Consider the following 72,089-nt stretch of genomic DNA (forward strand, 5'->3'; position numbering starts at 1 on the left):
GACCCAAAAAACTCCACCAGAGAACTCCTACAGCTGATAAACAACTTCAGCAAAGTGGCAGGTTATAAAATCAACTTAAGCAAATCAGGTGCCTTCCTATACTCAAAGGATAAGCATGCTGAGAAAGAAGTTAGAAAAATGACACCCTTCACAATAGCCACAAACAATATAAAGTATCTTGGTGTGACTCTAACCAAACAAGTGAAAGATCTGTATGACAAGAACTTCAGGTCTCTGAAGAAGGAAATCTGAAGACCTCAGAAAATGGAAAAATCTTCCGTGCTTGTGGATTGGCAGGATTAATATAGTTAAAATGGCCATCTTGCCAAAAGCAATATACAGATTCAATGTAATCCCCATCAAAATTCCAACTCAGTTCTTCACGGAGTTAGAAAAAGCAATTCTCAAATTTATCTGGAATAACAAAAACCCAGGATAGCTAAAACTATTCTCAACAGTAAAAGAACTTCTGGGGGAATTAGTATCCCAGACCCCAAGCAATACTACAGAGCAATAGTGTTAAAAACTGCATGGTATTGGCACAGGGACAGGCAAGTGGATCAATGGAATAAAATTGAAGACCCAGAAATGAATCCACACACCTATGGTCACTTGGTCTTCAACAAAGGAGAGGAAAACATCCAGTGGAAAAAAGATAACCTTTTCAACAAATGGTGCTGGTTCAACTGGCGGTCACCATGCAGGAGAATGTGAATTGATCCATTCTTATCTCCTTGTACTAAGCTCAACTCCAAGTGAATCAAGGACCTCCATGTAAAACCAGACACACTGAAACTAATAGAAAAGAAACTGGGGAAAACCCTTGATGACATAGGCACAGGGGAAAAGTTCCTGAAGAGAACAACAAACTCAGACACTATTGCTGATGCCAAGAAGGGCTTGCTGACAGGAGCCTGGCCCCTAAGAGGCTCTGCTAGCATCTGACCAATACAGATATAGATTCACACATCTCAGCCCAGGGACTCCAATGGAAGAGTTAAGGAAAGGACTGAAATTGCTGGAGGGGTTTGCAACCCCATTGGAAGAAGAACAATATCAAGCAACTGGATCTCCCACAGCTCCCAGGGACTAAACCACCAACCACAGAGAACATGGAAAAACCCATGGCTCCAGCTGCATATGTAGCAGAGGACTGCCTTATCTGGCATCAGTGGGAAGGGAGGCTCTTGGTCCTATGGAGGCTTGATGCCCCAGCTGATACCCCCAGCATAAGGGGAAGCTAGAGCAGTGAGGCAGGAATGGGTGGGTGGGTAGGGAGCACCCTCATGGAGGCAAAGGGGAGGAGGAATGGGATGCGGGGGTTGTGGAGGGAAAACTTGGAAGGGGGCAACATTTGAAATGTAAATAAAGAAAATAAACAATAAAAATAGTATGTCACAGAAAATATTTTCTCTCATTATTTTTTGACATTTTTCTTAATACCATCAATGCATAATTATAGCAAAAATGTTAAGCTTCTCTATTTTTTGTTCATGTTTTTGTGTCTGGCATAAGAAATATTTGCCTAGAAGCATATGGGATCAACAGAAACTGCAGACTAAGGGAGCAAACTAGATCAGATCCAGGACAGAGGCTGCTCTCAGGCTTTGTCAGAGAAACTTCTTGTTGAAGTGAGCACCAGTTAGTGGAGAGATGCATAACTAATCAGAGCACTGAGAATAAGGCAGAGTGCTCACCCTAAAAGGGCTATCTCGGTGGTGGGGATTCCACCCCCACCAAGGCTCAGGGAGCAGTGTGTGAGGGGCCGGGGCATAAAAGAATGTAAGAGCCATGAAGGGAAGAACTGTAAAATGCAATTTTTCAGTTTTGGTAATCTACCATACTCATGAACTCACACTAAGGCTATAGTTACTTGGTCAAGATCATTCCAGCTAGACGGAGGAGGGGCTTCCTTTGCAGGCTCTAACTCCAAGTTGTTCTCCACAGTTGATAGCTGCTGGATGGGAAGATAACCATTCCTTTGGGTTTATAACTATTACTATTATTATTACTATTACTATTATTAATGAGTGTGTGTTGGAAGATTTCTCATGTTCTAATGAATGATGCCATACCCATACACACATAGACAGAACTAACTGGATTTGAGAGAGAGAGAGAGAGAGAGAGAGAGAGAGAGAGAGAGAGAGAAAGAGAGAGAGAGAGTGAGTGAGAAAAGAGAGAGAGGAGCAGTGTTGGGAAAGAATTGGAGAAGAGAGGTAGAAATGAACATGTTTCATTATAAAATTCTCAGGAATAAAGAAAAGGTTAATATGAAAATTTTTAATTAAAGAAATATTTACCTAACACAAAGTCACAAGTCTTTTTTCTCCCTTTGTAATTTTAGAAGTAATATCCTGTTGACCCCCTACCTGTACATCTATTATCTATGTGATTATAATTTTTCATATGATATATTCTTTGAGTACATATAGGCATGGATATAGACAATGAATTATGCTGTGGATCTATTCAAACTCAATTTTATTACCACCTGTTAATTAAATCTTAATTAACTCAGTCACAATTTATTTTCTCACTATAAAATGAAAGAATTGGTTTGAACTTCTAAAATACACTAGCATTTTATTATTTAGTCTATGATGAAATCACATTTAAGAAAGTTTCAGAACTTATAACACAGAAAATTATTCCAAATTGCTGTGATAAACTACCTAGCAAGTGTACCCTAAAGGAGAAATTGTATTGGTTCATGTCTTTGAAGGGTTTATTTCTTCATTGCTCAAAGACATGAAAGAGCTCATGACAGTGATGGGATGCTGGCATGCATTGGACCTTGTCCCATCTTTGCGGGATACTGTCCTCCTGACCTAAGCAACTTGACTTAAGCTGCACACCATTGAAAAGATAATCGAGCTGGGCTTATTCGCTGTTTCCACTCCCTCATGGATATCTTGGGAGTGTCATGAGACCCTCACTTGTGTATCAAGCTGCTCCCTTCCACCTGTTATATTCAACTCTGCCTTAGGGCCATAGGGAAGCCCTCATCCCTGCTCAGTAAAGACTATCAAAGTATAGCCTTTGAAGGAAGAATCAAAACCGGGACTGTCTATTGCAGAGGAATTTTAGTCCAGCAACATGACTGCTCTGGTAAGGGATCACATCCAAAACTCTAGGTCTGTGTGATCCATCTGGAACGACATACTTTAATCCCTCTGGCTGGAATACAGATACACCCTCAGCACATACCTTTAATCCCAAACAATGAAGGTAAAGTTAGTTTGTAGAAGGATACAACCATGTTTGAAAGTGATGACTAATTGAGTGGCAAAGTAAAGAATCAGGGAAAGGCTTGACAGAATGAGGAAGGGATAAGATATGCCCAACTCTCACAAGAACAGCACAGGAAGGAGAGGCTACTTACGAGAACAGCAGCACCAGAGAGAGAGAGATAAAACAATTTTACCAGGACAGTTTTACAGAGACAGGTTGCAGGTAAAGACAGAATGAGCCAGAGAATGAGAAGGAGCCAATTAGAACAGAGGCCAAGTAGAGCAATTCAGTCAGAAACCAAGAAAAAACAGTTTGAATGTGTCATCTTGGAGAGGATTTGGGCCAGAACAGCTGAGTTGAACCAGCCAGCCAGAGTTCAGAAAGAGCTAGAAAGGGTAAGTTTATTCAGCAGTAACCATCCAAGATGACAATTACATCTGGTGAGTAAAAGTTACTTTTACAGTCTATACCTCTCAAAGCCCTGCCCCAGTGAGCCATAACTATTTGCCAGCTATGTGTCATAACCCACAATGTTCTGCAGCCTCCAAAATAGTTCCACCAGCTGAAAACTAAGTGTTCAAACACAGAAAAATATTGTATACCCATGATGGAAGATACAGAAATGTAAGAAGAAAAAAAGATCATTATATATACACCTACAAAAATAAGAAATTGTAAGAGAGTGATAGGGAGCGGGAAGGAGGAGGGAGGGAAGGAGGGAGGGAGGGAGGGAGGGAGAAAGAGAGAGAGAGAGAGACTCTGACTTGTATACTAACATGGAAAGCTTTCTAGGGGTATCTAAGACACATGATAAGATCTGTAGATCTAGAACGTTTACTGTAGGATTTGGTGTTTTGCATTTTAGAAAAGCAGGGAAGTAGGAATATATATTTGCATCTTCTATGAATAGAAAACACTGAACATTCCAACCAGAGCCCAATCCTTAGAATAAAAGGAGAGAGAAACAGAATCTGTGAGAACAGAATAAAAGGAAGATTTCTCAGTCTGTACTATTGAGAAATAATTATGGTCTTTGAACCACTTAAATGTCTTAAAAGTGCTGCTACTGGAACTGACCTAGTGGAAATGAAGGTTTGTCCTAACTAAAAATATAATAATCCTTCTCAAGCTTTTGTAAAGACAAAGGCCTCAAACCCCAATCAAAGCATTCTGTCTAGCATGGTTATTCAGATAATATAGTACAATGGTCACATCTGGAAAGAGAAGGAGGGACAAAGATGGGGTGCTGAGGAGTGCCCAGGGGCCAGAGATGCAAGCACATTTAATTTGTTTAAAATATCACACATATAAAAATGCACAAATCACACTCTCTCACACACACACACACACACACTCATATACATGAAAGACCAAGTGTAATAGTACATATCTTAAATCTCAAACTCAACAATCAAAAGGTTGAGGAGGGAAAACTACAAAGACCAGACCAGCCTGGAGCTACCCGATGGGACCTTATGTATTTTTTTTTAAAGCTGGAGGCTGGAGAGATACCTCAGAGTTTAAGAGCACTGTCTGCTCTCTCAGAGGACCTGGGTTTAGTTTCCAGTACCCATATGGTAGCTTGCAACTACCTGTATTTCCAGTTCCAGTGAATTTGATGCCTTCTTCTGACCTTTGCAGGCACCAGGCACACACGTGATGCACAGACACATGTGCAGCCAAAACACTCATGCACATAAAAACTTAAAAAAGAAAAATAGAGAGGGAGAAAGAACAGAGGAGCCTTAAGGAAAGACCATGTGAAGATCTGGAAGAAGACAGCCAACTCTAAAGAGAAGAAGACACTGACCCTAAGCAAGCAACAGCTTGACCTTGAACTTCTGCCCTCCTTAATGCATTCCAGTTGTTTAAGACACAAGATAGTAATAGTAGCAAAATAATAGTAATATTAGTAATAATAATAATAATGAAGAAACAAATGCAAGATAAACATCAATGCACACAGTCTCCTCAGGCTAGCAAAGACTCTCCTGAAAAAAGGTTATGCATGTGATGATAGTGAGAATAGATGGTGTAGAGCCCGGGGAATTAATATTATAAGGGTTTGGAAATGGCAGAAAGCAAGGATGTGTTAAATATGCTTAGTAGAGAGAAAAGCACAGTTGACTAGGTCTTTTTTACTGAAGAATCATGCCTCTGAGAACAAAAGATCTTTTAAATTCAAAGAACTCCATTGTTTTCTCTGTGGACAAACAATACAAGGAAGGAAAAAAACATCTTTAAAAATCGGCTCATCAAGAAGTCACAACAGAACCACCCAGGGTCTCCCTAAGCCGTGAATGCTGACTGAGAACAGAGCAAAAGGACGTCCCAGGGGTGCCCTCCGCCAGTAAATGGCAGAGCCTGAAATGTCAGGCTTCATGTGAGGCCAACAATTCATAACCAAGCCAGAAATCTATTGTTCTCCCACTAGCTGGAGGCTGAGAGCATAGTTTCCAAATTGGAAACTAGACTGAGCTACAATTCGCCTTCGAAGACAACATTTTGTACATATTGCATGATTTCTTTTTATAGAAATACGCAAGGTCTAAATTACATGCGCCTGTTTCTTCTCCTCATTGGCCTTTTGGGTTTTAGCATGTGGAAAAGTTTTCTTACGCCATTCTCACTACTGAACCCAGTCGGATTTGTTCTGAAAAAGCCACTGCACAGCAGGTCTCTAAGCAACCCATGTCCTTGGAATCATCCAAACATTCTGACCTAGGACATTTTCTCTCCTCCCGCAAACAGCAGTAGCAGGAGCGAGGTCAGCTCATGGGTTCCCTTGGAGGCTCAGCTTCCTTAATCACACTCACCCTCCTGGATCAAATTCCTTCTGCCATTTGGCAAAGATGAAGGCAATAGGCTATATAAATAAACATGCCACCTTACAATCAATATTTTTCAAATTTCAAACCATTCACCTATTTGGTCCTTACAGATCTATGCAGAGGCAGGTGAGTATTGCAATCCCTATTGTAGAGAGAACCATTGTTCAGACTCTGGGATGTAATTGCAGAATATATATAGTTCCTAAGTGCCTGAACCTGATGCTGTTCCAATGTCAGATGTCTTGGAAACTCAAGTCAAGAACTTAGTACCCTAACTTTTCAAGGACTCCCTCACCTCTCTGTAACTTTGCCATTCCTTGGGAGGCTCTGGTGTCTAATGTATACAGTACCTGCAGATAAGCCAGAGGTCAATCTCTCCACCTCCACCAGCCTGCCCTAGACCTAAATTTCTGCCATTTGAGGTCATGACTCAGGCTAATGAATTGGATTTCACCAGACAGGCCAGTCTGACCAGTGTTCCTCAGAAACACACTGGGAACATGCCAAAAATATCAAAACTTCTGGGTATCCCCCAGATCCTGATTAGAAATTTGCATTATTTAACAAACCCCCCTATACTCTTGCCAGCATTAAGGTTGAAAGGCACTGCTGTCAGTAGTGAAACCCCTGGGGCATTCTGAGCCTGAATCTAGAATCTTTTTTTTTAAGCTACCTTAAGAAGAAAAATTAGAAGCAATGTTTAATGAGCTGCGGTACAAAGAGACCAACCAGGTATAGTCATGCCTATAATCCCAGGGCTGGGGAGACAGGGACTTGCCACCAGCTTCACAGGCTGTAGAATATGACCTGAAAGGAGGAAGAAGGAAGAGGAGAGAGGAAAGAGGAGTCTAAGGTATCTGATACTGTTGCAGCGATCTGCTCTGGCCTGAGAGGCAAGATGGGAATGAAGGATAAATGTATAATGGAAATAAAACAGTGAAGGAGCTTAGCATGTGCCATTATAATGTCTTCTCTTTGCTTTTTAGAAGAGTTTTATGCTGCCTATGATATTTGTCTCTTTGTCTCACCTAGCCTCCATTAGCCTTCCTATAAGGCCAGGTTGACTCTGGGAGCAGCAGCAGCAGCTCTGTCCTTCAGCTCCTCTGCTGCATTGCATGCAAGGAGATTCATCAGTGGCTCCTGCTAGGTTGCATAATTAGTCTCCTGTGATTAAAATGGAGTCCCTTTGCCGAATTCATTTATATTACAAGAGAAGGTGGTGAGCATCCAATTCCAATGTCCAAGGCATTTCACAGAGTCAGTTCCAATACTTCAACCCTCCCGGGTTTTCCTGCTGTGCTCAAGTTGATGGGAGCTTCACTTTCCAGAACATTCCATGTGAGCCTCAGTTTATTCTGCAGGAACTGAAGCAGACTGTATCACCCAGGAAGGACAGTCTGTCTCTTTGCCCTGGATGCTTCTCCTCCATTCCCACTCTTCTCTCAGTCCCACTCCCTCTCCATTCTTCTGTTCTCTCTTTCTCCCTCCCTCATATGTCAGATAGCACAACTGCATTGAAATGACACTCGTGAGTTACCCTGGAATGTTTTAAACTTTTAACTTCTTCATACCAGTGCTCACACCACCCCAGACTTAGAATGCCTGGTCTCTTGTTCCAGTCTCACACTGACCACGATGGGACCTGGAGTACTACATCTCCCCCTTCTATAGCTCAGCATCCTCTCCAACGATAAAACGAGAGGGCTGGACCACTGATAACCACAGGCTGTTCCACTCCTATGTAATCTACATTGCTGAATGGATGCCTTTGGATCCTATCCAGCAACATGAAGGTTAAAATCTCCAGGTCCAAACGGAATTGGTCTATTTGAGGTTGGAGCACTGAAAATGTTTCCTCTCCTTCTGTTACAACCGTGGAACAATAACAAAGTTGGTTTAGCCACTTAACTCTTCAATCAGGTCTGGCAAAATAAGATAAGGAAGAGGAATGGTAATGAGACAAGCTTTGCTTTCAGAATCTGGTCACGGCACAGCAATGGCGCACGGCTCTTATTCCTCAAAGTGCCTTTCTGTTGATGGTTTTCCACCACCTCCCTCCTCTTTCCTTCACATTCACCCAGAATCACACGCTGATGCCAGAGACACATATGGCACTGCCTTGGCAGCAGTAAGAGGAACAACACATGTCCCTGCCTTCCTACAGTTGGCTAGAGACCTGGGGACAGTGATGGACCCCAAGAGTCAAATGTAGCCCAATACAGTTTTTCACGAAGTTAAAAGCAACAAATGGTCTTGAGGGATCTGTGTCTCTAATTTACTCTTTAATGCATTGACAATAAAGAGATACGCGTGCAAAAGTCCATAACCTGTTATCTGTAGCTCCAAAAGTCCTACCCCACTTTCCAGTTATTATCTCCCAACTCCAGATGCATCAAAATAAAAACCTGCCATTCACTCATTTGATAAATATGATAAAATGAAGGCCTACTTTAGTTCAGGAACTGAGCTTTGAGTGAGAAACTATCTGAAGAAGGGAATGGACACTGCTCCCATCCTTACGATGCACAAAGGCCTGTGAGTGGGTGAGTGAGGTATATTTTGTTTTCCTTTGTAACGTGTGAATCCATGGAGGGTCTTGCAGGATAAACCCAAGCTCTTATCCCCTAGCTGGGGGTGAGACAATAATCAAATAGCTGTGGACATAAAATGTAATATATTATGCACAGCATTTCACATATATAAACACAGGGACTTTTAGAACAAGTTCAGAAGTTACATATATTCCAATTGTACTAGCAATAATGTTGAGTACTAAAATGATAACATTTTGTATATGTGATGTTTTACAAGCATTACACTTTTGCACTAAAGGAGAAAAAGAAAGCTATTTCTATTGTTAAATTTGTATGCTTTTGAAGATTTATTAACATAGTAAAATGTCATATAGTGCTAAAACTCTAAGGCTGCCTAACAACACCCATAATGAGATTTCATTTTGATTCTGTATGCAGTAATGGCAAACTGAAGAGGCATGTGCCACCGTGCTAATAGTAATTATCTTTGCTGGGCTAAGACAAGTTGTTTTTTCCCTTCCCCCATTTTTTTTAATTACCCAAATTGGGTGTGTAACATTTTATTTATTTTATGGAATCTCATTAGCTCCGAGAAGCCCTTTTCGATTGTCACCATCTGCTGAGCCCCCGTGAAACTTGTTGAACATCTTACAACCTTAGCACCAAGCTTGAGAACGCCGGTGCTTGTTATTTTTCTTGGGAGTGCTGTGGATGCCCCAGGTGTTTGATTTCTTTCAACCACACTGGTATTTGATCATAATCAGCAAATACCAGCAGCCTCATTGATTACTCTCAAATGCTACAATGCTCTCTGCTGCTCAGCCTTACGGTTGGAATGTGAGGGATGACAGTGACAGCAGAGGTGTCCCCTGAAGCCCCTAAACCTTGTTCCCACTCCCTCCAGAGCACCTGTCACCTTCATCTTCTACCGCAGAGCACACCTCCAGGGGTAGGGGTTCATTCCTACACAGTTTTTCATCCTCAGCCCATCAAGGTTCACTGTGAAAAGTGGAACCAGCTGATGAAACAGAGGGAAATCTCATTATTACAGAACATAAGTTATTACCACGGATTCCTGAGTCACCCACTGGGCAAGGAAATCAAGATTCGGAAAATGTCGAGCCTGGAAGGGAGAGAGAGAAGCTCCGGCTTAGATGCTGGGCCCAGAGATGATGAGCAACGCGGCCCAGATCCCACAGCAAGTGGGTGGCCAGGTCACTCTCAGCAGCCTGAGAGATAAAATAAAAAATGCCATACACAGAAAGAAGGGTTCATGGCAGGAAAGGAAACCATCCAAGTATGACTCTCAATTTGCTTCTTTCACAAGGAAACATCAGTGTTTATGAATTCACGATTGATGGCTAGTGCTACAAAGATGATCCATTTAGATATAAAGTATCAGACAAACAGGATGGCTTTCTCAGTAAATTTGGAGGACTGTGTGTTGGGCTAGTCACCAACTTCCTGCCGCATCCTCCAACAATAGCTGCTGTGCAGGTAAGACACAGAATGTACTTTGGGAGCAGACTGACTCAAGTGTGAAGGTCAAGTGTAAGCCTTACAAGTGGTGTGATGTGGGCAAGTTAATTAACCCCTGGGCCTCTGTCCCCTTAGCAGAATGGGGATAATGGCATTCAGTAGCTCACAGTGTCACTCAGGAAGATACATGGCTGTCCTCAGGGGGAGCCTGGAGCACAGCAGTTGCTCATTCTAAGGCTTCATTGTCATCATAGTGTTCCTCAAGGCTGTGCTATTGCTACAACTACCTGCAGGATGGATTAATGACAGACAACAAAAGTCACTCCTCATTCTGCTGCCTAAGGTGGCTCCCATTTCCTGCCAGGGCCTCATCTCTTTCACCTCTTTAAGCCCGGAATTTTCTTCTAGAATCACTTCAAAATTCACCTCTCTGAGATTCTTCCTGAGCCATTACCACACATATACCCCAGTTGCTGAATTGTGAGGATGCCTTGGATGACAGCTAAAGGTATGAACAGACAGAGTGAGAGGAAAACAGGGAATCATTAAAAACCTGAGCTTTGGAGTAAAAGTTCCCTGTGTGCCAACTACCAGCTATGAGACATACAACAAATCATTACCTTTAACTCTCTGAGCCTTCATGTCCACACCTGTTTAAATCAGGACCTTGGAATGCATTCTCTCTGTGTCTCTCTCGGTCTATCTCTGCCTCTGTCTCTCTCTCTCTCTCTCTCTCACACACACACACACACACACACACTTTTCTTTGTTGAAAGCAATTCAGCAGAGAACAATGAAAAGACAAGAGCCAGGAAGAAAGAATAGAGGGAGTCACAGGCAGGGAAAAAGCCTGAGTGGGGATAGAAGGTTCTGGGTGATGAAGGTGGAGTTGCTACATGGGAGGAAATGGACAGAAGCATATATGGGTCCATCTTCTGGAGAAAAAAAAATGGCTATGGGTACCAGCGAGCAGAGCCGGGGGCTCTCTTACCACCAGTCTGGAGAAGATAATATTTTCCATCTGAAAACTAATCAGGCAGGTTTGGTACTAGTTAGAAAAAGTCCTAGAAAGGGGAGGATATGCAACAACAGCCTTTCACAAGAGGCCATGGAATGCACAGCTGCATGCCTAGTAACAAGCTCTGTAACCAGGGACTGCGTTACACTGAATTCAACTACTTAATGTTTAAGCATATTTTGACAGCAATAATTTTTGGCTCCCTAGTCTATTTTCCCACATTTATAGAACACGATGCCGTAGCCGCCATTATCCCTGATCTGGATTCACAGAGAACAATAAGCCAAATCTAGCTAACCAGAATATCCCATTACTAAGGATGTGACTTAAAATATTTGACAACCAGCATAACAAGAATGCCAGGTAAGGATGGGCTCCTACAGAATTACACTGAATATGTGTCCACCCACACACTCACCTCACCCCCAGCACAAGAGGAGTCCAAAACTAGATCTAAAACCACACTTGATCTGATCTTTCTCTAGCTAGAAAAGAAAAACAGCCTTAGGAAAAAGAGGGGGGGGATCTTTTTGTTATGGCAATGTAATGATTTGAAAGAAAATGTCTCCCATAAGCTCACAGGGAGTGGCACTATTAGGAGGTGGCCTTGCTGGAGTGGGTGTGGCTTTGTTAGAGGAAGTACTTCACTACAGAGGTGGGTCAGGAGATCTCAGAAACTCAGTCAGCCTAGTGACTCACTGTCTCTTCCTGCTGCCTCTGATACTGAGGTCTGGTTCCCTCATTGGTTCTTGTTTTTGTCAATAAAGAAGTCCAGGAGCCAATTGCTGGGCAAGCAGTACAATTGGGTTCCAAGAGGAAAAGGCAGACACAGGGAAAGGGGTTTTTTGGCCATGCTTTGGAATGAAAAGACAGCAGCAGTCATGTAAGGCTTCAGGGCAGGGGCTAGTACAACCTGCAGCCTCTGCTACAAGCAGGGGCTGAGGAGACTGGTGGGGGCTGACTGATACAGGCTAGCAGATAAGTTTAGGGCAGGAGGAAAAATGGAAATAAGAATTGATGAGGACATGCCTTTTCAGCAGGAGATTCTGTGCCCAACAATTCTGCCAGCTGGCAAAGAGTGTTTTTGTTTTTTTAATGTTTAAATTTTTTGTTTATTTTCTATATTCTTTGTTTGCATTCGGAATGGTTTCCCCTATCCCGGTTCCCCCCCTCCATCAGTTTCATAAACACCCTTCCTTCCTCCCATTTCCCAATCACCCCCCCCCCTCCCATTTCTCTGTCCTGGTACTCCCCTACAATGCTGGATCAAGTCTTTTCAGAACCAGGGACCTCTCTTTCCCTCTTCCTGGGTATCATTTGATATGCTAATTGTGTCTTGAGAATTCAGAGCTTCTGAGCTAAATAATATCCACTTATGAGTGATTGCATTCCATGTGTATTTTTTGTGATTGGGTTACCTCACTTAGGATGATATTTTCCAGTTCTAACCATTTGCCTAAGAATTTCATGAATTCATTTTTTCTAATTGCTGAGTAGTATTCCATTGTGTAAATATACCACATTTTCTGTATCCATTCCTCCATTGAGGGACATCTGGGTTCTTTCCAGCTTCTGGCTATTATAAATAAGGCTGCTATGAACATAGTGGAGCATGTGTGGGATTGCATGCTGGGGAATCCTCTGGGTATATGCCCAGGAGAGGTATAGCAGGATCCTCTGGAAGTATCATGTCCAGTTTTCTGAGGAACCTCCAGAATGATTTCCAAAGTGGTTGCACCATCTTGCAGTCCCACCAGCAGTGGAGGAGTGTTCCTCTTTCTCCACATCCTCGCCAACACCTTCTGTCTCCTGAGTTTTTAATCTTAGCCATTCAGACTGGTGTGAGGTGAAATCTCAGGGTTGTTTTGATTTGCATTTCCCTAATGATTAATGGGGTTAAACATTTCTTAAGGTGTTTCTCAGCCATCCAAAGTTCTTCAGGTGAAAATTCTTTGTTTAGCTCTGTATCCCATTTTTTAATAGGGTTATTTGGTTCTCTGGGGTCTAACTTCTTGAGTTCTTTTTATATATTGGATATTAGCCCTCTGTCAGATTTAGGGTTGGTGAAGATCCTTTCCCAATCTGTTGGTTGCCGTTTTGTCCTTTTGACAGTGTCCTTTGCCTTACAGAAACTTTGTTTTATGAGGTCCCATTTGTCAATTCTTGATCTTAGAACTTAAGCTGTTGGTGTTCTGTTCAGGAACTTTTTCCATGTGCCCGTGTCCTCAAGGGTCTTCCCTAGTTTCTTTTCTATTAGTTTTAGTGTGTCTGGTTTTACATGGAGGTCTTTGATCCACGTGGAGTTGAGCTTAGTACAAGGAGATAAGTATGGATCAATTCACATTCTTCTGCATGCTGACCTCCAATTGAACCAGCACCATTTGTTGAAAAGGATATCTTTGTTCCAATGGATGTTTTCAGCTCTTTGTCAAAGATCAAGTGACCATAGGTGTGTGGGTTCATTTCTGGGTCTTCAATCCTATTCCATTGATCCACTTGCCTGTCATTGTACCAATACCATGCAGTTTTTATCACTATTGCTCTGTAGTAATGTTTGAGGTCTGGGATACTGATTTCCCCAGAAGTTCTTTTACTGTTGAGAATAGTTTTAGCTCTTGTTCTGGCTAGTTTTATGTGTCAACTTGACACAGGCTGGAGTTATCACAGAGAAAGGAGCTTTAGTTGGGGAAATGCCTCCATGAGATCCAGCTGTGGGTCATTTTCTCAATTAGTGATCAAGGGGGGAGGGCCCCTTGTGGGTGGTGCCACCTTTAGACTGGTGCTCTTGGGTTCTATAAGAGAGCAGGCTGAGCAAGCCAGGGGAAGCAAGCCAGTAAGAAACATCCCTCCATGGCCTCTGCATCAGCTCCTGCTTCCTGACCTGCTTGAGTTTCAGTCCTGACTTCCTTTAGTGATGAACTGCAATGTGGAACTGTAAGCTCAATGAACCCTTTCCTCCCCAACTTACTTCTTGGTCATGATGTTTGTGCAAGAATAGAAACCCTGACAAAGACAGCTATCCTGTTTTTTTTGTAATTCCAGATGAATTTGAGAATTGCTCTTTCAAACTCTGTGAAGAACTGAGTTGGGATTTTGATGGGGATTGTGTTGAATCTGTAGATTGCTTTTGGCAAGATGGCCATTTTAACTATATTAATCCTGCCAATCCAGGATCATGAAAGATCGTGGTGGATGATCGTTTTCATGTGTTCTTGGATTCGGTGGGCAAGAATTTTATTGAGTATTTTTGCATCGTTATTCATGAGGGAAATTGGCCTGAAGTTCTCTTTCTTTGTTGGATCTTTGGGTGGTTTTGGTATCAGCGTAACTGTGGCTTCGTAGAACGAGTTGGGTAGTGTTTCTTCTGTTTCTCTTTTGTGGAATAATTTGAAGAGTATTGGTGTTAAGCCTTTTTTGAAGGTCTGATGGAATTCTGCACTAAAACCAACTGGTCCTGTGCTATTTTTGGTTGGAAGGCTTTCTACTACCCCTTCTATTTCTTTAGGGGTTATGGGACTGTTTAGATGATCTATTTGATCCTTATTTGAATTTGGTATTTGGTATCTGTCTAGGAAATTGTCCATTTCCTCCAGATTCTCCAGTTGTGTTAAGTATAGGCTTTTATAGTATCTGATAATTTTTTGAATTTCTTCAGTTTCTGTTTTTTTTTTATTATTATTATTCGATATAATTTATTTACATTTCAAATGATTTCCCCTCTTCTAGCCCCCCCCCCACTCCCCGAAAGTCCCGCAAGCCCCCTTCTCTTCCCCTGTCCTCCCACCCACCCCTTCCCACTTCCCCGTTCTGGTTTTGCTGAATACTGTTTCACTGAGTCTTTCCAGAACCAGGGGCCACTCCTCCTTTCTTCTTGTACCTCATTTGATGTGTGGATTATGTTTTGGGTATTCCAGTTTTCTAGGTTAATATCCACTTATTAGTGAGTGCATACCATGATTCACCTTTTGAGTCTGGGTTACCTCACTTAGTATGATATTCTCTAGCTCCATCCATTTGCCTAAGAATTTCATGAATTCATTGTTTCTAATGGCTGAATAGTACTCCATTGTGTAGATATACCACATTTTTTGCATCCACTCTTCTGTTGAGGGATACCTGGGTTCTTTCCAGCATCTGGCAATTACAAATAGGGCTGCTATGAACATAGTAGAACATGTATCCTTATTACATGGTGGGGAGTCTTCTGGGTATATGCCCAGGAGTGGTATAGCAGGATCTTCTGGAAGTAAGCTGCCCAGTTTTCGGAGGAACCGCCAGACTGATTTCCAGAGTGGTTGTGCCAATTTGCAGCCCCACCAGCAGTGGAGAAGTGTTCCTCTTTCTCCACACCCTCTCCAACACCTGCTGTCTCCTGAATTTTTAATCTTAGCCATTCTGACTGGTGTAAGATGAAATCTTAGGGTTGTTTTGATTTGCATTTCCCTAATGACTAATGAAGTTGAGCATTTTTTAAGATGCTTCTCCGCCATCCGAAGTTCTTCAGGTGAGAATTCTTTGTTTAACTCTGTACCCCATTTTTTAATAGGGTTGTTTGGTTTTCTGGAGTCTACCTTCTTGAGTTCTTTATATATATTGGATATTAGCCCTCTATCTGATGTAGGATTGGTGAAGATCTTTTCCCAATTTGTTGGTTGCCGATTTGTCCTCTTGATGGTGTCCTTTGCCTTACAGAAACTTTGTAATTTTATGAGGTCCCATTTGTCAATTCTTGCTCTTAGAGCATACGCTATTGGTGTTCTGTTCAGAAACTTTCTCCCTGTACCGATGTCCTCAAGGGTCTTCCCCAGTTTTTTTTCTATTAGCTTCAGAGTGTCTGGCTTTATGTGGAGGTCCTTGATCCATTTGGATTTGAGCTTAGTACAAGGAGACAAGGATGGATCAATTCGCATTCTTCTGCATGCTGACCTCCAGTTGAACCAGCACCATTTGTTGAAAAGGCTATCTTTTTTCCATTGGATGTTTTCAGCCTCTTTGTCGAGGATCAAGTGGCCATAGGTGTGTGGGTTCATTTCTGGATCTTCAATCCTGTTCTATTGATCCTCCTGCCTGTCACTGTACCAATACCATGCAGTTTTTAACACTATTGCTCTGTAGTATTGCTTGAGGTCAGGGATACTGATTCCCCCAGATTTCCTTTTGTTGCTGAGAATAGTTTTAGCTATCCTGGGTTTTTTGTTGTTCCAGATGAATTTGATAATTGCTCTTTCTAACTCTGTGAAGAATTGAGTTGGGATTTTGATGGGTATTGCATTGAATCTGTATAGTGCTTTAGGCAAAATGGCCATTTTAACTATATTGATTCTACCGATCCATGAGCACGGGAGGTTTTCCCATTTTTTGAGGTCTTCTTCCATTTCCTTCTTCAGAGTCTTGAAGTTCTTGTCATACAGATCTTTTACATGTTTGGTAAGAGTCACCCCAAGATACTTTATACTGTTTGTGGCTATTGTGAAGGGGGTCATTTCCCTAATTTCTTTCTCAGCCTGCTTATCCTTTGAGTATAGGAAGGCCACTGATTTGCCTGAGTTGACTTTATAACCTGCCACTTTGCTGAAGTTGTTTATCAGCTATAGGAGCTCTCTAGTGGAGTTCTTTGGGTCACTTAGGTAGACGATCATGTCGTCTGCAAATAATGATAGTTTGACTTCTTCCTTTCCAATTTGTATCCCTTTGACCTCCTTATGTTGTCGAATTGCCCGAGCTAGTACCTCAAGTACAATATTGAAAAGATAAGGAGAAAGGGGGCAGCCTTGTCTGGTCCCTGATTTCAGTGGGATTGCTTCAAGTTTCTCTCCATTTAGTTTGATGCTGGCTACCGTTTTGCTGTATATTGCTTTTACTATGTTTAGGTATGGGCCTTGAATTCCTGTTCTCTCCAAGACTTTAAGCATGAAGGGATGCTGAATTTTGTCAAATGCTTTTTCAGCATCCAATGAAATGACCATGTGGTTTTGTTCTTTGAGTTTGTTTATGTAGTGGATTGTATTGATGGATTTCCGTATATTGAACCAACCCTGCCTTCCCGGGATAAAGCCTACTTGATCATGGTGGATGATCGTTTTGATGTGTTCTTGGATTCGGTTGGCAAGAATTTTATTGAGTATTTTTGCATCGATGTTCATAAGGGAAATTGGTCTGAAGTTCTCTTTCTTTGTTGGATGTTTGTGTGGTTTTGGTATCAGCGTAATTGTGGCTTCGTAGAAGGAATTGGGTAGTGTTCCTTCTGTTTCTATTTTGTGGAATAGTTTGAAGAGTATTGGTGTTAACTCTTCTTTGAAGGTCTGGTAGAATTCTGCACTGAAGCCATCTGGTCTTGTGCTTTTTTTGGTTGGAAGATTTTCTATGACTCCTTCTATTTCTTTAGGCATTATGGGACTGTTTAGATGGTCTAGTTGGTCCTGATTTAATTTTGGTATTTGGTATCTGTCAAGGAAATTGTCCATTTCCTCCAGATTCTCCAGTTGTGTTGAGTATAGGCTCTTGTAGTCGGATCTGATGATTTTTTGGATTTCCTCAGTTTCCGTTGTTATATCTCCCTTTTCATTTCTAAGTTTGTTAATTTGGATACTTTCTCTGTGCCCTTTGGTCATTCTGGCTAAGGGTTTATCTATCTTGTTGATTTTCTCAAAGAACCAGCTCCTGGTATTGTTGATTTTTTGTATGGTTCTCTTTGTTTCTACTTGATTGATTTCGGCCCTGAGTTTGATGATTTCCTGCCTTCTACTCCTCCTGGGCGAAATAGCTTCTTTTTGTTCCAGGGCTTTCAGGTGTGTCATTAAGCTGGTAATGTATGCTCTCTCCATTTTCTTTTTGGAGGCACTCAGGGATATGAGTTTTCCTCTTAGCACTGCTTTCATTGTGTCCCATAGATTTGGGTATGTTGTGTTTTCATTTTCATTGTGTTCTAAAAAGTCTTTAATTTCTTTCTTTATTTCTTCCTTGACCAAGGTATCATTGAGTAGAGTATTGTTCAGTTTCCATTGTATGTGGGCTTTCTGTTGTTTTTGTTGCTATTGAAGACCACTTTTACTCCATAGTGATCAGATAGGAGGCATGGGATTAGTTCGATCTTCTTATATTTGTTGAGGTCTGTCTTGTGACCAATTATATGGTCGATTTTGGAGAAGGTACCATGAGGTGCTGAGAAAAAGGTATATTCTTTTGTTTTAGGATAGAATGTTCTATATATATCTGTTAAATCTAATTGGTCCAAAGCTTCAATTAGTTTCATTGTGTCCCTGTTTAGTTTCTGTTTTCCTGATCGGTCCATTGAGGAAAGTGCAGTGTTGAAGTCACCCACAATTATTGTGTTAGGTGCAATGTGTGCTTTTAGTTTTAATAAAGTTTCCTTTACGAAAGAGGGTGCCCTTGCATTTGGGGCATAGATGTTCAGGATTGACAGTTCTTCTTTTTGTATTTTTCCTTTGACCAGCAAGAAGTGTCCCTCAGGGTCTCTTTTGATGACTTTGGGTTGAAAGTCAATTTTATCTGATATTAAAATGGCTACTCCAGCTTGTTTCCTGAGACCATTTGCTTGTAAAATTGTCTTCCAGCCTTTTACTCTAAGGTAGTGTTTGTCTTTGACCCTGAGGTGTGTTTCCTGTAAGCAGCAAAATGTAGGGTCCTGTTTACGTATCCATTCAGTTAGTCTGTTTCTTTTTATTGGGGCATTAAGTCCATTGATGTTAAGAGATATTAAGGAATAGTGATTGTTACTTCCTATCATTTTTGATGTTATTTTTTAAATTTGAATGCTTAACTTCTTTTGGGTTTGATGAAAGGTTACTATCTTGCTTTTTCCAGGGTGAAGTTTCCCTCCTTGTATTGGTGTTGTCCTCCTATTATCCTTTTTAGGGCCGGGTTTGTGGATAGATATTGGGTACACTTGGTTTTGTCATGAAATATCTTAGTTTCTCCATCTATGGTGATTGAGAGTTTTGCTGGATATAGTAGTTTTGGTTGGCATTTGTGTTCTCTTAGAGTCTGCATGAGATCTGCCCAGGACCTTCTAGCCTTCATAGTCTCAGGTGAAAAGTCTGCTGTGATTCTGATAGGTCTTCCTTTATATGTTACTTGGCCTTTTTCTCTTACTGCCTTTAGTATTCTTTCTTTGTTTAGAACATTTGGTGTTTTGATTATTATGTGACGGGAAGTATTTCTGTTCTGGTCCAGTCTGTTTGGAGTTCTGTAGGCTTCGTGTATATTCATGGGCATCTCTGTCTTTAGGTTAGGGAAGTTTTCTTCCATAATTTTATGGAAGATATTTGCTGGCCCTTTAAGTTGTAAATCTTCACTCTCATCTATGTCTATAATCCTTAGGTTTGGTCTTCTCATTGTGTCCTGGATTTCCTGGATATTTTGGGTTACAAGCTTTTTGCATTTTGCATTTTCTTTAACTGTTGAGTCCATGGTTTCTATGGAATCTTCAGCATCTGAGATTCTTTCTTCTATCTCTTGTATTCTGTTGTTGATATTTGTATCTCTGTCCCCTGATTTCTTCCCAAGGCTTTCTATCTCCAAAGTTGTCTCCCTTTGAGTTTTCTTAGTTGTTTCTACTTCTGATTTTAGATCCTGGATGGTTTTGCTTAGCTCCTTCACTTGCATGTTTGTGTTTTCCTGTAATTCTTTAAGAGATTTTTGTGTTTCCTCTTTCATGAGCTCAGCCTGTTGACCAAAGTTCTCCTGTATTTCTTTAAGAGATTTTTGTGTTTCGTCTTTCATGACCTCAGCCTGTTGAGCAAAGTTCTCCTGTATTTCTTTAAGTGTTTTTTGCATTTCCTCCTTGTTGGCTTTTGTATTCTCCTGGATTTCTTTCAATGATTTTTGTGTTTCCCTTGCAAGGGCTTCTAACTTTTGATCCATTTTCTCCTGAATTTCTTTATGTATGACCTTCATGTGTTCCTGTACCAGCATCATGACCAGTGATTTTAAATCCAAATCTTGTTTTACTGGTGTGATGGGGTATCCAGGACATGTTGGTAGAGGAGAATTAGGTTCAGATGTTGCCATATTGCCTTGATTTCTGTTAGTGACGTTCCTGCGTTTGCCTTTTGCCATCTAGATCTCACTGGTGTTAGTTTATCTTGTCAGTGCTGGACTCACCAGTGCAAGCTGCCCCTTCCCAGTTGGCCTCTGGTGCACAGCTTACCTCCTGCACTGCTTGTAGACAGTGTGCTGCTGCCCAGGCTGTTCCGATCCCAAAGCAGGCACCCGAAGGCTCCCGCTGGGGCCCGCTGGATTCACTGGAGCACACTGACTTCTCCCAGCTGGCCGCCCGGAAGCCCAGCTAGCCACTTGCAGGACTTGGAGATGTAATGCTGCCGCCCAGACTGATCTGGATCCGGAAGCGGAGAGAGTAGAGCTAAGGGCTTTTGCCTGAGGCCTTGCCCCAGATTGTGTCTGTGGAGCAGATGGAGCCCTTGTGCACTCCCAGGGAGTGCCGACGGTGTATGCTACTGTGACCTCCCCTGTGTTCCGCTCACTCCGCTGGGCAGCCGATCTGCCAACCGGGCTGTCGCACACAAGGTTAGCCTGGCCGCCCAGTCCCTGAGTCCAGGCAAAAGCCTGGGAGGCCAAGGTCCGAGCAAAGTTCCCCTAGGGCTATGACTGTTAATTGGGTTTGCCAGGTGACTAGGATGGCGGGCGTGCGTGCCCGCGCTCCCTGAAAGCGCCGGGAGAGTCTGCTTTGCTAACAATCACCTGGGCGGGTTGACTCACAGATGGCCCACCAAGCCGCCCAGTTCTTGGGGTCAGTCCTGTGCCTTTTGGGGCCTGGACCCCCGCTTTGTTAGCCTTAGGCTATGCCTGTTACAGGTCTGCCCGCCTGAGCTCTCTGTCGTCCTGCAGGCAAAATGGCGGCGGCGCGCTCGCAGGCCTGGGCAAAAAACCTCCTGGTTGGGTTGGCACCCCGATGGCCCCCCGACCCGCCCAGGGCCTGGGTGTAGGCCAACGCCCATCGGGCTCAGACCACCGCGGTGTTGGCCTCGGATTATGTTTGTGTACCTCAGTCTGTCCGATTCCTGGAGTACGGAACCAAGATGGATGCTCCTCTCCGGACTGGTGGGAGGCCGAGTTCTGAAGTGGCCTCCGTGCAGGAAAGGCGCCGCACAACTGCAGCTGCTTGCTGCCCGGCTGGTCAGCGAAGGTCAGTGGTCATGGGCGCAGGGCCTAACTGGTCCCTGTGACGCCTTGGTTCCACTGCTGATGGCCCTTCAGCTGGAGCAGCCACTGCTGCCGCTGCCGCCGCCGCCGCCGCCGCCGCCGCCGCCCTCAGTTTCTGTTGTTATATCTCCCTTTTCATTTCTTATTTTGTTAATTTGGATACTGTCTCTGTGCCCTTTGGTTAGTCTGGCTAAGGGTTTATCTATCTTGTTAATTTTTCTTCAAAGAACCAACTCCTGGTTTTGTTTATTCTTTGTATGGTTCTGTTTCTACTTGATTGATTTCAGCCTGAGTTTGATGATTTCCTGTCTTCTTCTCCTCCTGTGTGAATTAGCTTCTTTTTATTCCAGGGATTTCAGTGGTGTGGTTAAGCTTTTAGGGTAGGCTCTCTCTCAATTTTCTTTTTGGAGGCACTCAGGGCTATGAGTTTTCCTCTTAGTGCTGCTTTCATTGTGTCCCATAGATTTGGGTATGTTGTGCCTTCATTTTTATTAAATTCTAAAAAGTGTTTGATTTCTTTCTTTATTTCTTCCTTGACCAAGGTATCATTGAGTAGAGTATTGATGAGTTTCCATGTGTATGTGGGCTTTCTGTTGTTTTTGTTGCTATTGAAGACAACTTTTACTCTATAGTGATCTGATAGGAGGCATGGTATTATTTCTGAACTTCCTATATTTGTTGAGGTCTGTCTTGTTGTCGGGAGCCATCCTCACTTAGAACTCAATGCCAAGAACTCTCCATACCAGGAGCCATCCCCACCTGGCTCTCAATGCCAGGAGACCTCAATACCAGGAGTCATTCTCACTTAGATCTCCATGCCAAGAACTGTTCCTACATAAATCTCAAAACCCCTCCCTTTGAAGTCCATCTGTAGGTACATTACTATAGCAACCCCTTTCCACTTCACCGCTTCATGACCCCTCTTTTATCATGCCAACATTCCAATAGCAATAACTAGCTTTACCAGAAATTATGAGAAACTGTTTCTTAGAAATGATGCCAACCCCCTGAGATTGTTCCCCCCTTTACCCCTCCCAAACCTTGTATGCTTCCCTTTATATTGACTTGTCTGGAAATTAAAGTTTGACAGCTTGATCAGAACTAGACAGGCTGTCCTGCCTCTCTCTTTTGTCTTGTCGCCCCATCGCCTTTCCTCTAGGTGGCTTAAAGGAACCCTGTTGATTGTCCTGCGGGTCGGGACACTTTGGCGCCCAACAGTGTGGTACCTGTGGAGCGATCTAGAGAAAGGAGGTCGTGGATCAAGGAGGAGGGCCCTCCGCGTTCGGCTCCCGGAGAGGAGCAGCTCCCTGGGAGAACTGGATTTGGTCGAAGCACGGTTGACCCGCCGGTGCGCTTGGCCAGGGGAAAGTCTCCAAGACAACTTCGTCTCAGAAGGTGAGACCCCATGGGGCAAGCTTTTACTTAACAATCCTTGCTCATTTCAGGGATTCAGGAATCTCGCAAGACACGGGGCTGGGTTAAAAAAAGGAGATCGGACAAATTGTCCCTGGTTCCCAGAGAAAGGAACCATAGGTAAGAAAACATGGGCTAGAGTACGAGATTACTATGCAACTTTTGGTCAAGAAAAGGAAAAAAAGTTCCGGTTACTGCCTTTAACTACTGGTCTCTGATTAATGACATTATTCAGAATTCTTCCTGCTTCCAGGATCTACTTCTCTGAAAAAGCTCTCGTCCGGACACTGTCTCTGTGCTCTCTTATCCCTCGCGCCTCTGATAAATATGGAGGAGGGACATTTAAAAAGGTTTCTGTCTATGTCTGCTCTTTTCCCTAATTTCTCAAAAAGACCAAAGTCTATCCTTCTCTACAAACTCTGAAATCTAGTCATAGTCCAGGTGCTGACACTATCTCCCAGGGAGGAAGACAACTTGGAAGAGAAGCTGCCAGCAGGAGAGCCTCTGAAAAAATTTCTTCTCTCCACCAAACGGTAGCCACAAGGAGCAAGTAGCCCTCTTAAAGGAGCTACGAGACTCAGAGGGACAAATGGTCACTCTAACTTCAAGATTTATTTCAAAGACAAATAGCTAGAAAAAGCCAGAGCCAAAACAAGCCCCTTGACTTTAAAATTTTAGAAAAATTAAGGTCTGCAGTCACAGCCTATGGGCAGACTGCTCCCTTCACTCTGGCACGGAGGACTGGCTCACACCTGAGGAATTTATCCAGCTTGCCCGAGCAGAGTTCTCTGGGGGAGAATTTATTCTTTGGAAGTCAGAAGCAGCTAAAACTGCCAGAGAAATCGAAAGTAAAAACTACTCACGGGGCAGAATGTAAGTCCTAGACTGTAAAGAAATTCCTGGGGTCTCCTCCCCTCCTACCTCTTTCTACATGGTCATGGCCAGTTTGTACTTATCTACACACTCTCTCTGCCTCTCTCTGTCTCCACTACCCCATTAACTCTCATCCTCCATCCTGAATAAACTTTATTCTATACCATGTCTGTGTGTTTGCCTAGGCACCGCCCTTCTCTACCCTGAGGTATATCACATTCTCTAAACCTCTTTCTCTTTTTATGAACGCAATAGGGGTTACAAAAGCAGGGCACTATGGAGTAACTATCAGTGGATGCCACTGTGTCTCCCCGCCCTTCTCTGGCAGAATTCCCAGAAGAAAAAGAAGATAAGGAGTTAACTCTTAAACAAGAGAAAAAGCAGGTTTCAGAAAAGCAGTTTTTCCATGTGCAGGACATGGTATCAAAAAAAATTGGTTAAAAACTATTTCAAAACTCTCCTGGAAAAAAAAATGGGAGACGTCCTATTTCCTCTCTGAATCCTACTAGAGATATCCTTAGTTCTGGTTAAGATATTTGGATCTCTTTGGGACATCGAGTTCCATCTCTGTCTGTTGTCTGTCTTTGGTGCACCAAAACCTGTCCATATGTGTGTCAATTTGTTTGTCTATTGTTTTGATTGGCTGAATGATTGTTGTGTTTATGTTATATGTTGAAAAGAAAAAAAATGGTAAAAAAAAAAAAAAAAATACGTTATCTACTGGTAGTCCTGCCAGTCTGCAATTTACACAGAGGAAGATGATTAAAGGTGCCTCACATTCTTAACTACGAGTTAAACACAGCTGGAGAAAAAGCTACTTCTTAAGGGGCCAGCAGCCTCAAGCTCAATGGTTAATTCTCCTAGACAAATTTCTACCATGGTGATGACTGGGTTCAAAGTGCTTTATGCCCCTGAAATTACACCTGGAAAAAAATGTTTGGTTTAAATTAATGAGATTTGTGTAATTGCTTCATCTTTATTTCTAATTGGTCTTAAAGGTATAAATGTTTTACATGTCTTGACTATAGAGTATTGGCTCATAAGTTATTGGACATGATTTTAAAAAAAAATATAATGATGGTAACAAAAGGTAAGTTTAAAACTGATAATTTAGGGTTAAAGCTATCTTAAGCAACACGAGGCATGACAGAAGCCAAGAAAAACAGGCCTCTAAGATATTTCTAAATTGACATAATGTTTTATGTGATTCTTATCCTAGAACTCAGACTTATAAAAAATAAAATTTAAAATAATGTCTCTTCAATAAGTTACACTGTCATACATTCAAACACACAAGCTGATAGACAAACTTTGCAATATAAAAGTAATGTGTTTGCCATTATTTTTAAGGAGAAAAGATTGCTTAAAACTGGGTTTTGCTTTCAAAAAATTGTAGTTATGCTTTGATATTACAGGTTCTTTTGTTATTTGACCTTCATACAATGGGCTACTTTTTGCAAGACTGATGGGTGTAGGTCTAGCCTTATCTTGCAGGCCTCACCTAGAGAGTTCTGGCCGAAAGAACATTTTTAACAGATTCATATAGATGTGGTTCAAAATAAAGTTCAAACTTATATCTGTGAAAGGTTAAACATAAGCTAACTTAAAAAAAACAATAAAAATAATAATTTCATTAGAAAGTTCTTCCTCAAGAAATGGCTTGCTCTTAACAATGGGCTTTTAAACTTTTTAAGTAAATAATTTAAAAAAAATGTTAAAATAAATTATTTGGCTAAGACACTGCTTTAAGTTTGCCATAAGAGGATTTAAGCCTCTGATGTTCTCAAGGTAAATGCAAAATAAATATTGACAGACATAACTTGGAGAAAGCTACCGTAAGTATTTGTTAACAATTTATGATATATGTTTACTTCCATTCCTTGACAAAGAGAACATTAATGTAAAATCTCTCCAAATAAGGTTTTGACATCCTCCAATGAAGATTTGGTGTAATAATAAAGTGTTACAAAATAAAATCATAGAAATAATTTTAAAAAAGAATGTTGTAAGAGCATGATAAAATGTTTGTTCCTTATTTTAAACAGCAATCAAATTAATTATTAGTGATAGTCAATGTATTACATGGCAAGCCTTTTTTGACAAAATTAATAATTGTTATTCAAAAGATAAATTATTAAAATAATTTGCCTCCATACATGTTTTTATATTTTTATAGATTTATACATACATCCTATAAAAATGCATCTACTGTGGGAGTAAAGCTCATATAATTAAATCACATGTTTATTTTTTTGAGTGTCCCCTTGCTTCAGCACAGATAATTGAATTGGGTGCTGTAGCTCCTCTTTTTAAAATGTTAAAAATTAAAATTTTAATTTTTATATTAATAATATATATATATATATATATATGTATGTATATATATATATATATCATGCCTTACAATTGCTTGAAATTGTTTCCTTTTTAATGCTACCAGCTCTTAACTTTTACAATTATCTATACAAATACAATTCAAAAGAATTAATTAAAAATACGCATATGATTATTAACAGCTTCTCAAGCTTTCTAGTTATAAATGTTTTAACAGAAGAAACAACAGCAACAACAACAACAAATAAAATTAGTCATTACATGTTATTTTTCTATATTGGATGTTCCAAATCAGATTAAGACAAATATTAAACTGATTATTATAGCCAGTTACTTGAGATGTTTTAACAATTTGATATTGGTCATATTACTGAGATTCCTCATAATTCTCAAAGACAAGATATTATGAAACAGGCCCATAGAACTTTAAAACAATATTTTTATAAACAAAAGAGGGGAAAAATCACATCTCTATATACCAGGAAACTCTCTGAGTGTAGAGAGAGGCATGTTTGTGTTTTTTCTGCAGGATGCCGAAGGAACTTGCTAGCTGCCAAAGTATGCTAATGCTGAGACAAAGAATGATGCTGATTATAATCATTGAAAATGGCCACAGTCCTCAACACCTTTGGATGCCTCTTACTAGTGCTGACACCACGGACATCTACGGACTCAACATCCCTCTTTGCATGGCAAATTTATTTAGCTAAAAATTGGACAAATTATAAACAGATTAAAGGGGAGATATTGGCTACTGTTGATTGCCCCCCTTTAGGGTGTCAAAAGGCCATATATTTAAATTTTACAGATTTCAAGTGCAGACCAAATAGAACATGGCCTGCCATTTATTTTAAGACATCTTCAAGATTTACTTTGGTTGTTTGGGGCCTTTGGGAGAGCCTCTGGACTTCTCCTGTGGGGTTACATCTAAGTAAAACACAATGTTACACCCTCAGCTAGTTTTCTAACAGATGATGAGTCCACAAGGCCTCTAATCCTTATACAAAGGGATGGTGCACACTTTTACAAATTAAGTTTACCACCTATGCAAAATCACCCAATCCACATTGGCAGATAGGCTATGAATGGGATCTTTGCCTCTATGTACTTGGCTTTGATGCAGGTATTATTTTCTCCATTAAGCTCCTTAAAGAGCCTTTATATCATGCTCAGCCAGTCCCAATTGGACCTAATCCTGTGTTGGTACCTTGTCCTGTTCCTCCTAAAGGAATTGATCAGGACAGCACCCGTACTCCTTCTATTAAAGACACTTCCCTACCTTCCGTATTTCCCCTCCAGCCACCAGCTAAGCCATCAGCTACTACACTGCCTGTACAGCCAGCTCCCACTAAAAATCTTGTACTTTTAGTTAATCAGACTTTTCTCACTTTAAATGAAACTTCCCCTGAACTTGTTGAAGACTGCTGGCTGTGCTACCATTCCCAACCACCTTTTTATGAAGGAATTGCTGTTCTTGGTGATCCCCCCCATGCTGACAATCCATGGCACTGCCGTTGGCAAAAGGGTGCTTGGCCAGGTCTTTCATTAACACAAATATCTGGCCTGGGACTTTGTGTGATCTCTAGTGGAACAAATGTCCCCTCAGTTTATGCTCACTTGTGCAATGAAACCTATTTTCCCCCTCCTGGCAATTATTTTATTCTCTCCCAGAGGGAACTTGGTGGGTGTGCCTTGATGGCCTTACACCTTGCCTCTCTGCCTCAGTTTTTCAAAATCGAAAGAATGGGGAGAAACCTGAGTTTTGCATTCTTATTAAGATGTTCCCTCGTTTAGTTTATTATTGCTCTGAAGAATTTTTTCACTTGTGGGATCAATCCACATCTACTGGAGGCTCCACTTCTTTGAGCCGCCCTCGCAGAGAACCTATCTCTGCTGTTACTCTCTCTGTCCTACTTGGCCTTGGAGCTGTAGGAGCAGGGACCGGTATTTCTTCCCTTGTTCTTTCCAACTCTAGGTACACGGAGCTAAGTGCTACCATCGATCAAGACGTCCAACGCCTTCAGCAGGGGATTATTGATCTCTCCGACTCCGTTGACTCCCTAGCTGAGATTGTCCTCCAAAATAGGAGAGGACTTGATCTCCTGTTCCTCCAACAGGGTGGACTTTGTGCAGCTTTAAAAGAAGAGTGTTGTTTTTATGTTAGTAAGACAGGAGTTGTAAAAGACAGCATGAAAATAGTCAGACAAGGCCTAGAAAAACGTAAGAGAGAAAGAGAACAGAAAGAAAGCTGGTATGAAAATTGGTTTTCCACCTCTCCATGGCTCACCACACTTTTACCCAGTGTCCTAGGACCCTTTGTAGGTCTGTTATTGTTATTTTCTTTTGGACCATGGGCTTTTAAACGCCTTACAGCCCTAATTAAGAAGCGGATAGATGACCTGGCAGCCAAACCTATTCAGGTACATTACCATCGTTTGGCTATGGAGGACTGAGAGATGGCTACCTAAACCCCCCAGGGCAAAACGGCCCAAACAGCACACTCTAGTGCCTTAACAGAAAGAGCATCCTTGTCACAGCCATTCCAGCCGGGACTCCAGAAGGAGCCCCACAAGCTAAAGGCATCAATAACAATTAACTTGCTGGGCAGTTAGCCAATGACGGGCAACTTCCCAGGGCCACTCCCACCTAAGACAGGTATCTCTGGAGGCTGGCAGGGATGACCAAACGGGAACGGGATGTTGGATGACCGGGTCGATTCCTAAGATAGGCGCTGTCCCATTATTTTGATGCCTTATCTGCTTGCCATCAATGGCTGTCTGACCTCTGCTCTCTATACAGAGAAGGGGGAATTGTCGGGAGCCATCCTCACTTAGAACTCAATGCCAAGAACTCTCCATACCAGGAGCCATCCCCACCTGGCTCTCAATGCCAGGAGACCTCAATACCAGGAGTCATTCTCACTTAGATCTCCATGCCAAGAACTGTTCCTACATAAATCTCAAAACCCCTCCCTTTGAAGTCCATCTGTAGGTACATTACTATAGCAACCCCTTTCCACTTCACCGCTTCATGACCCCTCTTTTATCATGCCAACATTCCAATAGCAATAACTAGCTTTACCAGAAATTATGAGAAACTGTTTCTTAGAAATGATGCCAACCCCCTGAGATTGTTCCCCCCTTTACCCCTCCCAAACCTTGTATGCTTCCCTTTATATTGACTTGTCTGGAAATTAAAGTTTGACAGCTTGATCAGAACTAGACAGGCTGTCCTGCCTCTCTCTTTTGTCTTGTCGCCCCATCGCCTTTCCTCTAGGTGGCTTAAAGGAACCCTGTTGATTGTCCTGCGGGTCGGGACATCTTGTGACCAATTATATGGTTGATTTTGGAAAAGGAACCATGAGGTGCTGAGAAAAAGGTATATTCTTTTGCTTTAGGATGAGATGTTTTAGCATATATATATGCTAAATCCAATTGCTCCAAAGCTTCAATTAGTTTCACTGTGTCCCTGTTTAGTTTCTGTTTTCCTGATCAGTCCATTGAGGAGAGTGGGGTGTTGAAGTCACCCACAATTATTGTGTTAGGTGTAATGTGTGCTTTGAGCTTTTAGTAAAGTTTCTTTTACGAATGAGGGTACCCTTGCATTTGGAGCATAGATGTTCAGAATTGAGAGTTCTTCTTGGTGGATTTTTCCTTTGACCAGCAAGAAGTGTCCTTCCGTGTTTCTTTTGATGACTTTAGGTTAAAAGTCAATTTTATCTGATATTAGAATGGCTACTTCGGCTTGTTTCCTGAGACCATTTGCTTGTAGAATTGTCTTCCAGCTTTTTACTCTAAGGTAGTGTTTGTCTTTGACACTGAGGTGTGCTTCCTGTATGCAGCAAAATGTAGGGTCCTGTTTACATATCCAGTCTGTTAGTCTATGTCTTTTTATTGGGGAACTGAGTCCATTGATGTTAAGAGATATTAAGGAATAGTGATTATTGTTTTTTTTTTTTTCTCCGCAGATTTAAAAGTCTCTGGTGGGGTTGGTCACACGACCCCTCCTGGGGCAAGGGTCACAGGAATGGGCTAGTGAAGTGGTTGACTCCCAGAGCAAGGATGGGTAGAGAAAGAGAAGCTGGGTCAGTGCTGGTGCCTTAGCAGAGGTAAGCCAGGAGGAACAAAGGGAGCCAAGAGGGACCAGAGCTCCATCACAGTTCCTGGACAAATGCAGTAGCATGGTTCTAAACTTACATACAACACCTAGGGAACTCAGCTACCTCCCCAGTACCATGTCTGCCTGCATGTCACCATGCTTCTTACCATGATCATAATAGACTAAGCCTCTGAACTATAAGCCAGCCTCAAATGTTTTCCTTTATAAGAGTTACAGTGGCGGTAGAGACTCTTCACAGCAATAAAACCCTAGGACAGGCAGCCTTAGGACTGAGAGAAGAATGAACTCAAACAAGTAGGATGGACAAAAGAGCAGAGAGAATTCTGTGAAATTGTGTCTTGACCCTAAATTTCCTGGTTCTTTGGTTATCTCCTTAATGCCCTGGTCAGTGCCATCATCTTTCCCAGTCATCTGACTCAATCTACTCTTTATTCTTCCTCTTAAATATTTTTGAATTGTGTTTGTAACACACAATCAAAGGTTCTTATGAAAACTCTTATACTTGCAAAACTTGGTTGTGCACAAGTAGTGTCCATGGATCAAACTAGTATCAATAGAAAGATATGAAAATGTGAAAATAAAAAAGGAAGAAGACTTTGAATCTGGAATTTGTTCTTGGATGAAGAAATCTCCACGTTCTGCTCTTTAGTCAGTGTAAATAGTATGTCATAATAGTATGACAGTTAATAGTATAACACACCAAATAGTGTTCATGTTACAAAAGACTACCTACATATCATTGTGCTAAGTTTTTTCTCTACAACCTGACCATACAGGATGTACATCTTGGTCCCATGACTGAGGCCCATCTGCTATACATACAGGCAAATAGAGCTGACTAGCCACCCAAACCCTTGTAAGCCGAGCCCAGGTAGCCCAAAACTGAGTTTATCAAATCCACATCTAAGTGACCTTTATCACATCAGTAAAGAGGAAAGGTCACCTAAAGTTATGCATCTCAGTAGGATCTATGCCTTTAAGTTCTGAAGTTTAAATACTCAAAAATTCAAAATGTATTAAAAGCCTATACAGGGAACACAGAAAAAAAGAATAAATCAAAATGACAAAATAACAATAGGTAGACATGGATAAGCCTGTTGTGTTTGGCTTACTATATAAGCATCAAAGATAGCTGATAAGCTAGAAGCATATGGGATGGATGACTCCTTAGAGAGCAGGACAGGGTGGAGAAGCAGGAACAGAGTAAGAACAGCATGCCCATCCTCCTCCACTTCACAGAGATGTCTAACCATCCTCTCTCATGGTCTTTACCCCAGAGAAACTTTTATCCCACACCACACATAAAGAACCCATTCCCGAGAACTCGGCTTCCCGCCAGTCAGGAGAGACTCACCTCCATCTTGATTCCGGGCTCCAGAAATCGGACAGACTGAGGTACACAAACATAATCCTAGGCCCAACACCGCAGGGGTCTGAGCCTGACGGGCGTTGGCCTGCACCCAGGCCCTGGGCTGTTCGAGTGGCCATCGGGGCGCCAACCCAGCCAGGAGTTTTTTTTGCCCTGGCCGGGGCACACGCCGCCATTTTGCCTACAGGACCCAGAGTGCTCGGGAGGGCAGAGACGGCTAACAAGCGCAGCCTGAGGCTAACAAAACGGGGGTCTAGGCCCCAAAAGGCACAGGACTGACCCCAAGAACTGGGCGGCTTGGTGGGCCATCTGTGTGTCAACCCGCCCAGGAGATTATTAACACAACAGACTCCTGGGCATATACCCAGAGGATTCCCCACCATGTAATAAGGATACATGCTCTACTATGTTCATAGCAGCCCTATTTATAATTGCCAGATGCTGGAAAGAACCCAGGTATCCCTCAACAGAAGAGTGGATGCAAAAAATGTGGTATATCTACACAATGGAGTACTATTCAGCCATTAGAAACAATGAATTCATGAAATTCTTAGGCAAATGGATGGAGCTAGAGAACATCATACTAAGTGAGGTAACCCAGACTCAAAAGGTGAATCATGGTATGCACTCACTAATAAGTGGTTATTAACCTAGAAAACTGGAATACCCAAAACATAATCCACACATCAAATGAGATACAAGAAGAAAGCAGGAGTGGTCCCTGGTTCTGGAAAGACTCAGTGAAACAGTATTTGGTAAAACCAGAACGGGGAACTGGGAAGGGGTGGGAGGGAGGACAGGGGAAGAGAAGGGGGCTTACGGGACTTTCGGGGAGTCGGGGGGGGGGGCTAGAAAAGGGGAAATCATTTGAAATGTAAATAAATTATATCGAATAAAAAAAATATTTAAAAAAAAAAAAGAACCCATTCCCTCTCCACTTATAAGCAATTAACAAGTACTCAATATATTCTAATATTGCTAGGCCCCAAGGCAGGCATGCATAAAAAAAAAAATAATAATAATGGCTGAAATGAACTGAAACCACAGCACTTAAATACTTAGGACGAGTCTAATACAGTTGGCAATCCTCAACATCATGACCATTTTAAACTTCACTTCTGCTCAAACATTCTCACTTTCTTGACTATTTAATCCATTCTCTCCACATGTGATTACCTAGAGCCTACTATGTAGCACCAACAGGTACTGGGAATGTAACCATAAATGCTGCAGAATTGATTTCCAACCTGAAGGAGCACCTGGCAAGCTGAAATACAAAATCATCGTAAGTGACAAGTTAAGAAAAGGAGCATCCATTGAAAGGACTCTGAAATGGAGCTCTCTTGGCATTTGTATACATTCTTCCTTACCATCCTTCATCGTTCCTGTTCCATACTCTCTATATGACTTTGGAAAAATGACCTCAAACACAGTGTTCCATGTCCATCCCTAGCACAGGCCTACCTGGGGCCAGGAAAGACAGCTATAACATAGTCTCCAGCTATTCCTCATTTTCTCCCTGCAACATGAGATAAGTCAGTTCCCTGCTAAAGAGAAATGAGAAGAGAGAGTCACTGTGCTGATATCATAAGGGACAAGAACTGGATCTAGTCATGTCCACACCTTCCCTGGGCTCATTGGTTCAAACATCAGTTGATTCCATACCCTGTCTCATTCCCATTACTTTAGTGAATATAATCATGATAAATATAATAACTGAATTTACATTTGCCTCTTCAAAGAAGTAGTGATTCTATTAAGGCCAAAAGAATGAGCCGAAGGAGCCAAGAGGACAGTTGGGAAAGATCCAACAGAGAAGGCAGAGGCACTAGCATTCAAAGGGCTTCCTACAAGAAGGAAGAGCAAGGCAGTCTGGGAGAGCAGGGTGGTGAAATAGGAATTGGAAGAGAGAATTAGATCATGCATGCTATGGGAATGCCTTTATTACCCATGCTTAATATGTCAGTTATAGCAATAAAATCTACATTTAATCTTATAATCTGAAGTAAAATTTCTATTTAAGTCGATATTAATTTTCTTTGACACCTACTCTAAGACACAATGAGCTACAAACCCTGCCACACTTGCTATTCTTCATTGACTTTTTTTCTATACACACTTCCTATGGCAGGCAACAGACTCTGAGCCCAAATTTCCCCCCTTTATTCTAGTCTAAAAAAAATAAATACGTACCCTCTGGTAGCAGATGGACAGAGAAAAGACGCTCCAAGTAATGTTGCTGTACTAATAACAAGTGATGGAAAGTAGCCCCTGTGGGGACAATTAAGACCAACTCTTAACAATAACAGTGGCCATGTTCTCTGGTCCACCGTTGCTTCACCTTTATACAGCCTTGCTTTGCTAGCTCAGATGTAAGGGGAATTAAAAGATGGTAGGAAATGCAGCAACTTATTCCTTCTAAATTTAGGACTTCAGTTTCTATCCTTCATTCCTCCAGGTGTACACTTCCTTAAAGCTGCTGTAAATTCTAGACCCCTGACATAGTAAACTACTTATCTAGACCCAGTGGCAGCACTGACAAAAGGTGCCTCTTAAAACCATCAGCAGAGAAGACTCCATATCTTCTGCCTCACTCATCCATATCTAAGGAAGTCATTGCTATTTTTTCCAAATTACCAACACAGAAACCATGACTCAGAAAAGACCTGCTGTGACTTAGGATGACCAGCAATACAGGGGTGGGGGTGGGGTGGGGGAGAAGACTCAAACCCAGCTGCCCACATGTGTTCTCATGGCCGCTGTGTTCTGTGGCCTCTATCAGCAAGACCCTGTGCTGACCAGCACAAAGAATAATTCAGAACAAGACATAATCAGCCCACAGGAATGTAAACTCTGAGCGAAACAGAACAAGGAAAGGACGGGGAGATAAGTAAAATGTCACACAAACAAGCACATGGTGTGGACAGTTCCTTCAGGGCTGATCAGAATTTGTGGCTTATGGAAAACCCAATTGCCTCCTGGCCTCTTGCCTAATTAACCCTGGACTCGGCTCCCCATCCAGCCCATTGTCCTCCATAAAACACTAGCAAGCATCTGTCTGAATACATTTCTTTCCTTCAAAATCCTCTAGTGAATCTCCAACAGCCCACCTTTCCAATAAATATCCACAAATATCAGTCCTCCTGGGACTTTTTGGCCCCATTCTCTACTAACTGTATAATTTAAGGCAAAACAGTTAAGCCCTCTGAGCCAGAATCCTCCAATCTTGAAATTACCTTCCTATGATATTACTGTGGGAACCTTATGGAATAATTCTCACATGCATTTGGCACTTGCCACAGTGCCTGACATAGAATGAACATTTAATAAATTTTACCTATTATTGGCCATATTATCATTTACAATTTGATCTAAGAAAATAGGATGTCTGAAAATCAGCTTTTCAGATAGGCAAGTGAAAGATTATTAACTATGGTAAAAGATGTTTCATTTCATAAGGATTTACAGTGAGATCTCTCTTCATTGAAAACTTCCCTAGATCTTTACACATGTGACATAACTTCTGTTTCAACTCATAATTTGAAGACAGCTAAATGCAAGAAGGCATTTTCTCCATCTAATCAGTTTTCTAACTTTCCAGAAAACAAGAAGATATCCCATAATTCAGTTCAGTTTAGTTTCATATTCTACAGGTTTAAGGGTTTAGTCCCATGAGAATATCATCACTTAAGATGCCAGTTATTGCTACAGGACTTGAGTTGACTCACACTTTTGTCTGAGTTGATTCTCCTGCTAGCTTGCTGTTACTGTAGTAAGATACCTGAGATAGTTAAGTTGCCAGAGGAATCTTATTTTGAAACAGGCTTAGCTGTGTGGTGCTTTTGGGCCTCCAGTTGCATAAAATGGCAGAAATTCTTGAAGGAAAGCTGTTCACCTCAAAGCCTAGCTAAAGAAAGAGAGAGAAATCCCATAACCCTTTCCAATAGTGTGCCCCTAGTGTCTGGAGGCTCCATCTCACAGTTTTCTGCCCCTGCCCAACCCATTAAGCTGGCTCCATCTCACAGTTTTCTGCCCCTGCCCTACCCATTAAGCTGGGTCTTTAAATCATGGGCTTCAGAGAATATTACAGATCCAAACTAGAACACCTACATGAGAGAAAGATCCCATAACTACCTCCTCTGCATTTTAGAGATTTGGTAAAGTGATTCACAGAACCCAAGAAACACATTGACTTGTGATGACTGAGGGGTGACAATATTAAAGCCATAACTCAGGCACAACCAGATGGAAGACAAGCTTGGGAACAAGGAAGAAACAGGGTGTGGGAGCATCCATGTCATCTCTGCTATTCCATCTTCCCAGCAGCTCTCTGGATCTACTAAAGGAAACTCTCGTAATGCCCACATTTTGGAATTTTACATTGATTCCATCACATAGCTATGATGGTTTGAATTATAAGCCATTGATGACTATATTGTGCCACAGTCTCTCTTCCCCTGCCCAGAGTCTGGGAACAGGTAGGCCTAAAAGGTAAAATACTCTAATCATGATTTGCCATTTTGATGCCACTCTACCATGCTGAAGTTATCTAGGGACAGCCAACCAACAGTCCTCTCATTAGTACACAAAAAAAATTATCTATTCATTATTTGACGGTCCCAAGCATTTTAGGAACAGGCAAAGACTACTTATGTTTTGTTTAACTCAAACATTAACTTAATACAATTCCATGAAAGTTAGTCATGTTAAGCAAGTTTTATCTAAATTATAGTGCTTAATAACCCATAGCCCCCCAAAAAACATTCTACAAGGGATAAGAATATTATCAAAACTAACTGTCCATTTCCAAAGTCAAGCAAATAATTCCCCATGTACAAGAATGATAGAAAAATGAAATCTTTCATCTAGGAAGGAACTGGAGGGCTGTTCTGATAAGAGAAATTTTGTGAGGTGGGATTACATTTATTACAAGAAAATAAGAAATAATTGAGATTTAACCAACTCTGTCATCTTAGCCTGGCTATCCAGCTCTATCAGACTTCAGCTTCCTTGCTGTCAAACAGGGTAAGTAAACACAGAAGACTTTTCCAGCCTATATGCAATGACTAAAAAGGTGACCATTGTCATTGAAAGATGATACAGAGAACTTTCCTCAAATAGCCATACACTTTAAACAGAAAGTATGCCATTTTATTTCAGTTTCTAGAACCATCACTTGTTGTTACCTAAACCAAGTAACAATTTAAGCTGTAAAAAATTAATCTGGAAGATGACTCTGAATAAAGGCAGTCAGTATCTGCCCTGCTCATCACTCCTTCCTGGTATTGTATGCAAAGACCAAGTCTTGAGTAGCCAAGGACAGAGATAACGCATTCTCCTAAGAAACCAACATACCTTGATAACATGTCTCTTGGTGAAAAATATCTGTAGTTATCTGAGGATATGTTAACCACCATTTGATATTCTCCAAGCAAGAGAAAATCCTGGCAAGGGAAAGCAAAGAATGGGGTAGGAATAAAAATCATGTGCATTGTGTCATAGTCATAAAGAATACATTAACTCCCACAATGTGTTCATTATAGAAGAATTTGTTGCTTGTTATATTAAGTCTGGGGAAAATACACATTTCTTAATCTGTCAAGTGGCAAACTGTTCAAGTGGTTTTAGAATTCATTTAATAATCAGAAGTAACTAATGCTAGTGAGTATTTCATGTACATTCTTCCCAGAATAATTGATAAGTACAAGTGGAGTCCATTTGAAGCAGCCAGACTGAGATACATTCATCATAGTTCTTGGTTGCAAGCAATGGCGCTAATGCTGGCGTAATAAAAAGCAAATGTGGACAGCCTCATAGGAGGTCACAGGACCAACAGTAGCCTGGAAGAACGGACTTGCTACCACACAGCAACCCAGGGATTACCAAAAACTGAGAAATGAGAAACATATGGACCACATTGGCACCAGGGCAATCAAACCAATATTCCACTGCAGCTGTCTTTCACGATGGATACTATCCAAGGGTACTGTTTGTGTCCTTAAATCACTCACGAAAGATTCAAGAAAGACCATGCCAGGGTTTGTCACACATCAGCCTGCACAGAGAAGAAGTTGAAAGGCTCTATATTCTTCCAGTTCCATATAAGGACATGGGTCTTGACAGTTTACCCACCAAAATACAGGAGGGTGGTCTCACAAAAGAAATCAAGGTGCTGTTCAGAAAACCTGATAGTTGCTTAAGGCCAAAAGACAGAGGAAGTTACACACAAAAGGGTTATGCTTCTTTTATTTGTCATTTCAGACTATCCAGGTCATATGATATTATAAAGAAGGCAAGACAAAGCATAGAAAATCCCATAAGGCAAGAATTAAAATATCCAAGACACTTGTACAATCTTAGCTATCTTAAACTACCGTGCATTAGAAAGAAAGGAATTCTAACATGATTGTGTGTCTGTATTCAAAGTGAGAAAGCCTAAACAGTCAGTTGCTGTGCAGATTCCCACAAGGCCAGACTGAAATACAATACTTGGGTTATTGTTTTTCTATTCCAGCATTCAAAGAAAGATTAAAAATAAATAAATAAAAGTCAGGTATCACCAGGAATCTCTAACTCTTGGATTTAGAGTCCTCATACATGCAACTAGAGTTAACAAAAGTCTGTGGTAAGGCAAGTACAGATACTTGAGTAAGGCAAGTATCTGTAGCTGCTCTTAAGCTAGGTTTTCAATTGTAATTCCGAGACAAACAGTCTGGGTTCGAGGTCGCAGTCTCTGACCACTGGCAGTAGCACGTAGATATAGGCAAGCACTACATCTTCCATGGGAGCAAAGCCACAGTATATTCTGAGGTCTACAAATGTTATTATGGGGTGTCATTGCTGCCAATAACATCGGTGTGTGCTGGTATGTTTCAAAAACCATCTACTCCAAATTTTCCTACTTTATTGAACACTAAGGTGTAAGGTTTTTGGGGGGGCAGAGTGGGGTTTTTTGTTTGTTTGTTTGTTTGTTTGTTTGTTTGTTTGTTTGTTTGTTTGTTTGTTTTTTCGAGACAGGGTTTCTCTGTGTTGACTTGGCTGTCCTGGAACTCACAACTCACTCTGTAGACCAGGCTGGCCTCAAACTCAGAAATCCGCCTGCCTCTGCCTCCCAAGTGCTGGGATTAAAGGTATGTGCCACCACCACCTGGCAAGGTGTAAGTTATAATAATAAAACTTCTTATAGGAAGTTTTGAACTACAATGGGCAATTTTCTTGTCTTTTTAAGCCACTTCCATTTTGTAATATAAAAGTTTTCACAGGCTATTCTTCCTATTCGGTGAGGCAGTCAGTCTGGACAAGTTCAGTGCACAATTACAGAATTCTAAGAAAAAGCACTAAGCTATTTTGGCTTATGGCACATTTTTTGTTTTTTTTAGCTGCTCAAGGCTACCCCGTTCTACTAACAAAGCACACAACCAATTTTACTTGTTTAAAATCTTCAATTTGAAAAGGCTTTAAAATACCATACTACAGTTTCAAACTGTTTGAGTCATGAAAGTCTGTTTAAACAGAAAAGCAGATGTGAAATGCTGCTACAGAAGTCTCTCAGGGGATTCCCTGGTCTTGGGTGATTTAAGACATGAAATAAAACAAATACTAAACATGTCCCAGGAAGGAAAAAAACCACATTTTTAAAAATCTGGGTTGTACTGTTCCCTTCCTGTGTTTCTACTGAATAAACCAATAATGTTCAGTTGTGTCCAGAGACACCTCAGCCCTTTCTAGACTCTCCAAGGGAGTTAGCCACTTCTGACTTATTAATAATTAATCCTTTGTTAATTTTTTTGTGTGTGTCCTATGATCCTAAACTGGGAACTCAGATGGGCTTGCTCATAATGCACAATGAGGATGTATAATTCATCCAAAGGAACTGAGAGGCACAGGAAATAGGAGCTGGTCCTGACTGTTTCTAGAACAGATCGCTTAGTCCCTCTTCCCCTATGTTTCTCCTGTTTACATTCAAGGGTGGAATACATATGTTGCTTTTATCAATAAAATTTTCCTTTTTATAGAAGTAGAGTTATATCAAAAAGCCTACATATGGGACGTCAAATGAAATGTAAGTTAGTGTATGTCTCTCACCTCTAAGTACAGTAGCAGTTGGAAATTTGTTTCAGGCATTAAGTGCTTTGTTTAAGACACGTACTTTCACTTTTTACCTCCCACAAACAACTGTCTACATTGGTGCTGAATAGAAACTTTTCATTTCCCTTGTCGCTTACATATCATTCACACAACATGCTTATACATGTTTGGGTATATTCATTGATACAGACAGAACTTGAAGCTTAGTAAATCAGTTATAAAAAGAATTATTTCACAGAATAATAAACATTATAGTGGAAAATGTAAAAACTTCCCTGGCCACAACTAGGAGTGGTACTTTTTCCAAACTTCTGTAATCATGGAAAGGCATCTAATTCACGCTGAGTTACAAAAATTGAGAATGAATTATGACTTCTGGGCTGGGAGAGGAAATCTTCTAGGCAAAGCATATATCCTACATTACAACTTCTGGTGGAAATGCAAGTTGGTACAACCACTCTGGAAAGCAGTCTGGCTGTTCCTCAGAAAACTGGGCATAACACTTCCGGAGGACCCTGCAATACCACTCCTGGGCATATACCCAAAGGATTCTCCACATGCAATAAGGACACATGCCCCACTATGTTCATAGCAGCCTTATTTATAATAGCCAGAAGCTGGAAAGAACCCAGATGTCCCTCAATGGAGGAATAGATACAGAAAATGTGGTATATTTACACAATGGAATACTACTCAGCAATTAAAACAATGAATTCATGAAATTCTTAGGCAAATGGTTGGAACTGGAAAATATCATCCTAAGTGAGGTAACCCAATCACAAAAGAACACACATGGAATACAGTCACCGATAAGTAGATATTAGCTCAGAAACTCTGAATACCCAAGATACAATTCACATATCAAATGACTCCCAAGAAGAAGGAAGGAGAGGTCCCTGATCCTGAAAAGGCTTGTTTCAGCATGGTAGGGGAGCACCAGGACAGAGAAGTAGGAGGGGGTTGATAGGAGAATGGGCAGAGAGAAGTGGGCTTAGGGAACTTATGGGGACAGGGCAATCGGGAAAGGGAAAATCATTTGGAATGTAAACAAAGAATATTGAAAATAAAAAATTATAATAAAAAATAAAATATTTAAGGCAAAAAAAGAAGACCAAATGTAATCAAGAAAAAGAGTTTTCTAGCGAGACAGAAGGCTAATGACATCAATAAGCATAGCACCAACATGAGACTATGTGTGTATATATTTGTGTATCCATATAGTTATACATCTACATGTAGATATAAGACATATTAGAGAGTTAAGTGGTAGAGAAACATTGATCAGATTGATGTATTAAAATAAACACTAGTTGCAACTCAGTGAATGGCTTCAAAGACTGTAACATTGAAGATAATAGAAACAAGATAGCCAGTGGGTGCAGTGACCCCCACTGAGAAGCAATGGAGATCTGAGTAAAGGTGGCAGCAATATAGACAGAAGGAAGAGTAGGAAACATTCAAAAGGATGTTGGGGAGCATGCTAGGACTTGAAGACTGACTTTGGTAGGAAAACAGAAAGAAAAGATTTAACATCTAATTTTCTGGCTTGGCCAATTATTTGATATTAGTGGCATTAACTTTAATCTTGACATTTGAGAAAGAAATCATAAGAACAGCTTTGAGTTTTCTAAGTTTGAAACACTGGTTCAGGAGAGTACTGAGCAGCTAGGTTAGACCTCCACGTGTGAGCCATTCATGTATCCAAGTTGAGATTAGAAGCAGAAAAGAAGATATCAATAACTACATGAAAGCCCTCAGGGCTTTCTTGTGAATAAATGACCAAATTAACTGTTACATTACTTTATAGAAGTTATTCAATTAGTAAAAGAAATTAAGAGAAATGTTTTCTAATAATGTGCTACATTTAAGAGGCCTACAATAAAACCAAATATGTTAACTTTATATACTTAGGGGGATACTTTATACAAGTATATAAGTAGATAAAGTATATACTTAAATCCTGGGACATTCTCTGGACAGTTATAGAGAACCTTACTTCTCTTTATGACCATAGAAAACTGAGTCAACTCCCCACCACCAACTTCTCTCCCTGATGGAGCAGAGGGGTATCACCAGGTAGTGAGATATCCCGAGTTTAAGATCTCTGGGGGAGCAAACCACCAGGGGTCTGCCTGCACCCAGGACCTAGGCAGATCAGCGGTTCATTTGTGTGCCAGCTGGTCGTGGGTACTGTGCCCTACCTGGTGATCAGCATTTGGAGTGACTCCCTGCCACCATCTTTGCTCCATGACAGAGCAGACCAGGAGCACCAGGTTCACTGAGACAACCCAAGTATAACATTGCTTGGGGCAAGACATAGCAGGGCTCCAACAGCACACAAGAGGAGGTAAGCACATCAGCAACCTGTGCCAGGAGAAACCCAGTCATCCAGTTGCAGAAATAGCCTTACAGGTTCACAGGAGGTTGAAGTACCAGCCAGTGACAACAAGACCAGCGAGAACGAGATGGCAAAAGGCAAACGTAGGAATGTTTGTTTTGTTTTTTTTTTATTCGATATAATTTATTTACATTTCAAATGATTTCCCCTTTTCTAGCCCCCCCACTCCCCGAAAGTCCCGTAAGCCCCCTTCTCTTCCCCTGTCCTCCCATCCACCCCTTCCCACTTCCCCGTTCTGGTTTTGCTGAATACTGTTTCACTGAGTCTTTCCAGAACCAGGGGCCACTCCTCCTTTCTTCTTGTACCTCATTTGATGTATGGATTATGTTTTGGGTATTCCAGTTTTCTAGGTTAATATCCACTTATTAGTGAGTGCATACCATGATTCACCTTTTGAGTCTGGGTTACCTCACTGAGTATGATATTCTCTAGCTCCATCCATTTGCCTAAGAATTTCATGAATTCATTGTTTCTAATGGCTGAATAGTACTCCATTGTGTAGATATACCACATTTTTTGCATCCACTCTTCTGTTGAGGGATACCTGGGTTCTTTCCAGCATCTGGCAATTATAAATAGGGCTGCTATGAACATAGTAGAACATGTATCCTTATTACATGGTGGGGAGTCTTCTGGGTATATGCCCAGGAGTGGTATAGCAGGATCTTCTGGAAGTGAGGTGCCCAGTTTTCGGAGGAACCGCCAGACTGATTTCCAGAGTGGTTGTACCAATTTGCAACCCCACCAGCAGTGGAGGAGTGTTCCTCTTTCTCCACACCCTCTCCAACACCTGCTGTCTCCTGAATTTTTAATCTTAGCCATTCTGACTGGTGTAAGATGAAATCTTAGGGTTGTTTTGATTTGCATTTCCCTAATGACTAATGAAGTTGAGCATTTTTTAAGATGCTTCTCCGCCATCCGAAGTTCTTCAGGTGTGAATTCTTTGTTTAACTCTGTACCCCATTTTTTAATAGGGTTGTTTGGTTTTCTGGAGTCTAACTTCTTGAGTTCTTTATATATATTGGATATTAGCCCTCTATCTGATGTAGGATTGGTGAAGATCTTTTCCCAATTTGTTGGTTGCCGATTTGTCCTCTTGATGGTGTCCTTTGCCTTACAGAAACTTTGTAATTTTATGAGGTCCCATTTGTCAATTCTTGCTCTTAGAGCATACGCTATTGGTGTTCTGTTCAGAAACTTTCTCCCTGTACCGATGTCCTCAAGGGTCTTCCCCAGTTTCTTTTCTATTAGCTTCAGAGTGTCTGGCTTTATGTGGAGGTCCTTGATCCATTTGGATTTGAGCTTAGTACAAGGAGACAAGGATGGATCAATTCGCATTCTTCTGCATGCTGACCTCCAGTTGAACCAGCACCATTTGTTGAAAAGGCTATCTTTTTTCCATTGGATGTTTTCAGCCTCTTTGTCGAGGATCAAGTGGCCGTAGGTGTGTGGGTTCATTTCGGGATCTTCAATCCTGTTCCATTGATCCTCCTGTCTGTCACTGTACCAATACCATGCAGTTTTTAACACTATTGCTCTGTAGTATTGCTTGAGGTCAGGGATACTGATTCCCCCAGATTTTCTTTTGTTGCTGAGAATAGTTTTAGCTATCCTGGGTTTTTTGTTGTTCCAGATGAATTTGATAATTGCTCTTTCTAACTCTGTGAAGAATTGAGTTGGGATTTTGATGGGTATTGCATTGAATCTGTATAGTGCTTTAGGCAAAATGGCCATTTTAACTATATTGATTCTACCGATCCATGAGCATGGGAGGTTTTCCCATTTTTTGAGGTCTTCTTCCATTTCCTTCTTCAGAGTCTTGAAGTTCTTGTCATACAGATCTTTCACATATTTGGTAAGAGTCACCCCAAGATACTTTATACTGTTTGAGGCTATTGTGAAGGGGTCATTTCCCTAATTTCTTTCTCAGCCTGCTTATCCTTTGAGTATAGGAAGGCCACTGATTTGCTTGAGTTGATTTTATAACCTGCCACTTTGCTGAAGTTGTTTATCAGCTGTAGGAGCTCTCTAGTGGAGTTCTTTGGGTCACTTAGGTAGACGATCATGTCGTCTGCAAATAATGATAGTTTGACTTCTTCCTTTCCAATTTGTATCCCTTTGACCTCCTTATGTTGTCGAATTGCCCGAGCTAGTACCTCAAGTACAATATTGAAAAGATAAGGAGAAAGGGGGCAGCCTTGTCTGGTCCCTGATTTCAGTGGGATTGCTTCAAGTTTCTCTCCATTTAGTTTGATGCTGGCTACCGGTTTGCTGTATATTGCTTTTACTATGTTTAGGTATGGGCCTTGAATTCCTGTTCTCTCCAAGACTTTAAGCATGAAGGGATGCTGAATTTTGTCAAATGCTTTTTCAGCATCCAATGAAATGACCATGTGGTTTTGTTCTTTGAGTTTGTTTATGTAGTGGATTATATTGATGGATTTCCGTATATTGAACCAACCCTGCATTCCCGGGATAAAGCCTACTTGATCATGGCGGATGATCGTTTTGATGTGTTCTTGGATTTGGTTGGCAAGAATTTTATTGAGTATTTTTGCATCGATGTTCATAAGGGAAATTGGTCTGAAGTTCTCTTTCTTTGTTGGATCTTTTTGTGGCTTTGGTATCAGCGTAATTGTGGCTTCATAGAAGGAATTGGGTAGTGTTCCTTCTGTTTCTATTTTGTGGAATAGTTTGAAGAGTATTGGTGTTAACTCTTCTTTGAAGGTCTGGTAGAATTCTGCACTGAAGCCATCTGGTCCTGTGCTTTTTTTGGTTGGAAGACTTTCTATGACTCCTTCTATTTCTTTAGGCATTATGGGACTGTTTAGATGGTCTAGTTGGTCCTGATTTAATTTTGGTATCTGGTATCTGTCAAGGAAATTGTCCATTTCCTCCAGATTCTCCAGTTGTGTTGAGTACAGGCTCTTGTAGTAGGATCTGATGATTTTTTGGATTTCCTCAGTTTCCGTTGTTATATCTCCCTTTTCATTTCTAAGTTTGTTAATTTGGATACTTTCTTTGTGCCCTTTGGTCAGTCTGGCTAAGGGTTTATCTATCTTGTTGATTTTCTCAAAGAACCAGCTCCTGGTTTTGTTGTTTTTTTGTATGGTTCTCTTTGTTTCTACTTGATTGATTTCGGCCCTGAGTTTGATGATTTCCTGCCTTCTACTCCTCCTGGGCGAAGTAGCTTCTTTTTGTTCTAGGGCTTTCAGGTGTGTCATTAAGCTGGTAATGTATGCTCTCTCCATTTTCTTTTTGGAGGCACTCAGGGCTATGAGTTTTCCTCTTAGCACTGCTTTCATTGTGTCCCATAGATTTGGGTATGTTGTGTTTTCATTTTCATTGTGTTCTAAAAAGTCTTTAATTTCTTTCTTTATTTCTTCCTTGACCAAGGTATCATTGAGTAGAGTATTGTTAAGTTTCCACGTGTATGTGGGTTTTCTGTTGTTTCTGTTGCTATTGAAGACCACTTTTACTCCATAGTGATCAGATAGGAGGCATGGGATTAGTTCTATCTTCTTATATTTGTTGAGGTCTGTCTTGTGACCAATTATATGGTCGATTTTGGAGAAGGTACCATGAGGTGCTGAGAAAAAGGTATATTCTTTTGTTTTAGGATAGAATGTTCTATATATATCTGTTAAATCTAATTGGTCCAAAGCTTCAATTAGTTTCATTGTGTCCCTGTTTAGTTTCTGTTTTCCTGATCGGTCCATTGAGGAAAGTGCAGTGTTGAAGTCGCCCACAATTATTGTGCTAGGTGCAATGTGTGTTTTTAGTTTTAATAAAGTTTCTTTTACGAAAGAGGGTGCCCTTGCATTTGGGGCATAGATGTTCAGGATTGACAGTTCTTCTTTTTGTATTTTTCCTTTGACCAGCAAGAAGTGTCCCTCAGGGTCTCTTTTGATGACTTTGGGTTGAAAGTCAATTTTATCTGATATTAAAATGGCTACTCCAGCTTGTTTCCTGAGACCATTTGCTTGTAAAATTGTCTTCCAGCCTTTTACTCTAAGGTAGTGTTTGTCTTTGACCCTGAGGTGTGTTTCCTGTAAGCAGCAAAATGTAGGGTCCTGTTTACGTATCCATTCAGTTAGTCTGTGTCTTTTTATTGGGGCATTAAGTCCATTGATGTTAAGAGATATTAAGGAATAGTGATTGTTACTTCCTATCATTTTGACGTTATTTTTTAAATTTGAATGCTTAACTTCTTTTGGGTTTGATGAAAGGTTACTATCTTGCTTTTTCCAGGGTGAAGTTTCCCTCCTTGTATTGGTGTTGTCCTCCTATTATCCTTTTTAGGGCCGGGTTTGTGGATAGATATTGGGTAAACTTGGTTTTGTCATGAAATATCTTAGTTTCTCCGTCTATGGTGATTGAGAGTTTTGCTGGATATAGTAGTTTTGGTTGGCATTTGTTTTCTCTTAGAGTCTGCATGAGATCTGCCCAGGACCTTCTAGCCTTCATAGTCTCAGGTGAAAAGTCTGCTGTGAGTCTGATAGGTCTTCCTTTATATGTTACTTGGCCTTTTTCTCTTACTGCCTTTAGTATTCTTTCTTTGTTTAGAACATTTGGTGTTTTGATTATTAGGTGACGGGAAGTATTTCTGTTCTGGTCCAGTCTGTTTGGAGTTCTGTAGGCTTCTTGTATATTCATGGGCATCTCTCTCTTTAGGTTAGGGAACTTTTCTTCCATAATTTTATTGAAGATATTTGCTGGCCCTTTAAGTTGTAAATCTTCACTCTCATCTATGCCTATAATCCTTAGGTTTGGTCTTCTCATTGTGTCCTGGATTTCCTGGATATTTTGGGTTACAAGCTTTTTGCATTTTGCATTTTCTTTAACTGTTGAGTCCATGGTTTCTATGGAATCTTCAGCATCTGAGATTCTTTCTTCTATCTCTTGTATTCTGTTGATATTTGTATCTCTGTCCCCTGATTTCTTCCCAAGGCTTTCTATCTCCAAAGTTGTCTCCCTTTGAGTTTTCTTAGTTGTTTCTACTTCTGATTTTAGATCCTGGATGGTTTTGCTTAGCTCCTTCACTTGCATGTTTGTGTTTTCCTGTAATTCTTTCAGAGATTTTTGTGTTTCCTCTTTCATGAGCTCAGCCTGTTGACCAAAGTTCTCCTGTATTTCTTTAAGAGATTTTTGTGTTTCGTCTTTCATGACCTCAGCCTGTTGAGCAAAGTTCTCCTGTATTTCTTTAAGTGTTTTTTGCATTTCCTCCTTGTTGGCTTTTGTATTCTCCTGGATTTCTATCAATGATTTTTGTGTTTCCCTTGCAAGGGCTTCTAACTTTTGATCCATTTTCTCCTGAATTTCTTTAAGTGTGTCCTTCATGTGTTCCTGTACCAGCATCATGACCAGTGATTTTAAATCCAAATCTTGTTTACTGGTGTGATGGGGTATCCAGGACATGTTGGTAGAGGAGAATTGGGTTCAGATGTTGCCATATTGCCTTGATTTCTGTTAGTGACGTTCCTGCGTTTGCCTTTTGCCATCTAGTTCTCACTGGTGTTAGTTTTTCTTGTCAGTGCTGGACTCACCAGTGCAAGCTGCCCCTTCCCAGTTGGCCTCTGGTGCACAGCTTACCTCCTGCGCTGCTTGTAGACAGGGTGCTGCTGCCCAGGCTGTTCAGATCCCAAAGCAGGCACCCGAAGGCTCCCGGTGGGGCCCGCTGGATTCACTGGAGCACACTGACTTCCCCCAGCTGGCCGCCCGGAAACCCAGCTAGCCACTTGCAGGACTTGGAGATGTGGTGCTGCCGCCCAGGCTGATCTGGGCAGCAGAACTCCCAACCGGGTTGTTGCACACAAGGCTAGCCTAGCTGCTCAGGCCCTGAGTCTAGGCAAAAGCCTGGCAGGCCAATGTTGGTGCAAAGCTCCCCTCAGCTGTGGGTGTTAATTGGGTGTGTCAGGTGGCTAGGATGGTGGCATGCGCAAGTTCCCTGAGAGTGCTGGGAGAGTCTGCTGGGCTAACAACCTCCTGACTGGGTCAGCACACAGATGGCCCAACGAGCAGCCCAGGGCCTGGGGGCAGTCCAGGGCCTGACCGTCTGAGACCCCTGCTATGTCCTCCTTGGGCTATGCCTGTTAGCTGGTTTGGTTTTGCCTGCTAGGTCTCTCTGGCTTCCCGTAGGCAAAATGGCGGTGGTGCGCAAACTGGCCCGAATAAACAACCTCCTGGCCGGGATGGCACACAGATGGCCCACCGAGCAGCCCAGGGCCTGGGGGCAGTCCAGGGCCTGACCGTCTGAGACCCCTGCTATGTCTGCCTTGGGCTATGCCTGTTAGCTGGTTTGGTTTTGCCTGCTAGTCTCTCTGGCTTCCTGTAGGCAAAATGGCGGCGGTGCGCGCCGGCCCGGGCAAACAAGCTCCTGGCTGGGTCGGCACACAGATGGCCCACCAAGCAGCCCAGGACCTGGGGGCAGTCTAGGGCCTGACCGTCTGAGACCCCTGCTATGTCCGCCTCGGGCTATGCCTGTTAGCTGGTTTGGTTTTGCCTGCTAGGTCTCTCTGGCTTCCCGTAGGCAAAATGGCGGTGGTATGCAAACGGCCCCGATAAACAAGCTCCTGGCTGGGTCGGCACACAGATGGCCCACCGAGCAGTCCTGGGCCTGGGGGCAGTCCAGGGCCTGACCGTCTGAGACCCCTGCTATGTCCGCCTTGGGCTATGCCTGTTAGCTGGTTTGGTTTTGCCTGCTAGGTCTCTCTGGCTTCCCGTAGGCAAAATGGCGGCGGTGCGCGCCGGCCCAGGCAAACAAGCTCCTGGCTGGGTTCAAACGTAGGAATGTTACTAACAGAAATCAAAGCAATATGGCAGAATCTGAACCCAATTCTCCAAAAATAGCAAGTCCTGGATACACCAACACACCAGAAAAACAAGATTTGGATTTAAAATCACTGGTCATAATGCTGTTAGAAGAACACATAAAGAATATAAATAAATCTCTTAAAGAAATTCAGGAGAAAATGGATCAAAAGTTAGAAGCCCTTACAAGGGAAACACAAAAATCATTTAAAGAAATTCAGGAGAATATGGGTCAAAAAACAGAAACCAATAAAGAGGAAATGCAAAAATCACTTAAAGAAATATAGGGGGCAGCAGCAGCAGCAGCTCATTCAGCGGAAGGGCCACCACCAGTGGAACCAAGGCAACAGGGTCCTGGCAGGCCCTGCACCCACTACCACTGACAATCGCTGGCCAGGCAGGCTGCAAGTGGTGGCGGAGTCACTGCACTGAAGCCACATCAGAACTCTGCCTCACGCCAGGCAGTTACAGGAGGCTCTCCACCATCTTGGCTTTCAGACGCCAGAGAGAACTGACAGCCCGAGGTACGCAGACTTAGCTCGAGGCCAACATCACGGGGGTCTAAGCCCGACAGGCATTGGCCTGCACCCAGGCGCTGGGCTGTTTGGGGGGCCATCTGTGTGCCAACCCAGCAAGGAGGTTGTCAGCCCGGCAGTCTGTCCTGGCACTTACAGGAATCGCCCACTGCCATTTTGGCTACGGGACACCAGAGACTTCTAGCAGGCAAAGCCAGCTAACAGCCATAGCCCAAGGCGAAGATTGCTCAGGCCTAAGCCTGTCAGGCTTTTGCCTGGATTCAGGGCCTGAGCAGCTAGGCTAGCCTTGGGTATACCAACCCAGTTGGGGGATTGGCTGCCAGGTAGAGTGATAGCACTCTGAAAAGGTCTCCACAGCATACACCATCAGCACTCCCTGAAGGAGCAAACGGGCATCACCTGGTTCACAGAGACAATCTGGGGCAAGGCACACTAGGGCTCCAAGGCCACCCAAGAGGAGGACAGCACATCAGCAATCTGCAACAGGGGAAACCCAGCCATCCAGTGTTGTGGACATAGCCCTAGAGCCACACAGGAAGCTCAAACACCAGCCAGAGACAAGACCAACTAACACCAAAGAACAAGATGGCAAAGGGCAAATGCAGGAACACTACTAACAGATATCTAGGCAATATGGCGGCGTCTGCACCAAACTCTCCAACATCAGCAAGTCCTGGATACCCCAACACACCAGAAAAACAAGATGTGGATTTAAAATCACTGGTCATGATGCTGCTAGAAGAACACAAAAAGGACATAACTGAATCTCTTAAAGAAATACAGGGGAACATGAATAAGCTAGAAACCTGTACAATGGAAACACAAAAATCACTTAAATAGATTCAGGAGAATAAGGCTCAAGAGATAGAAGCCAATAAAGAAGAAAAACACAAAAAAAAATTAAAGAAATGCAGGAGAAAGTGAGTCAAATGGCAGAAGTTATGAAAGAGGAAACACAAAAATCTCTTAAAGAATTAAAGGAAAACACAAACAAACAAATGAAGGAACTGAGAAAAACCATCCTGGATCTAAAAACATAAGTAGAAACAACTAAGAAAGCACAAAGGGAGACAACTTTGGAGATAAAAAACCTTGGGAAAAAATCAGGGGCCATAGATGCAAATATCAACAACAGAATACAAGACATGGAAGAAAGAATCTCAGATGACAAAGATACCACAGAAACCATGGACTCAACAGTCAAAGAAAATGCAAAATGCAAAAAGCTTGTATCCCAGAACATCCAGGAAATCCAGGGCACAATGAGAAGACCAAACCTAAGGATTATAGGTATAGATGAGAGTGAACACTTAAAACTTAAAGGGCCAGCAAATATCTTCAACAAAATTATGGAAGAAAACTTCCCTAATCTAAACAGAGAGATGCCCATGAATATACAAGAAGCCTACAGAACTCCAAACAGACTGGACAAGAACAAAAATACCTCCTGTCACATAATAATCAAAACCCCAAATGTACTAAACAAAGAAAATTAAAGACAGTAAGAGAAAAAGGTCAAGTAACATATAAAAGAAGACCTATCAGAATCACACCAGACTTCTCACCAAAGACCATGAAAGCTAGAAGATCCTGGGCTGATCTGATGCAGACACAATAACTTTACACAAACCCAGCCCCTACAAAGAATAATAGGAGGAAAACTCCAATACAAGGAGGAGAACTACACCCTGGAAAAAGCAAGATAGTAACCTTCTTTCATCGAACCCAAAAGAAGATAACCACTCAAATATAAAAATAACATTAAAAAATGACAGGAAGTAATAATCACTATTCCTTAATATCTCTTAACATCAATGGACTCAATTCCCCAATAAAAAGATATAGACTAACAAACTGGATAAGGAAACAGGACCCTACATTTTGCTGCATACAGAAAACACACCTCAGTGTCAAAGACAAAAACTACCTTAGAGTAAAAGGCTGGAAGACAGGAAACAAGTCAGAGTAGCCATTCTAATATCAGATAAAATTGACTTTCAACCTAAAGTCATCAAAAGAGACACAGAAGGACACTTCTCGTTGGTCAAAGGAAAAATACACCAAGAAGAACTTTCAATTCTGAACATCTATGCACCAAAGGCAAGGGCACCCTCATTGGTAAAAGAGACTTTACTAAAACTCAAAGCACACATTGCACCTAACACAATAATTGTGGGTGACTTCAACACTCCACTCTCCTCAATGGGCTGATCAGGAAAACAAACTAAACAGGGACAGAGTAAAACTAATTGAAGCTTTGGACCAATTGGATTTGACTGATATTTATAGAACATTTCACCCTAAAGCAAAAGAATATACCTTTTTCTCAGCACCTCATGGTACCTTCTCCAAAATCGACCATATAATTGGTCATAAGACAGACCTCAACAAATATAAGAAGATTGAAATAATACCATGCCTCCTATCAGATCACAATGGAATAACAGTGGTCTTCAATAGCAACAAAAACAAGAGAAAGTCCACATACACATGGAGGCTGAAGATCCTAGGCAGATCTCATGTAGACTCTAAAAGAACACAAATGTTAGCCAAGACTACTATACCCAGCAAAACTCTCAATCATAGATGGAGAAACCAAGATATTCGATGACAAAACCAAATTTACACAATACCTTTTCACAAATCCAGCCCTACAAAGTATAATAGGGTGAAAACACCAATACAAGGAGGAATACTTCTCCCTGGAAAAAGCAAGATAGTAACCTTCTTTCATCAAACCCAAAAGAAGATAACCGCTCAAGTATTATATTAACATCAAAAAATGAAAGGAAGCAATAATCACTACTCCTTAATATCTCTTAACATCAATGGACTCAATTCCCCCAATAAAAAGAGATAGACTAACAGACTGGACATGTAAACAGGACCCTACATTTTGCTGCATACAGGAAACACTTCAGTGTCAAAGACAAAAACTACCTTGGAGTAAAAGGCTAGAAGACAATTCTACAAGCAAATGGTCTCAGGAAACAAGCCGAAGTAGCCATTCTAATATCAGATAAAATTGACTTTCAACCTAAAGTCATCAAAAGAGACATGGAAGGACACTTCTTGCTGGTCAAAAGAAAAATCCACCAAGAACTCTCAATTCTGAACATCTATGCTCCAAATGCAAGGGTGCCCTCATTCATATTAGAAACTTTACTAAAACTCAAAGCACATACTAACACAATATTTGTGGGGGACTTCAACACCCCACTCTTCTCAATGGACAGATCAGGAAAACAGAAACTAAACAGGGACACAGTAAATCTAATTGAAGCTTTAGACCAACTGAATTTAACAGATATCCCAAAGCAAAAGAATATACCTTTTTCTCAGCACCTCATGATACCTTCTCCAAAATCGACCATATAATTGGTCACAAGACAGACCTCAACAAAGAAGATCGAACTAATCCCATGCCTCCAGATCATGATGGAGTTAAGAGTGGTCTGCAATAGCAACAAAAACAACAGAAAGCCCACATACTCATGGAGGCTGAACAATACTCTACTCAATGATACCTTGGTCAAGAAAGATATAAAGAAACAAATCAAAGACTTTTTAGAATTTAAAAAAATGAAGGCACAACATACCCAAATCCATGGGACACAACAAAAGCAGTGCTAAGAGGAAATCTCATAGCCCTGAGGGCCTCCAAAAAGAAAATGGACAGAAGTTACACTAGAAGCTTAAGGGCACACCTGAAAGCCCTGAAACAAAAAGAGGCAAATTCACACAGGAGGAGAAGACAGGAAATCATCAAACTCAGAGCTGAAATCAATCAAGTAAAAAAAAAAGAAACCACACAAAGAATCAACAAAACCAGGAGCTGATTCTTTGAAGAAAAATCAACAAGATAGATAAACCCTTAGCCAGACTAACCAAAGGGCTGAGGGACAGTATCCAGATTAACAAAATTAGAAATGAAAAGGAAGATATATCAACAGAAACTGAGTAAATTCAAAAAATTATCACCCTACTACAAAAACCTATACTGAACACAATTGGAGAATCTGTAGGAAATGAACAATTTCTTAGACAGATACCAAATACAATCAGGATCAAATAGATCATCTAAACAGTCCCATAACCCCTAAAGAAATAGAAAGGGTCATAGAAAGTCTTCCAACCAAAAAAAGCACAGGACCAGATGGTTTTAGTGCAGAATTCTATCAGACCTTCAAAGACTCAACAACAATACTCTTCAAAGTATTCCACAAAAAAGAAACAGAGGGAACACTACCCAACTCCTTCTACGAAGCCACAATTACGCTGATACCAAAACCACACAAAGATCCAACAAAGAAAGAGAACTTCAGGCCAATTTCCTTTATGAATACCGATGCAAAAATACTCAATAAAATTCTTGCCCACCGAATCCAAGAACACATCAAAATGATCATCCACCATGATCAAGTAGGCTTTATCCCAGGGCTGCAGGGATGGGTCAATATATGGAAATCCATCAATGCTATCTACTACATAAACAAACTCAAAGAAAAAAAACCACATTGTCATTTCATTAGATGCTGAAAAAGAATTTGACAAAATTCAGCATCCTTTCATGCTAAAAGTCTTGGAAAGAACAGGAATTTAAGGCCCATACCTAAACATCGTTAAAGCAATATACAGCAAACCGGTAGCCAACATCAAACTAAATGGAGCGAAACTTGAAGCAACCCCACTAAAATCAGGAACTAGACAAGGCTGCCCCTCTCTCCATATCATTTCAATATAGTTCTTGAAGTCCTAGCTAGAGCAACTGGACAACATAAGGAGGTCAAAGGGATACAAATTGGAAAGGAAGAAGTCAAACTATCACTATTTGCAGATGATATGATAGTATACTTAAGTGACCCAAAAAACTACCAGAGAACTCCTACAGATGATAAACAACTTCAGCAAAGTGGCTGGTTACAAAATCAACTCAAGCAAATCAGTAGCTTTCCTATACTCAAAAGATAAGCAGGCTGAGAAAGAAATTAGGGAAATGATACCCTTCACAATAGCCACAAACAATATCAAGTATCTTGGTGTGACTCTAACCAAACAAGTGAAAGATCTATAGGACAAGAACTTCAGGTCTCTGAAGAAGGAAATCGAAGAAGACCTCAGAAAATGGAAAAAATATTCCATGCTCATGGATTGGCAGGATTAATATAGTTAAAATGGCCATCTTGCCAAAAGCAATCTATAGATTTAATGTAATCCCCGTCAAAATCCCAACTCAGTTCTTCATAGAGTTAGAAAGAGCAATTCTCAAATTTATCTGGAATAACAAAAAAAAACAGGATACCTAAAACTATTCTCAACAGTAAAAGAACTTCTGGGGGAATCAGTATCCCAGACCTCAAACATTACTACAGAGCAATAGTTAAAAACTGCATGCATGGTATTGGTACAATGTCAGGCAAGTGGATCAATGGAATAGGATTGAAGACCCAGAAATGAACCCACACAACTATGGTCACTTGATCTTCGACAAAGGAGCTGAAAACATCCAGAGGAAAAAAGACAGCCTTTTCAACAAATGGTGCTGGTTCAATTGGAGGTCAGCATGCAGAAGAACATGAATTGATCCATTCTTATCTCCTTGTACTAAGCTCAACTCCAAGTGGATCAAGGACCTCCACATAAAACCAGACACACTGAAACTAATAGAAAAGAAACTGGGGAAGACCCTTGAGGACATGGGCACAGAGGAAAAGTTCCTGAACAGAACACCAATAGCTTAGCTCTAAGATCAAGAATTGACAAATGGGACCTCCTAAAATTACAAAGTTTCTGTAAGGCAAAGGACACTGTCAAAAGGACAAAACAGCAACCAACAGATTGGGAAAGGATCTTCACCAACCCTAAATCCGACAGAGTGCTAATATCCAATATATACAAAGAATTCAAGAAGTTAGAACCCAGAGAACCAAATAACCCTATTTAAAAATGGGGTACAGAGCTAAGCAAAGAATTTACACATGAAGAACTTTGGATAGCTGAGAAGCACCTTATGAAATGTTCAACATCATTAATCATTAGGGAAATGCAAATCAAAACAACCCTGAGATTTCACCTCACACCAGTCAGAATGGCTAAGGCTAAAAACTCAGGAGACAGCAGGTGTTGGTGCGTATGTGGAAAAAAAGGAACACTCCTCCACTGCTGGTGGGATTGCAAGATGGTACAATTACTTTGGAAATCAGTCTGGCTGTTCCTCAGAAAACTGGACATGACACTTCCAGAGGACCCTGCTATACCTCTCCTGGGCATATACCCAAAGGATTCCCCAGCATGCAATAAAGATACATGCTCCACTATGTTCATAGCAACCTTATTTATAATAGCCAGAAGCTGGAAAGAACTCAGATGCCCCTCAATGGAGGAATGGATACAGAAAATGTGGTATATTTACACAATGGAATACTACTCAGCAATTAAAAATGATGAATTCATGAAATTCTTAGGCAAATGGCTGGAACTGGAAATTATCATCCTAAGTGAGGTAACCCAATCACAAAAGAATATACATGGAATGCAATCACTCATAAGTGGATATTAATTAGCCCAGTGCTCTGAATTCTCAAGACACAATTAGCATATCAAATCATACCCAAGAAGAGGGAAAGAGAGGGCCCTGGTTCTGAAAAGACTTGATCCAGCATTGTAGGGGATTACCAGGACAGGGAAATGGGAGGGGGTGATTGGGAAATGGGCAGATGGAAGAGGGCTTATGAGACCAATGGGGAGGGGGAAACCAGGAAATAGGAAAGCACTTGGAATGTAAACAAAGAATATAGAAAATAAAAAAATAAAAAAATAGAAATAAAAATAAAGAAAACTGAGTCAAGAAGCAGAAAAGAGCATCTCCTGATATATATATCCCAATTCTTTTCTAATTGACCTCACTAAAATACGTGAACCATCTCTGCTCTTCTTTCTCAGTGCTGTTCTTAATTACTGCATCTCCCCATCATACCTACATAGCTTTAAGGTGGTTTCCATGGCAATTGCCAAGTACTCGGAAGGAAAGACAAATATACTGATATCCCAAGGTGTGCAGTACATTTAAATTAAGATATTAACTGTAGACTACAAGGCTAAAAATGAAGCTAAAAGGAAAGCAATCTATCCAGCAAAAGGTGGTAAAATATGAACTAGATTCCTTTTCTGCTTCTGGTAAAAACTTCCTGTCTTAGTTAGGGTTTCATTACTGTGAAGAGACACCATGATGAGGGCAACTATTATAAAGAAAAGCATTTAATTTGATCTGGCTTACAGTTTCAGAGATTCAGTTCATTGACATCATGGCAGGAAGAATGGGGGCAAGCAGACAGACATGGTGCTAGAGAAGGAACTGAGAGTTCTACATCTTTATCCAAAGGCAGCAGGAGACTACTGTGTTGCACACTGAACAGAGATTGAGCATATATATTAGCTCAAAGCCCAGCTTCTACAATGACATACTTCCTCCAGCAAAGCCACACCTACTCCAACAAGGCCATACCTCCCTGGGCCAAGCATATCCAAACACCACACTTCTCAAAGTTGGAAAATCAAGTACTAGATATAATATAAATCTTATAACTACAAGAACTACAAGGACAAAAGGAGAAATGACAAAATATAATTTTTCCATTGAGCAAGCCTGCAGAGAGAGAGGGGAATAGAGACAGATGTATACATGTGTATGTGTGTGTATACTTGTATATGCACATGTGTGTGTGTTTATGACTATTTTCTAAAGCAGTTATAGATTCGAAGCAAAATAAAAGCAGAATTTCCAAATGTTCTCTAGCCCCAGATATACAGTCTCAACCACTTTCCAAATCCTGCTGAAGAGTAGTATCTTTGCATCTATCAATGAACCAACACTAATACACCATTACACCCTACCTAATGTTCATGGCTAACAATAGGGTTTACTCTTGGTGTTGTATGTAGAGGGGGTTTAATCCAACAACATAGCAATGCTGGCTAGAATACAGACATGCCCTTAGTACACACCTTTAATCCCAAACAATGAAGATAAAGTTAGTTTATAGAAGGAAGCACACATGTTTGAAAGTAATGCCTAATTTAGAGGCAGACAAAATGATGAATCAGAAAGATTTGACAGAATAGGATTTGCCCAAATCTCATGAGAGCAGAGAGAAAAGAGAGGCTACCTAAAAGAGAGCAGAGCCAAGAAAAAAAGGAGAGGAGAGATTTCCTAGGACTGCTATACACAGAGAGGTAGCATAGAGAAAATAAGCTACACACAGGTGAAGACAGAACAATCCAGAGAATGAGAAGGATCCAGACATTAGAACATATTGCGAAAGTTAGTATGAGGTCAAGCACAGCACTCACTATTACATCCCACAGAATGTCATGGCTGCTCTAGAAAATCTTTCTGTTACCTACCTTAATCCTTAATCCTACCACCCTTTTTCCAAACCTAGCAATCACTAATATTTTTTATAATGCTCAAAGCTGCATGACCAGAATGGCATATAGTTGAGATCAAACAGCAAGTAGCTTTTTCAGAATGGCTTTTCCCTCCATAGCTTCTAATGTCATAGTAGACCATTTCTACATGAAGCTAAGAATGTATTGTATTTATTCACTCAACTACTAAGGAGCAATTTAATTGCTTCCAAACTTTAATGGTGAGCAAAATGGCTATAAACACCTATGTGATTGGTTAAAGAGACTTGGGTTATCAACTTTAGGGGGTAAATGCCAATGAAAGAGGTTACTAGATCATACAATACAAGTTAATTTATTGTTCAAAGCAACTGCCACACTGCCCTACAATGTGACTATATTTCCACCAAGGCTTTGCACTTGCACCATCAATGTGAAAAATGCTTGCTCTTTCCATCCTCAAAAGCATTTGATGCTTTCAGTAGTTTAGATTTTCACAACCTTCCATCTCAGTTGATGTGCTATGTTACTGTTGTCATAATTTGTCATTTCCTGATGATATATGATTCTAAAAATCTTGTCATGGTCTTTTTTTTATCTATAAATCTTGGGTTTTCTCTCTCTCTTTTGTTTTGTTTTGTTTTGTTTTGTTTTGTTTTGTTTTGTTTTGTTTTGTTTTGTTTTGTTTTTTTGAGACAGGTTTTCTCTGTGTAGCCCTGACTGTCCTGGAACTCTGTATACCAAGTTGGCCTCGAACTCGAAATCTGCCTGCCACCACTGGCAATCTTGGGTTTTCTACTCAGAGTTTCTTCCCATTTTTCCCATTCTTCCCATTTTAAATACATTAGTGCTTATCCTATTATTGAGTTTTTAGACTCCCTTATTTTTTAGCTGGCATATGCCAGCCTTGTATACATAGAGTGCTCCATGCCATCAACAGATACAGAGTAAAACAAAACCAAAAATAACAGAACAAAATGAAAGAATCCTTTGTCCTTTTTAGATAAGAGACCTCTCTATCAGAGATGTCATGTGTAAATATCTTCAAAACATTTTGTTTTCTTGCTGTGTCATTGGCAGAACTGGAGATTAAAGTTTAATGTTGCATAACTTATTTCTTTCATAAACTATATCTTTGATAGAATGGTTAAAAGTCCACAACATCAACAACTTCTCCTATGTTGTCTCTAGAAGGCTCATAAATTTAAATTTAATACATAGGTTTATGACACATTTCTAGATAATTTTTTAAAACTAAAACAAAATTTTAATATCTATTTAGACTCTTCGGTACTATTTTACTTTTGTTCCAAACTGCATGTTTGACTTTGTGAAACATGTTGTTTATATCATACCTGTGACAGTGATGACTAACTTTCTGAAAAGATCCTAAGAAAACTTGGTCAAGGATGTGCATCTAATATCATTTTTATAATTAAGTATTAGAAACAGTTTGTCAAGAAATTATTACCTGGTTAACTAAATTATCACCAAATAATAAAATATGTTAAAATTACTTCAGGTAATAGATTTAAATACTTTTTACTTTCCTGCAAGGAGTTATATTCACTTATGATCAGAAAATAAATAATATATTTTTCCTCAACCACTTAAAGTGTGAGATGACTTTTTATAAAGAGCTATTAAATAAAATCAAAACTTACAATAAGAAATGACATTCTTCAGGACATTGGACCACATCTATGGTATGATGTCCTGTTTCACTGTTATCACTTAAACACCCAATGTGCATAAAACTCTGCAGCTCAAATCAGTGAAAAGTAATTAGGAGAGGTTAGTTTATTAGACAGAAAATTTAATGATTAGAAGAGATATTTGTGATTTACAAAAGTAAGAGAAAGAATTGGAGTCAGTAACTAGAAAAGGGTATTTCTATATCATTGTGTAATATAATTCCTCAATGCAGAACAAGTCAATCCTCACCTCAAACTTTGTCTCAACCCATTATATACAACCTATACTGGCATCTGTCATTCACCTCTACTGTGGACCCTTGGTTCCCAAATAATATATACACTTTTATCAGTGGAATAGATCTTAAAGTTGGAAAGCCCAAATTAAGTCTCACACAGCTACCTATTTAGGATATGACTTATGTAAACTGTATCGCATATATGACATAAATACCTCATTTGTTTATGATACAACCTCTAACTCCATCACAGAGTTATTATGAAGAGCAAATGACGGCATGAATACCATAGTGCAGCCATTCTAAACAATATTTGTAATAATATGCTTTTCATCAAACAATGCAATGTTTGGCCTCTGAGAGCAATTCAAGAAGATGAAACCTTGAATCCCTGGCTGATAGGACAAAGAGTAGTCCTGTGTGTGAAGCAATCTCTTTTTCTCTGGCTGTTCTATATTCGATGCTCCAAAATCTGAGTCTCAAAAGCAGATGGCTTTCTAAAGTAGGTGAGGGACATTCATTAACTGAAGTTAATGTGCACCTGTGATTCCAAGTCGGCATGAACACACAGCTCAAATCCACTCCCAGCCCGACTCACTCTGTATTGCCTCAGCTGTTCATTCACTTCTTCACTAAAAGATTAGGTGCCAAACTCCAGACACAAGGAATAAACAACAGAAATTAGACAAAGCCCTGCCCAGGGAGAGTCAGCTCCAATATAGAGAAGCAATATGAACCACTGGATTATACATACAAATATTTTTTTTTTTAAAATGGCAATACCAATACAAAGAGAGGTTCAGGGATTGTCAGAAAATTTAGTTGGAGGGGCTCATACAGACTGGGGGGGTAGGTTGGAGAAGCCTCTCCTGAGCTGAGATCTGAGGAAAAAAGTAGAAATACGAGTTAAAAAGATCAAGTAATGGTCTGCATGATTGGTGGTCCTGTGGCACAAGCTACTGACATTCAAGAAGTGAAATAAAGGCATGTCAGAGCACAGGTCACAAGAAGTACTGCAGTACAAAATGAAAGTTGAAAAATACAAAGCAGGATATGTGGGATGAGGGAAAAGAAGAAGGGGAATCATCAAAATCAATTTTTTTCCACAATTAAACTTGATTCTGTATTATGCTTAATTAAAAATAATACAAAACTGCACTAAACTCATCTACTATGATTTTCTTTGTTGAGAGACTATTGATGGCTGCTTCTATTTTATTAGAGATTATGGGGCGTTTAGATTGTTTATCTGATCCTGATTTGACTTTGGTACATGATATCTGTCTAGGAAATTGTCCATTTCATCCAGATTGAGGAACAACAATATGAACCAACCAGTACCCCAGAGATCCCATGGACTAAACTACCAGCCAAAGAGTACACATGGAGGGACCCATGGCTCCAGCTGCATATGTAGCTGAGGATGGCCTTGTTGGACATCAAAGAGAGAAGAGTTCCTTGGTCCTGAGAAGGCTCAATGCCCCAGTATAGGGGAATACCATGATAGGGAAGTGGGAGTGGGTGGGTTGGTGAGCAGAGCAGAGGGAGGGGGGATGGAATAGGATGTTTTGGGAGGGAAACCAGGAAATGGGCTAACAATTGAAATGTAAATAAAGAAAATATCCAATAAAAAATGAATAAAGTTGTTTTGAACATTCAAAAAATAATATAAACAAACAATGTCTGATTGTTCTTTTAGAAAGATAGTAAGCATGTGATTAGCATGTTTTACACATCTTGTCAGGAAAAAAAAATGTCTAGGATTTAGGGACCTTGACAGGAAAGTGATGAATCTAGTCTGGGTTAGTAGATGCAGACCAGAACAGGCAGTATTTAAGTATCAGCGAGTAACACGGTGTAGTTCTTGGTGTTAGCACTATACAAGTAGAATAAACGTACAGAGATGGTTAGGAGGGCAAAAGGAAGACTTTCAGTTAAAGCAAAGAACAGAAAAATGATGACCCAGATGATAAGAGCGGCAAAATCAGAATCCAGTCTCAGAGAAGTGCAAATTGAAACCAGGATCAAATCTTGTGTTTTGAGAGATAGGAAGGTGATGAATTTGACTTTGTTTGCCATATTGTAGACTCCCAGACAGTAAAGATTATCCTGGCAACCTTCGAGAGTCATACTTTTATTTCCAGATTGTTTAACCTCCTGCAAATCTAATCCAGAGAGTTATAAAGGGTCAATGACAACCTCCAAACAACTTGCATGAGCTGAACTGGATCCCTTTACTGTATGAGCTGCATTTTACAGAAGAATAAGAACCACTCACTCCCTGGGTTCAACGCAGGCTCTATTACGAGAAGCTAGAATTTAGGATAGTTACTTTTTCTCTGAGAATTTTGATTTCACTAGCAACAGGGAGCACTGCTGATTTCTACTCTTCCTGTACTTTACAAAGTTAAAAGTGCCCATGCTGAATCTGATAAGAAAGCCCCCCTCATGACTAGTTTTCATGGTAGATGAAGGCTCCTTGCAAGCTTCCAAAGGAGGGAGGCTACCAACAATCCTACCCAACTAGGACACTGATGAACCACAACAACAACCAGCATAGCACAATAACTCTAAGGATTCGATAGTGGCACATACTCATTGGTGATAACCAACAGCTCTCTAATTGGACATACAATCTGCTCAAGAGGCAGGAAATTATACCTGGGACTGAAAAATTAACCAACTAGCCAGAGCTAGAGAAGTTGTGGACTTTGAGGAGAACCTATAACCATCACTTTACCAACCCACAATAATCCCTCCCTACATTTTAAGTATTTGTCCCTAGACCCTCAGATAAGTGTAGTACTCAGCTCTCATTAAGAAGACTTCTGTTTGAAACAGGAGACCATTACAGAAAACCACAACCAATCAAAATAGAGAGTTGTGTAGCCCAGTCCTACAGTGGATACACCTACAACACAACTCCTTCACCTAAGGCTCATTGTATAAAGTGGAGTAGAAAGATTATAAAAGCCAGAAGATTAAGGAATTTGCTATGGCATTATATGGACTAGAAATGTCAGAAGCTACACCTATTCACTAACTACACCTATAGACTATGCCTAAACATGAGCTAAACATGAACGACAACTACATAAAGTGGACAAGAGAAAAGCCATGATGCCTCAATCCTACACAAAGAGCTACAGGCAACTAAGGAATGCTGTATAATGTAACATTATGGCTATAAATATATGCATATAACAACAATTACTAAAAAAAAAAAAAAAGGCCATAAATGTAAAAGAGAGCATAGAGGAGTGTATGAGAGCATTTAGATGGAGGAAAGGGAAGGGGGAAATTATATAATTTTATTAAAATTCAAAAATAATAAAAATATTATTTTTTAAATTTAAAAATAAGAAGAAAGCAATTAAAAAGATCAGGGACCCCTATGGAAGAGTTAGGGGAAGAACTGACCTGGACTCCTGGGAGCTCCCAAAGGCTTAAGCCCCCAACCAAAGAGCATCCTCATGTGGTCCGAGGCCCCCAGCACACATGCAGCAGAGGACTGCCTTGTCTGGCCTCAGTGGGAGAAGAGATGCCTAAGCAGGTAGAGACTTGATGCCCCAGAGAAGCAGGGAGAAGAGTGGATATGGTTGGGTGGATGGGTGGGTGTAGATGGTTGGTTAGTGAGGAAACATTCTCTCAGAGGCAAAGAGGAAAGGGGAAAGAACTCTGGGAAGGGAGACCAGGAGAGAGACAAAATTTGAAATATAAATAAGTGAAATAAGTAATAAAAATTTAAAATTATAAAGATAGAATCAATGAATTTGCAAGAAAGGAAGAGGAAGTGCATGGAAAGGTTTGGAGGGAGGGAAGGAAGAGGTCCTTGATATACTTACATTATAATCTCAAAAGATAAAATAATTATTTTTTTTTAAATTTAAAGCAAATTTATTTCAAGTTCCATTCAATATTTTAGTTAAGTAAATCATGAAACACAATTCCATAATAGTAAGTATGTATTAATTAACAATAAACATTAATAGGATAAAGAAAAATCTCTGAAGTTGCAGTGGCCTTCCCGATATGTACCTGATTTCCCATCCCTTGCCTTTATTCAATATTTCTTGTCTTTCTGCACATGCAATGAGCACTGAATACTTTCTAGTGTTAAAAATCACTGCCTGGTTGATGGGATGGTTGTCCATATGACCGGATAAAGAGCTGACTGGACAGGAAAAATATGCCTCTGTTACATTAGAGATACTTCTAGAGAGGAATGAAACAGAGAGACAATGACTCGGCAAAAAAGCTCCACCTTCCACAGGAGGACCACCTTCCAGTGGAAAGTCCAGATAAAAACAGAAAAAGTAACCAGCATACGACTTGCCTCACTTTCCTTCTGAGTGAAAGCAAGTGTATCTCCCGCTGCAGCGGCAATCGTCCACTGACAACAGACTCCAGGCTCACTGGCTCAGTACCATTTACTCTCCAGGGACATTGCAGGCTTTCCTCAGCAAATCAGGTCAGTCAAAGAATCCAGCTTCTTGGATTAAGCAGCTACTGAGCTTTGGGTTGTAGTTTTTGGTTTGGTTTGGTTTGGTTTGGTTTGGTTTTTTGTTTGTGTGTTTGTTTGTTTGTTTTGTTTTGTTTTTTTCATCTATAGCAAGTAGATACCTACTGTCTGGCTACCTAATCCCTAGCACCAAAATAAATCTAGTGAACTCCCTTTAATAATATATGCATTCATCATAGCAAATCATTTCTGCTCAGGAATCCTACCTAATGCAGTACCTATTGTTGAAACAGTCGGTTGATTATCACAGTAGAGTATCTATCTGCAAAGCAGCTGATATTCGTGGATCTACACACCCTCCTCTTCACCAAGTGGCTTCAATGCTAAAAATAGCTAACTGGAAGCAAAAGCCTTGTCTATCCAATCACACCTTCAGATGAGTGACGGGCAGAAAAAAAAGCAGTTGGATCATACCAAAATTAAACGTCTTCCACTTCTTAAAAGAAAAACAAGTGTTCAGATTCTTCTCATCTCTATGTAGATGACTTCAAATACGGGTAATTGCAACCCCTGACAGTATCTAGTAAATGATAGTATTATCTAAACAGGACCTCTTTGAGACAGGCTTTGAAGAAACATTTGGAAAAGATGAGATTAAAAGAAAGCAAAAAGGTTAATTGTAAAAATTGCTTTAGTGACTACAACTTGCATTTCTTTTACTAGCAAACACTTCTTATCCACAACTATCAATTTGAAACACCAGATCTTAAAAATCAATTCTCAAAGCTCTATCACCTCAATCATTTTGCCCAGAACATTGCTAGTCAACAAGCAATCAAAGCAAATGTAAACTACGAAGCATTATACCATGACCCCTGCATTTTCATTGTAATTATCCAGTGATTCAGTCTGTCCTCGACTTAGTAAATAGATACTGAGTTCTGCCACATATACAGGATTACAGTGCGTAACAAATAGTAATTTTGTCCCTTAAATTAAAAGACGAAACATGAAAGACATGCTGATGGTATGGGAGAAATGAAAAAAAAATCCTAAAGAATCAAAATATTTTAAGTTACTTCTACTACATTAAATTAAATGGCAGTGGATCTCTCCTATACAGGCCTACTTCAAGTCTCTCAGTCCTATAAACTTAAAGAATTCTAACAACTAAATTGATGGAGTCTTTTTTTTTTTTAGATCTCTATGAGAGATTTATTTTTAATATATTTATTCGTTGTACATCCCAATGGTAGCCCCTTTCCTCCTTTCCTCCCAGTCCTACCCTCCCACCCATATTTCCCATTCCTCTTCCCACTTCCCCCTCCTTTTCTCCTCAGAGAAAGGAACTAACCCCATACCCACCCACCCTGGTACATTACATCAAATCATGACTAACACATCCTCTCCCACTGAGGCCAGACAAGGCAGCCCAGCTAGGATAAAGAGATCCAAAGGCAAGCAACAGAGACTGAGTCAGAGACAGCCCCTCATCCAATTGTTAGGGGACACAGATGAAGACTAAGCTGCCCATCCGCTAAATAGGTGTAGGGGACCAAGACATCCCATTCTCCATCTTTGGTTGGTGGCTCAGTCTCTGCTGGTCCCCATGGGCCCAGGTTAGTTGTCTCTGTAGGTCTTCTTGTGGTGTCCTTGGTCCTGTGTCCTTCCCCTTACTCTTCCATAAGACTCCCTGAACTCCACCTTATGTTTGGCTGTGGGTTTCTGTATCTATTTCCATCATCTGCTGGATGAAGCCTCTGAGAGGACAGTTATGCTAGGCTCCTCTCTGCAAGCATAGCAGAGTTTCATTAGTAGAGTCAGGAGTTGGCTCTCTCCCATGGGGTGGGCCTCAAGTTGAGCCTGTCGTTGGTTGGCTATTCCCTCAATCTCTGCTCATCTTTATCCCTGCACATTTGGTAGGCAAGGCAAATTAGAGGGTAAGGGTTTTGTAGGTGGTTGGTGTCTTCCCTCCCTTCATAGGAAGTCCTGCCTGGCTACAGGAAGTGGCCACTTCAGGTTCCATATCTACTGCTCCTAAGTGTCTCAGCTAGGGTCACCCCCATTACCTCCCAGGGGCCGCCCCTACCCTGGGTCTCCGAATTGTTCCAGAGATGCTCCCAGATTTCCTTTCTCTCTTCCAGCCCATTCACCACGCCACCCAACATCTCCACTCCCTCTCCCACCCAGTTCTCTCTCTCTCCTCTCTCTCTCTCTCTCTCTCTCTCTCTCTCTCTCTCTCTCTCTCCCTCTCCCTCTCCCTCTCCCTCTCCCTCTCCCTCTCCCTCTCCCTCTCCCTCTCTCTCTCTCTCTCTCTCTCTCTCTCTCTCTCTCTCTCTCTCTCTCTCCATCTTCCGTTGTCTATTTTATTTCCCCTTCTGAGTGAGATTCAAGCATCAAGCATCCTCCCATGGGCCCTCCTTGTTACTTAACTTCTTCGGGTCTGTGGACTACAGAATGGTTATCCTGTACCTTATGTGTTAATATCCACTTATAAGTGAGTACGTACCATATGTGTCTTTCTGGGTCTGGATTACCCCACACAGGATGGTATTTTTCAGTTTCATGCATTTGCCTACAAAATTCATGATATCCTTGTTTTTAACAGCTGAGTGGTATTCCATTGTGTAAATGAACCACACTTCCTTTATCTGACCCCTGGGTTGTTTTCAGTTTCTAGCTATTATGAATAAAGTTGCTATGAACATAGTGGAGCCAGTGTCCTCAGGGTCTTATAGAGCATCCTTTGGGTATACGTCCAGGAGCAGTATAGCTGAGTGTTAAGGTAGAACTATTCCCAATTTTCTTAAATAAACAAACAAAGAAACAAGCAAACACACACCATGAAGTGAAAACTTCTAGTTTCTTTGAAAGTTAGTTAAGTCAAATGATGTCTTGCTGAGACACACAGGTAAAAGGATCTTTAGATATAGCAGACACGTGAAAGGACACTTGGTGAAGGAGTATAACTATGGCCCCACAGACAGTAGGAGATGAGCACTGAGCATTGGTTTGGTTTGCTCTACCTCACTATTCTCCACTAAAGACGTGCGTGTATTGGTTCATCTTACATAGCATTATTGAGCTCAGCTTGTGGTAATGCTGCCATTGAGAGAAATTCTCTCAGGAACTGTTCATGAGTTTCCTGTGGAAGCTTGAGGCCTCTGTGGCCTTGCTTTAGGCCGGTTGGCAAGCCTAGCGGTTTCTTCAGGATTGAACTACAGCTGCCTGGTATCTGCCTGCTGAAAGGACTGGACTGTAGCTGCCGAGTCATGGTTGATATTTGCTACAGTACTGAACTGCTGCCAGAGAAGATCAAGCTTGCCCCCAAAGAACTATTGCTGAACAGGTCCACTTCCCCCAGATCCTAATAACTTCTCTTTTCTACTACCTCTGCTGGGTAGTGGGCTAGAGGAAAGATTGGACCCTTATTAAAAGTAAGTTGCAAAAAATATATGCCTACAAAGCCAGATGGACATCAAAGTGGTTGTACAAGTTGGTATTCCTACCAGCAATGGAGGAATGTTCCCCTTGTTCCACATCCTTACAAACATGTGCTGTCACTTGAGGGTCTTTTTCCCAGCAATTTAGTTTTTGTATTCACTTTACATCCCAACACATCTGCCAAGCCCTCCTCTCCTCCCAGTCCCATCCTTTTAAATTCCTCTTCCCACCGATCTCTTCCCCTTTCCTCAGAGAACAGGAGCCTCCCTTGGGTGCTGCCCCATCCTGAGACATCTAGTACCAGCAGGACTAGGCACAACCTCTCTCATTGAGGCCCAACTAGGCAGTCCAAGTAGGGGGAGGGGATCCAGTGGCAGGGAACAAGAGACTGAGTCCCTGCTCCACTTTAGAGCCACATGAAGACTAAGCTGTACATTTGCTACAAGTATGTAGGCATAGGGACCTAGGTCCAGCCCCTGCATGCTCTCTGGTTGGTGAGCCCCCATGGTTCCAAGTTAGTTGGTTCTGTAGATCTTCTTATGGTGCTCTTTACCACTCTGACTTGCTCACATCTGTCTCCAACTCTTCCACAAGACTCCCTGAGCTCCCCCTGATGTTTGGCTGTGGATCTCTGCTGATGGATGAAGTCTCTCAGGAGAAAATTATCCATTCTGATGGGTGTAAGATGGAATCTCAGAGTCATTTTAATTTGCATTTCCCTGATGACTAAGGACACTGAGCATTTCTTTAATTGCTTCTCGCCCATTAGAGATTCCTCTGTTGACAAATCTCTAACTTTCAATCCCATTTTGAACTGGTTTATTTGATATGTTTGTGTTTAATTTCTTGAGTTCTTTTAACTATTTTGGATATTAGCCTTCTGTCAGGTGTAGGCTTGGTGAATATCTTTCTAAATCTATAGGCTACTGTTTTGTCCTATTGATGGTATCCTTTGCCTTACAGAAGTTTTTCAGTTTTATCAGGTCCCATTTTTTAATTGTTGACCTTAGTGCCTGAGCTGTTACTGTTCTATTCAGGAAGTTGTTGCCCCTACCAGTGTATTCAGAGCTATTTCCCACTTTCTGCTTTATTAAATTTAGTGCATGCAGTTTTGTGTTGAGGCCTTTGATCCACTTATACTTGAGTTTTGTGCAGGGTGATATATATGGATTTATTTGCATTCTTCTACATGCAGACATCCAGTTACACCAGCACCATTTATTGAGGATGCTTTCTTTTTCTTTTGTATGGTTGTATCTTCTTTGTCAAAAATCAAGTGTCCATAGGTATGTGGGTTTGTTTTGGGGTCTTCTGGGTTCCATTGATCAACCTGTTTGATTTCAGTGCCATGTGGATTTGACTACTATTGCTCTGTAGTACAGCTTGAATTCAGAGGTGGTGATACCTCCAGAAGTTCTTCTATTGTACAGGATTGTTTTTAGCTATCCTGAAGTTTTTACTTTTTATGTATGAAATTGAGAATTGCTCTTTCAATGTATATAAAATACTGTGTTGGGATTTTGATTGGAATTTCATTGAATCTATATATTGCTTTTGCTAAGATGGCCATTTTCACTATGGATCCAAGAGCAGGGAGATCTTTACATCTTCTGATCTCTGATTTCTTTCTTCAGAAACTTGAAGTTCTTGTCACACAGGTCTTTCACTTGTTTGGTTAGACTTACACTGAGATATTTTATATTATTTGTTGCTGTTGTGAAGGGTGTTGTTTCCCTGATTTCATGCTCAGCCAATTTATCATTTGTATAAGGTAGAGCTACTCACTTTTTTTTTTTAGTTAACTTTGTATCCAGCCACTTTTCTAATGGTGTTTATCGCCTATAGAACTTCTCGGCTAGAATTTAGGGAGTCATTTATGTATACTATCATATCATCTGTGAATAGAGATACTTTGTCTTCTTCCTTTCCAGTTCATGACCCTTTGATCTCCTTTAGCTGTCTTATTGCTCTAGCTAGAACCTCAAATACAATATTGAATAGATAGTTGTCACCCTTGTCTTTTTCTTGATTTGGAATTGCTTTGAGTTTCCACTTTGTTGGTTATCAGCTTGCTATATATTGCCTTTATTATGTTTAGTCTCTTTTCCTACAATCTTTATCTTTCATATAAAACTCATAGTGGGGTAATTATCAGGCCCACATCCGGTATATAATGAGAACTATTCTTGATGTGCATTATTCGGGCTAAAGGCATTTGCCTTTGTTATTATCAGAATAAGTAGACAGAATACTTAAAATATTCTGTCTATTTATAATGTGTAAAATATGTTTATACACAGTTATTTCAATCCTTAAATACTTTCTCATACCCTTAACCATTATATTATTTTTCTCAACTGAAATAATTATGGACATCTTCAATCACAACTGTAGAGCTGGCTTCAGGGTATGACCTTGTAATACAGGAACTCATTAGAAACCCCCCAGAGTAATTAAATATTCTTTTTAAGTGCCTTCACCTCATAAGCAGTTTTTGGTTTCTGTTTTCTGTTATCATTTAGTTGAAGATACTTCACAAACCACAAAAAGTGGTTAAGTTACTAGCTTCAAACAATATCTCCAAATCTTGAGACTTCCATGTTCCCAGTTGGCGTAGGACTGTGAGGCAGAAAAACAAAACAAAACAAAAACATTAATGTGAGAAGAATGACACTAATTCTGTGGGTCACAAACATAGTTAAGAAATAATGACATCTTTCTTTAACAAAAAGTTTAGTCTGGACTAAGTTCAATCGGGTCCTTTTCAGGCCACGAGCCCATGAGCAGCTCTGTCATTTTAATTAGGTTTCTATCATGTGCCATGGTTTTAAAGCATATTCATTGCCTGACTTCATGCATTGACTGTTAATTTCTACCTTGTTATGTAAACGAACACTATACATATAACAAAACAATAATGCAAAATATGATAAATCAGGCTACATTTGCACTATCCTATCCCCCAGATGGCAAATCTGTGAGTCAGCATCAGCAGAATGGCCAGAGTCAAAGCCAAAGAATTAATTCACATGTTGTATAATTTCCACATTTGTTCCCATCTATTTTGTGCTAATATGTCCTTGATGCTTCCAAGAGCAGCAAAATCCATTTATCCAAATAGTCAACTCTATGCTAAACTGAAATCAACTGGCCCCAAAATACCAATAAAGATTTCTATGTAAAGCTATTAGATTCAATATTCTGAAATTAGAATTCAGGATTTTGTAGAGTGGCAATGGCCGCTATTCATTAAGCTAAACACTGAAGAACTTTGATTATAATCTATTAGAGTAGGTAAGCATTACTGAGATGGAAACGAGGGATGAGAAGCCCAGCTGGAGATCTGAAATAGGTGGGGGCTGGAAACGGGCTTAGATGTATTGGAGACTGAAAAAGACATGAGTTAGAGCAAGCAGCTGACATCTGACTCTAATTAGAGGAGCATATTTCAACATAGAGAAGGATGACTGGAAACCGATAAGAAAATTCACTAGCCACAGATGAGTACCAAGCACAAAAATAAAATGACCCAAAGATATTGATATCTAAGCTCTCATGAAGTGTAAAGAGAACCTGAGTCACTCTATCGCAGGTTACCATAATAAAAATCTCACAACCTCACAACACATGTGCCCTCAGATATCTCTCTTGACCTCTGAATCATAATCTCCTTATACAAGTAGCAGTTTTAAAAAAAGAATCCTCTGAAAAGTTTTGAAATTATTTCACCAGATAATGGGTTACAAATTGGCATGCAAATGTTAACTTGTGATGGTGTTATAATAATTGGCTTTGATTGACAGTATTAGTATTAACTGGATGAAATAACATTTTAAATGCTGGTTGACATATTTGCAAACTAGGTCAGTCTCATTGACCGAGAATCTCCAGCTGCTGGGATTGAAGCATCTACTGGATAGAAGAGCCACCTCATAAACGAGGGAGTCATTGTTCAGTCCTGACTTTCAGAATAAAGTATATTAATCAATAAAAGGCCCAGCAGGCATGAAGAGAATGGGATTAAACTATTACAACCATAAAGTTCAGAGGGCAGGGGCTGGGTTTCCAGGATTTCCGAAACCTCATTTTTGTTAGAAAATAGACACTGGTTTAAGATAGAACCTTTTCTTCCAATGTAAGGAAAAAGAATGAGGAGGAAGAAGAAGAGGAAGAGGAAGAAAGAAGAAAGAAGAAGAAAGAAAAAGAAGAAGAAAGAAGAAAAAGAAGAAGAAAAGATACAGGACAAAAGGCAAAAACAATTTTCAACTAAAAAAAATAATAAAGGCCCTCAAAATTATTCCAAGGCTGAAATTACAAAAAGAAAGTGTTATATGTGAGAGAGGGATCCTGCCATGTTCTCCCACATATCCTTACCTTGTCTAGAATAGGAGAGTGGGCACCTGAAACACACCTCCTCCTTTTGTCAGCCAATAGGAAAAGAAAAGCTTTTCTTCTCCCCCCAACCCCCAGAATTCTAGGAAGATAGGTTCTTCAGAATAGAAACAAGCAGAGGAGCTACGTGAAAAGCCCAGCTGTAGGCAGGCAGAGAGCAGGTAGAAGCCGAGAGTAAGGGTCTATGAGAGCAGCAGGTTTTCAAAGACCACACATTGGGCAGAGGAGAACAAC

Source organism: Apodemus sylvaticus, chromosome 2, assembly GCF_947179515.1.
Source record: "Apodemus sylvaticus chromosome 2, mApoSyl1.1, whole genome shotgun sequence".
NCBI lineage: Eukaryota > Metazoa > Chordata > Mammalia > Rodentia > Muridae > Apodemus > Apodemus sylvaticus.